This window comes from Cygnus atratus, chromosome 4 (assembly GCF_013377495.2).
Source record: "Cygnus atratus isolate AKBS03 ecotype Queensland, Australia chromosome 4, CAtr_DNAZoo_HiC_assembly, whole genome shotgun sequence".
Taxonomy (NCBI): domain Eukaryota; kingdom Metazoa; phylum Chordata; class Aves; order Anseriformes; family Anatidae; genus Cygnus; species Cygnus atratus.
In genome coordinates, this window is record NC_066365.1 from 58428875 (window position 1) to 58498077 (window position 69203).

At 40.0% G+C, this 69203-nt stretch overlaps 2 protein-coding genes across 2 annotated transcripts; one reads left to right on the forward strand and one right to left on the reverse strand.

Moving 5' to 3' along the window:
- Nucleotides 1–16198: 16198 nt before the first annotated feature.
- Nucleotides 16199–21073, reverse strand: SMIM20 (small integral membrane protein 20). Its single transcript, XM_035554384.2, has 3 exons — nt 20930–21073; nt 18041–18097; nt 16199–16752 (listed from the first exon to the last, which is right to left on the reverse strand). Exons 1-3 carry the CDS (start codon nt 21036–21038, stop codon nt 16715–16717), a joined length of 204 nt encoding a protein of 67 aa, XP_035410277.1. The 5' UTR covers nt 21039–21073; the 3' UTR covers nt 16199–16714.
- A 223-nt stretch (nt 21074–21296) lies between these two features.
- On the forward strand, nt 21297–59217 carry SEL1L3 (SEL1L family member 3). Its single transcript, XM_050710648.1, is given in 26 exon segments — nt 21297–21421; nt 24500–24667; nt 25358–25925; nt 27841–27967; nt 30895–31016; nt 32278–32393; nt 34651–34706; nt 35598–35730; nt 36394–36526; nt 37285–37431; nt 37822–38027; nt 39723–39902; nt 41061–41180; nt 41794–41934; nt 43053–43115; nt 45211–45387; nt 46975–47102; nt 47766–47849; nt 50922–51012; nt 51123–51207; nt 53257–53366; nt 54647–54774; nt 56401–56483; nt 56486–56502; nt 56595–56667; nt 57941–59217. Coding segments are annotated over 26 exon segments (3480 nt in total). The 5' UTR covers nt 21297–21364; the 3' UTR covers nt 58108–59217.
- Nucleotides 59218–69203: the final 9986 nt, after the last annotated feature.

Consider the following 69203-nt stretch of genomic DNA (forward strand, 5'->3'; position numbering starts at 1 on the left):
ATAAAATAGTTCTTTCCACCAACAAAGCAGAAAACAGAGAGCAAAAGTACTGGCTCTTGAGGGAAGATGAAGAGTGGAATGTGAAAGGGGGGGTTCAGTGATAATAACGCTGCTCAGCTTACTGGAAAGCACTTCTCCAGGAACAGGGAAGGGCAAAAAGAAAAATAATTAGAAGACCATGGGGACAGTGGTGAAATCAGAGGAAAGCAGGCGGTCAAGATGCACACAATGAACACAATGCAAGTGCTAGCCGAAAACACACAGGGCAATCTCATCCAAAACTTAGTGATGCAATGAAAACATTCAAAGGCAAAGGTAGATACGGCAGAAGTCAGAGGAAATTTTCCTGTGTGATCACCACTAGACTGACTGGAAAGTAATGAAAGGAGGACTGTGGCAGGCTGTAGGAATGTGACTGTGAGGATCCTGGTCTGAGTCAGGCTGCTCACCATGAAGGAGGCAGTGCTAGGGCTGAAGTCTGAGGGCATCACGCGGTTGAGAAAGAAGAGGCTGGAGCACCCTTTAAGTCATATGAGGAAAAGGTAATATTGATTGTTCTTCAAAAACATGGATTAGGTTGGGATAATGCCCAGATTCTGTACAATGTACTGTAGGAGAAGATGAGCCAGAATCTTACCAGTTTAGACCTTTGTAGAGTCTGGTTACACTCCTGCCTGCAAAGGAGCTGCTCTCAGTCTGTATCAGCTTCAGCCTTGTCCCCCTCCATACCCAGTATTACCCACCTCGATAGCAGCTTCAGGCAAGAGCACAAAGTCACACTGATCCAGCCAGGAATTCCTCAGCGTTCTCTCCCACCCAGAGAAAAGTTTTAGGTATCACAAATGGATAATGACAGATGGTGGCATGTAGACCCCTGTGCTAAACTAGTCGGTCAAAGCCCAGCAGCTGAAGTTTTCCCTACATATCCAAGAAGGCAGGCTTACATCTATTACTCCTGTTTCAGAGTTTGAAAATATGAGGAGTTTATTATTATTATTATTATTATTATTATTTTGTTTTGTTTTAAATCTATAGCCAAGCTGTTCTGTTTTATATTAACATGTTTTATTTGCCTGGCTTATCCAGTTTAATAGAGATACAGGTTTCTTTGCCCCTCCACCCAAATACCTCAGAAAGCTTGCCCTACTCTAAAGTAAAACAAGATAAATACAGTATTACCATTTTTTTTCAAGGCTGAACAGTGGGAGCTGCTTCCACAGGGGCAAGATATGCCCAACTAGTTGAACAATATCTTGTCTATGAGACAAGCAGGAGCTCCCTGTCGTCACTGGGCTCTGCACCTGGCGAGCCTCCTACCTCGCACAAGGCCAACGTCACTGGAGTTGTTGGCCTCAGTGCAAGGCAGCAAATGGTTCTTGCACCTGCACCACACTGACTGCAAGAACACAACCAGCTCCTGAACTCGTACCACCAAGCTGAGCATGAAGGACAGAGCAGAGCGCACTTATGGAGCTAATGTGTAGAAGAACATGCAGAAACTATAGATAAAAAATAAGAACTCTATGTTCCCTCATGTTTAAGACAAATCTTTCAATCATTATGACAGGCAGTATTTGGGGACTGACTTAGTTTGAGGGTCAGCCTCTCTTTGGATAAGTACATCACATGGAGTATGAGTGGGATCCAGAAGCATGGGCAGAACGATAGTCTGCGACCAACAGCTGTGGTCACCCATGTAGGCTGTTCAAATCTGGTGCACGGATAAATTTATAAAAGTGACAACAGCTTTTTGGGGAGACAACTGGAGCAGGTGACCTAAGTAGGCAGGTAAGGTGATCTTGTTACGGATACACCCTATGGGCACGTGGAAGACTACCAGGGACTAAAACTTGGATCCTTTGCATCCCCGTGAGTGTTGTAAACATCTAACTATTGGCTAGTTTTGGGGAGGGAACACTCATTCCCATATCTTCTCACAACAAAACCTTCAAAAGATTTGTTTCCATCCCTGTGCAAAAAGGAACGTCATTTTAAATCTCAGAATTTCAAGGAAGAGAACAATTGTTTACGACACATGTTTGTAAAGAAAATAATCCAGTTGCGTCAAAGTACGTAATTTACCCTTACAGTACAAAGGTGAAGAGAGTTCGAACTAGACTTTTGAACTAAGAGCCAACGAGGGCTACATTTTAACTTCGCATTCAGAAAAATCTTGGTCACAACTGTAAGGAGGCTCGCTTGCCCCATCTACTGGTCAATGGGAAGGCTGGCTTTGTGCAACAATTACACGCATCACTACCAAGGCCCCAGTTCAGCCTAATTCTCAAGTTCTCATTTCTAATTTTAAAGAGATGCTTAAATGCCATTGAGAGTAGGACTTCAAAAAACACCTAAGTGCTTTACCCACCTGTAGTCTCAGGCTGACTGCTTATCATGGCAGGAATAGGGTAATGACTTCTTTATGCCCAAAGAGTAAAATGCATTATTTTCAAAGAAAATAATAGGACAACCTACTCAGTAACACTGACTTGTTTGCCATGAGAAATTAAATAATTATGTCTTACTTTGTTCTTAACTAGGCTAAGATCATATAATACTGTAAAACAGCAGCCTGCAGAACCCCCATCACAAGCAGCCACATGCATTGCAGCTCAGTAATGTCACCACAAAGTTAACACAGTTTTTTAGGGATTTTTTTTAAAAGTATTTACTAAATAGCAAGTAAGATTCCCCAGAGGCCTGCTGACCTTATATTTTCCATCGCTGCATTCAGTGCATCCATCCCATTGAAGCAGGTCTGTTCCTGTAGGGGACAGGCTGGATTCTAGAGCGAAAATATGAAGTTTGGGTTGATTTGAAGAGGCCTGTTGTCCTTCCTCAGGTAGGAAGACCTGTCAGATGACTGAGCACATGCCTCATTCTCTTCGATGTTCTTTCAGGTCAGCACCTGCACTCGTATTTTAACATCCCTCTGCTCTATCACCTCCCATGCTGGTTGCAGATCCAATCAGATGTGCCCAGAGAGAAGCTGCAGCCAACAGAAAGGCTACCAAAAAGCCTTTAAGGTAAACCAATAAACCTGCAAGCCAATTCACCACGAGATCCTACACACAGGCATACTTTCTCAGCATGACACCAGCAAACCTATGACAGCTTGCTCAAGTTAGATAGTCAACGTGCAAGTATTTACACTTCCCACATGTGCACATCTCCCCTGCCCAAAGGACTGCTGCATTTTGAAAAGTCTAAGCAGAGACAGGACTAAACTATCAGCATGTCTGTCTAGGCCCAGGCATGAAAGTTCACAGGGGGATTATTGTCACGTCCACAACAGAAGATAATGAACCATCACTCTCAATAAGTATAGCCCAGTATCATCTTCGGGAAATACAGGTGGCAAAGCACAAGTGTGACCATCTATCTTAAGGAGCTATGACTCTAGTTACCCAGTAAACTTGATGAAAATAAACTGGCCACAGCAGGAGAGGGAGTGCAAAGGAGAAGGAACATCTCCACCGAGGTTTATTCATCTTGGGTGATAAACCTGAGAAGTAATTATGACTAATTCCAAATATAGCAGGCAGTGAAAGGATGTATGGGGTGTAAATCTGTACCTACTGGTATACCTAGTGTTGCGTTGTACATAAGAGCTCATCAAGCACATGCACTATTCTGAAGACCATCATGAAAGATTTGCTTAGCTGCCTCCCAGGAGTATATTTTGGTCTGAATTATTTGTTTTAAAGGTACAGTCAAATGTCTCTGAAAACTCTAGAGTCCAAGATTCTATCATGAGAAAACCAATGGACAATAGTGTCTTAGAGCAAATGTTTGCATAGCCTCACAACTGCAGTGTAAAATTGAATCCAGCATTTCTAGATGATATCCCTAGAGAGGTCACAAAAAGAGACAAGACATTTCTCAGATGAAGCATATAATAGCTAGCACCTCACTTACCAAGTAACTGGAGTAGAACTGTCTGAGACCTGAAGTGTCTACAAGGAAAGTCCATTAAAGAGAGGTGCTGAGCACTATCTTCCAGGTACACAGTGAAAGATTTGAACTATAGGCAGTGCCCAGGACCACTTGTGGCATAAGCTGCCATCTTCAAGGACACACATTGTGTGAGTCCTGTATCTAAGCGTACCTGGCTTCTTCAGGAATTCCTCAGCTGGGTGGAACCCGTAGCACAACTTTCCCCACAGTGAGATTAGAAATAACTTCCAGTATTTCAATTCTTCAGTCTATAAAATCCTGAGTGACAGAAGAGGGGCCAGAACAAGCCAGCAGTGCCTGGGCTTGCATCAGTAGTAAATCCATTCACTCAAGCTTCCTCAAGTTCGAGCTTCCTCACTCCTGTAAGGATGTGCTGCACTGTGTTCCCCAAGCAGCCACCCCCAGAGCAAAAAACTTCAGTGCTGCTGTGATGGGGGAGCTGCTCAAAAGGAGACACAGAAGATAGTTGTGAAAGAAGTTACCTAGCTGAAGAAAGATGCTAAAAGGACACCAGTTCAGTTTTACTAGCCATGGATTAGTATCGTGTTGAAAGGAGCTTCCACAGACAAGTGTTGAACTTCCTTAACTCTCTAGTCCCTCTTGACAGACCCTCCTGTTGGGCCAAGTTCTGGGTTATTAGGCTGAGAACACCCAATTCTTTTCCATATACAAGGTCTGATTTAGATGTCTGGCTTACATCACAGGTCCGAATCTTATTTTGTCAGTCTGAGCTGATAAATATTTCAGAAACTGTCAAAAGCAAATGTTTGGAGAGAGCTTTGAATATAAAACAGAATTTAGCTGAAAGCTATGACCAGAACTGCAGATAAACCATTGTCTTCCTTTTTCTGTCGCCATCAGTATAAGTGAGGTAATTCTTCTCATCACTTAACTCCCTGCCGATCTCTGTCCTGTTATCCTTGTTTAGAAACAATCTGCAATTGCTATTTGCATGGCACTCCACACCCTGTGGACCCATTTTTTGTAAAACAAGATGAATCAAACATTCTTGTTCCTGGTTGTGAATAAGTCAATAAATTATTATGCTAGTTATACACAGTACTTTTGAATGGAAACATCTAGAACCATTCTTCTCGAAGAGATTTAATGTTCTTGACTATATAAAAGAATTGAATGCAGTTTTTCTTCCTTTACCTTTTTCCTGAGAACAAAATCTGTGTTCTTCAGCTGTGATCACATAGGCTACTGTTGTTGTGTTTTTTTAAATAACAATGCACAAGAATAACATAAATACAAAGATCCCGAGAGACTGAACCATTATATCAAAAAGCAATTTGTCTTTACTGGGAAATAAACATCAAAGAAAACACTAAACAAAAGTTTCATTCTACATTCAGACAGTTAGGACTGGACAATTATCCAGCCGATTTGTCTCTGCCCGGGGGGCTTCTGGGGTGCAGGGGTGATTATATATTTAGTCTCAGATATTCTAAATTTCACAACAGAAGAAATAGGAAAAGCAACTAGCCCAGCACCTCTTGCTACCACCACAAGCTTTAAGAATATTCTTAAACATACCACTCACCAGGAACTAAACATCTGAAGGAGCTGGATATCTTTGCTCTGCCACCACTTTGCTTTGACACTGCCACTTTCTGTCTCCTTCCAGAGGTCCGGCAGCACCTTTCCAAGCACCCCTGCGTCAGGGCATGCCGTAATATCCCATGGGAGCAGCCAGCTCATTCTGACACAAGCCTAGGCTCAGGTGCTGGAATCAGCCCAGGGGCTGAGTCCCAGCTGGCAAATCTAAAATGACTTCCAGCCCAAGGGAAACGAGACAAGTGTTTGGGAAGAGTTTGCACAGAGGGCTTCCAAATGTTAGTATCTCTCCTTTAGAGAAATGTGAATACTGCCTAGGCTGCAGATCAATAGATGGTTGTATGAGGTGTGTTGGAGGGATAGCTCTGTTCTTGTCCTGAACAGGGGTGAGCAGTCCTGGATATTTTGCTGCTGTTTGCTGGAATTTGCACAAATATGACTGTGGCTCTTGCTTTGCTGGGTGGAGAGAGGTGTGATTATCATGCATGCCCCACTACATGGTTGCTTGCAGCTGCCAAAGCCCTTCTACCAAAGGTACTTCAAAAGGGATCATGGCTGGCCAGCGCACCCAGAAGCAGCTCCTCACCTCTTCTGGCAGTGCGAAAACCTCTTCAAAAGCTCGTTCCATCCACAGTGTCACTCAGCAGTAACTGCTGGTTATTCTGCTTTCCCACCGTTTTTGGTGGGAACAGCAAACACAGCTCTCTAGCTCTTCTTCACATGGTGGACACATAAATGCATATGTTCATCACATCTGCCCACATTCAGATAAAGACATCACAATGACCCTCTGCTTCACAGTGACCTGTAAATATACAGCAGGCTGCGTGGAGCCTCCTGGAAAGATATTGATTAACCCAGTCAGTGACCAGTGTTGATGCCCTCAAGAGAGTACAGAAATTTAATCTGGCATTCATGGATTATGCCACCTAATGCACAGAAAAGTGATATTGCTGAACTCTTTAAGCACTGTAAGGGTATTTTCTTTACAGGGCATGGGTGCTAAGTCTGGAGACAATCAATACCATAGTCCCCAGCACAGTCTAATGAGCTTTGCTCAAAACCCATAATGATACTTCTGCATACATTTCAGACAAACAGGTACTGATTTACCATGCTCCCAGAGGTGATGATGTTTTGTACTGACTTACCAAAGCTTGAGCGAGTAGCTACAGGACAGCACTTAACCCTGAGACAAACATCCATTGCAACTTGATCTGACTCTGAAGTTAACCCTGCAAGGGATTGTCCTCCATCACCTCTACTCATCCGTTCCAGCATTTAGTCTGTGTTTAGTCTATGTTAGTCACAGCCAACATGGGTCATGAGGGGAAAGTCCTGTTTAACTAACTTAATTTCTTTTCATGATAAGCTTCCCATCTAGTTGACCAAGGGAAGCCAGTAGTCTTTCTGGATTTCAGCAAAACTTTCAGTACTCCTTGTCACAGTATCCTTCTGGTCAAAATGCCCAGCATACAGCTAGAGAAACACACAATACAACAGGCGAACAACTGGATGATGGGTCGGGCTCAAAGGGTTATAGTAAAGGGGGTTACATCAGGCTGGCAATCAGTCACTAGTGGGGCATCCCTGGACTCCATTCTAGGGCCAGTTCTGTTCAATGTTTTTATAAATGATCTGGATGCAGGACTCAAATATATACTAAGTAAATTTGCAGATGATACTAAATTGGAGGAGCTGTTGACTCTCCTAAAGGTAGTGAGGCCTTGCAGAGAGATCTTGACAGTCTAGAGGGCTCGGCAATCACCAATCGAATGAAGTTCGAGAAGAGCAAGTGCTGAATTCTGCACCTGGACAGGGCAGTCTTGGATATATGTATTGACTTGGGTATGAGAGACTGGAGAGTAGCCCCACAGAATGGAATCTGGGGGTTCTGGTCGATGTCAAGTTGAATATGAGCCAGCAGTGTGCCCTGGCAGCCAGAAGGGCCAGCAGTACTCCGGGGTGCATCAGGCATAGCATTGCTAGCTGGTTGAGGGAAGGGATTGTCCTGCTCTGCTCTGCGCTGGTGTGGCCTCACCTCAAGCACTGTGTGCACTTTTGAGCACCACAGTATAAGAAGGACATAAAACCATTGGAGAGCGTCCAAAGGAGGGCTACAAAGATGGTGAAGGGGCTAGAGGGGAAGACGTATGAGGAGCAGCTGAGGTCCCTTGGTTTGTTCAGCCCAGAGCAGAGCAGGCTGAGGGGAGGCCTCATGGCGGCCTGCAGCTCCCTCACAAGGGGAGCGGAGGGGCAGGCGCTGAGCTCTGCTCTCTGGGGACAGCGACAGGACCCGAGGGCACGGCATGGAGCTGGGACAGGGGAGGGTCAGGCTGGGTGTCAGGGGAAGGTTCTTCACCCAGAGGGTGGAGCCTGCCAAAGTTCAAGAAGCATTTGGACAATGCTCTCAGACACATGGTCTGATTTTTCGGTGGTGCTGTGTGGAGTCCGGTAGTTGGACTCAATTATCCTTGTGGCTCCCTTCTAACTAGGGTTATTCTATGATTCTTTGATTTCGTGATATCACTGTTTTTTGAAACAGCACATTTATGAAGGAACAATTAAAATTGTGTGAATTGAAAGACTGCTTTTACCTCAGATCTTGGATTGAGGCGTTCAACTAGAGTTAACATCATCCTGATAAAGATTCTTGATGATCCTTGTGATCAATGGCATGAGAAAAAGTGGAAAGACACTGAACAGCACCCACAGTAGATTGTGGCATTGCTCTCTCGTCTTGCTTGGTGCAGGGATGTACCTGCCAAAGGAATGTCTTCTTTCCTACACATAATTCCTCTGCAAAAAAATCCCTCTCAGCACATCTGTGGAGCAACTAAATATATTTACTGACATCCAGACTCTTCAGATTTAATTGGTTGTGTCTCCTCCTTCATTACTTTATAAAGAGTGTGTTGTTTTCAGTGGTGATACAAAATGGTATATCCATTAGAATTACAAGGAAGACTTTCAACATAAGAGCTAGCATTTAACTCTGAAATACTTATAAGTATAAGCCTACCATAAAGCATCTATACTTAGAACATGCAGGCAGTTTTAAGGGGTTTCCACTGACATACTTCTGAGTGAGATAATGATAACATGAATAATAGTCAATAAAAGTCAACACATTAAGTAACACATGAGACCGAAGGGTACAACTTCTATTTCCATTCAGGTAGTATCAGCAAAGCAGACATAAATATTACCACAGTGCTTGTATGCAGTAGAGGTAATATTTCATAAGGTGTTTCATACACAAAGAAGGCTATGCACTCAGAACATTTTATTGAAAATGTCAGAAAGTATTTTCAGATAGTTGGGACCTGAAAATCCAGTTCAGGGTCTATTCCAGGACAGATAGACCATGAGTAAAGAAGGGTCCCTCTAAAATAAGTATACATTAGTTTCTCTTGAGTTATCTCAAAACCTGCAGAGGAGTCAAAATTGCCTAATCCTGAAAGAATTAAGTGGGAGGGAGCCTTATACCTGCTGTATATATATATACCTGCCTTATATGCCACAAGATACAGCTTCCTAAACAAGTTAATCCTAAATCCTATGGAATGCTTCTTCAGAATTAAACTGTATTTGTGACTAAGCATTTCTGCACTACTGGCAGAACACACAGCAAGGCCACTTTAGAATTGGAGTTGCCTGCCTGTCAACTTAGATAGGAAAAATGGTCTAGAGGATTAGAAATCTCCCCTATATCATGATTAGAGTCTGGAACTTGAGCCTGGTCTTGAAGATTTTATGTTTGTCTCAACAGAGAGTAGTATCCAAACTTATTTTTCCTTGGAAGGCAGAAAATAAAAGGAACGAAATACTTTCTGCTCTTCTAAGACTTAGAGTCGATCGGAACTTTAGATAGAACACATTACCATGAGAAGACTCCTGGAAAAGTGTGGGGTGCAGTGACTTGCTGTAAATATAGCATAAAACTGGATGGAGTGAGGCATCTTCAGAATTTCTAGGATCCAATAGAGCATACCATACACATCATATTCTAGGTAGATCCCAAAGGATGTGACAGTTCGCAAATGAATCATAAAGTGTCGTATCAGTGTCTTTCCATTAAAACCATTGGCACAGTTGAAATATTACATTTTTTGCCTTAATCTGTACCTTTCCTGTGAATCCAAAGGATTGAAGCCAAGAGAAAGTTCCTATTTTCTTCAAGGCAGTCATTATCTGTATGTCATGCCTGCCTTGTCAAGAGCCTTACTAAGCAATACGCACCCATTGACCTGTGGAAAACAGAACCAGATGTAAATTAATTTGCATCACCCTGAATAATCTTGCTAATGAATGCAGAGATGACAACTGAAATAATCACACTTTGTCCATACGGTTTGCTAACTGCCCTTCGTCTTCTGTGAGTTTGATGAGAGAGAGTTTTTGTGACTAAATAAAACTAGCCTTGTGTTCTTGAACAAAATTTACAGCAACTTTCTATTAGTCAGGCCTACTTCTTATGAACCAATAATCAATGGCAGAGAGACAGGAAGAATGTAAAATTTTGAGCTTTTGAAAATAACCAATACCAGCAAATGTCTCTCCTTAGGCTGGAAAGGCAGAACCCTCTCACAGTGTTTATTTAGTTCTGACAGTGCCAGTCTTTCATTTCATACGCATTATGGTGCATCCAGACAAAAAGAGTATGATGATGTCTGGGTACTTCTGTGACTTCTTTTGGAAAACTTCTGCCTAGCTGTCATTATTGCCAGAAAAAAACACACAAGGATCATGGCAAACTCTAAAGTAATGAAAAATGGGGATACAAATAAAAATTTAAATAGCAGATCATGTCAGAATATCCATCTTGCTACTTCATCAGGTAACCATCTTGTTAACATGACAGAAATTCAGGGGATTTATTCTGTCTGGACTTTAGCAAAGCATTTAAATAATGTCACGTGGGAAGCAATTACTAGTTATAAGACTCGCAAGCCAGGTATGGAACTGAAGCGGAAATGACAAAAGGGAAGTCATTGGCCTGGAGGGATTTTAATAGTTGCATTCCTCAAAGAACTACCCTGGGACAAATTTAGTTGTTTGGCACAAAAAAGTAGCAGTATACTAATGAAATGTTCTGATTAAATGGTGTGGGAGGCAATGTCAGTACAAAAGACTTGAAATAGCTGGAATGATAGCTATGGGACCAAAATTAACTGCACTAGTGCAATGGGGAATAATAACAACAGGTTTTGCTACAAACCAAAAGCTTGTCAGCTGAAAACTAGGAGGAAGTCTATGACAGGTTAGTAGGATTGCCAAACTAAATGTATGGGAATGCCTCTCCAGCTCCTTAGAGGCTCTTTCAGCTATTAGTGCTGCTGGCATCATTGCTTTGATCCATAGGCAAATTGGCAGGCAGGCAGTAGGTAGCAGAGGCCACAAAATCACATAACCCATATTAAAAACACAAAGAAAATGCAGGGGAAAGTAACAAGAACCAAGTTCTTAATGTGAGGATTTTAGAATGGGATTTTTGACAGAACCATGAGAAATTCTGTGCTAGCCACTCACAGGATAACTATAGGAAGGACCAAGGGAATGGAGAGCTTATTTCAGAGGAAGCTACAAGCAGATAATGAAGATTGTGTTACTGAGATTACCTGCTTTCCAGGTTTCAGAAGACTCCTAGTGGTGCTGCTCAGTCAGTAATGGCACAAGTTAGAGCTCTTGTATGAACCTTCCTCTGTAGGTGGGGAGGAGATCTGGATCTAGAGCTGGCCTGCTACAATCACTGGCACACCAAAAGTCACAGATAATCAACCAAGGAACTGGTTGATTACCCACAGTGGTTTCTCTTCTCCCAGGGTGAAAGAATAAATACATTCCTAAGCTGTGCTTGAGCCACCCAGTTCTGGGAGTGAATGGGTGGCTGAGAAGAAGGACTCCTCCTACAGGAATTTCTGCTGAAGCAATGGGAGTATCTTTCTCCTCTATCCTGATTGGTATTGCTGATATTCACCATACTGAATTACAGGATAAAGTTGACAGTGAAGGAGGCACCTTTCCCTGTGAACTGGGGCCTAAAATACATTTTTCAACATGAGGCCCCTTCCAACCTGAATTATTCTAAGATTTCTGACTTCTCAAGGTAGGCTAGAGTGAAGAATAGTTATATTAAATCTCCTTAGGTGCTCTCCTCTAATGATAAATTCACTGTCTTGACTAGGAACTTTCTTTAGAAATGTTTGCCTCTGATCTGCTGGGGTGTAAACATAGAAGAGAGAAAGGGGTATCCCAGTTTGTGAGCACTAGAGCTAATGAAGGCTGCTTTCCCATGGACTTATGTCCTATGTCCCTCATGCTCCTGTCCATTCAGCTGACCAGTAAGCCCTGTCTCCTCCTCATACCCACCACCCTACCTCCAAGGTGTTCCTCCAGGGCTACAGAACATTATTCTCCTGCAGCATTTCCAGTTCTTCCTCACCTCCTTTAACTGCCACTTGACTTCCCCTGCTCAGGACTTGCAGCTACTTTCTTTATCATGTGAAGGTGAGAAGGTAGGACCCATTGTTTCAGAAGACAAGGGAAGTAACAAGTCAAAACACCTGAAAATTGCTTAGAGCAGACACCTGGGTCAGTAGCAAAACCTGACCAGTTTTGTGCTTTTTGTGTGACTGCAGTAACATACACACTGGGTAGCACTTCAACTTGCACGTAGAAGTTTATACTCAGATTTGGAGATCTTGTAACAAACTGTCAATATTGTGAAAAACAGGTGAGTTTCCAAAATATCAAAACAAACAACCCCCGTATTTATCTTCATCCTGCCTTGCAAGGAAGAGGAGTACTATTACTCTTATTTTACAGACAGAACTGAAGCTGACAGGCTGTGTTACTTACCTGCTGGCAGGAAAAAAAATTGTGGTGGAACAGGGAATTGACCACTACACTCCTAATTTTCAAGACAGCGTCTTAAACACTGTACCATTTTTCTTGCAAAGCTAATATGCGAAAAAGAAAGCTTTAATATGCTGTACCCTGCACTTTGTTTTCTGCCCTCCAGTCATGCATTGTCCACATAAAAACTATCTTTCGCAGCACTTTCTCAGAAGCTGGAAAATAATTTCCTTCCACTAGCAAACATTCTATCTGGGCTGTGTGGCACCACAGAAAAAGTCAATGTAGCTTTTCATTTACTGCTGTGTCTGCATGTTAACACGAAGAAGGTCAGTAGGAGTGTACACATTTCTGAGAAAATGAGTAGTTAATTATTGCTGGACTGCAAGAAGGGAAAATAGATTTATTTTGGTATGGAAAACTGCAAATCATAAAAACTGCTTTTTTTCTGGACAGGTTTCTTTTTTTTTTTTTTGTGGTTGAGCACATATACATTAAAATTTGCAGATCAGTTGATGCTATTTAATGTGTTTAAGTATAAAATAAAAAAAAATCCCTTCTCACCTTACCAGTGAGAACTATCTCAATAAATGAAGTGCAGTCTTCAGCAAATATTTAAAAATACCATTTTTCTTTCTTGCCAGTATCCTTTGCCATATTTCTTCCTCCTGCAGCGTTTGCATTTGAGGGCTTCATTGCATCAACAGTCCACAATGTTTCTGAACCATGTTGCATTTAGACCAAAATGCCAAACTTCTTCTTTACAGCACAAATTTTAACAATTTCAAAATTTATCAGCTTACTGCAGCAGGTCCAAATTTAGTACAACCAGTTGTTTTTGTCAGGAAGTCAAAGCAGTGTTTCAAACTTTAATCCAAGTCCACCAAAGGCTGAAGTTATATTTGTTGTTCATATTCCAGCTAGAATAAATAAGTATTCATATTACAGAATAAATAACTTTAAAAAACATTCCCAGAAAACTTTTTTTTTTTTAATCAAATGTTTTGTCCCAAACCTTCTATCTCAACAATCAGAACAGGTAGACTAAAACCATAAAATGGATTCCTCTCTGAAGGGCAGATTAGACACAGATTTTCCAAGTGCTAGCGATTATATAAAATAATGAATTATTATAAACATCTAACAGCTTTGTGTGCTTGTGCTGAAAAACAGTAGTTGCTGCAGGCTACAAAAGTAGTAAAACCTCCTAACTTCAGAGCAAGATAAGGAAACACTTTTACGGAGCACAACTTGCTATCTATCCAACTTCACCTGCAGCTGAGCAGTTAGGAGATGGGAAGGCTTGTGTACAGTGCCCAGGAGCACAGCGAAGCATTGTCACCACGCCCAGAAAGCCAACTGCAGGATCAGGACTTCCCACAGGAGTCTCGGGCAAGTCTCCAGGCAACTGGCAACTGCCAGAGCAATAGTATAAAATTTCAGTGTAAACTGAGAATTATCGCAGTATGTTCCTTGTTGACTTAACAGTTTTATTTTGTATTGGTTTGCGAGAAGAGTAATTAGTTTTATGCAGATAAAATACAAAAGATTTTGAAAAAGGCATTCACTCTCCTAACACTTTAAAGAAATGGCAAATCACCCATTTTATCAGGTTGAATACAGCAAATGAAAAGTTATGATCATTAAAACAAACATACAATATTTTGCTTCAATGTAGTTTGGTAGTATGCAACAAATATGCACTGCTGCAAATTCAATACAACAAAAATACAAAACTTATCAAGCTTATTTGCATGTGTTGTCATCTCATTTTTGCCCCAGAATGAACTAGAGATCATGACCAACAGACGTGTTGGATTTCAAAAATTCTAAATAATTAAATTCATGCACTCAAATGTTTTGCAACATTTAAGTGAAATGAAGGCAAAAGGCTCAGAACCTGGTAGCACACAGCTGCTGCTCTGAAACCATTTAATATTTGTCTAGGAAAGATCCAGACTCAGCAAATTGTTCAAGTTCACAACACAGAAGAGTAGCAGGAATTGTCTTATCTCCTAACTCCAAATTAAATAATTTAATATCCTCCATCACATCGTTTATCCTGAAGGAGCAGTTTAATAACTGTTCCGCATTACCATGATGTATGCTTTATGTCACTAAGCAGCATTATTGAACAATATTGAACAATTTCCAGTTTCCGCTAGAACTCCTTGGCTTGTAACTAGTCAGTTATAGATAAGATTATTTGTATTTAAGCAATGCTTTATTTCCATTGGAAAGGTATTTTAGAAGAAACAAGTTTGCTGCAACTTTCTGGTTCATCACTGTTTTGTTTTGCTCAAGAAAGCAAGGCTCTCTCATTTTCACGCTCTCATTGAAGAAATGTTTAAGTGACAGAAACCTCTTCGCTCTTCAGTTTGATTCTTCTTTTCCTAGCAAAGACTGAATTAGCTTTGTGACAGAGTTGTGCTATGCCATGTAGTGAAACTTGTGTCCACAACCCTGAGGTTGGATGAACTCTGGCTTCAGCCATCATCTACCATGTAAGAGCACCTGAGAACTCACAAGAATCAAGTGTGCTCACATTTTCCCAGCAAGCAAGCTAAAAATAAAAAATTAAAATAAAATAAAATAAAAAAAATGTAAAGGTTACTGGGATAATAGGAGATTCTTAAACAAAAAAATCAGGAGAGGAAGTACATGTCTGAATGGGAAGGGAATTACAACGAAAAGGAATAGCAAGTAACAGAACGGTGTTTTGGAAGAGAGCATCATAAAAGTATTTTATCTGTCATTAATAAAGCCACATGATGTCTGTAAAAATGGCAAATTAATTCCCCAACTTCATAAATAACACTCACTGCACATACATTCTACATAACGTACATGATTTTGCAGTGGTCAAAATGTTTGTCCCACAATGAAATACTAAGAATAATCCACGGAAAGAAGACAGCATATTCAAGATAAATATGTATGTGATACACCTATATTCAACAACAACATTTGTTAGGATACAAACCGTAACAACTGTAGGTTATAGAGTGCTTCTTCTGAAATCTGAACACATCATTTATTCAGAACCTATTGTTAAGAGAAACATCCAATTAGGGTAAAGATCTTTAGCGGGGGCAATTCTTTACTAGGCTGTTTTGATGATCAGTATGCTTACCATAAAAGTGCTTTCTAAAAGCTCAGCCCAGCAGCCAAGTGGTCGGCACCTTTATGAAAACACGTTTAAGGTAAAACAGCAGACAAGCAGAGTAAGAAAAAAAAAGTGAGAAATAGTAGCATGAATGCCAACGTCAGAAAAGAATGAGGGGAAGGAGGTACTTCAGGCACCAGAGCAGTCTGTGGAGAGGACCACTGCAGAGCAGATATCCATGCCGCAACCCATGGAGGATCCCACATCACAGCAGCTGGATTATTTCCTGAAGGAACTGCAGCTCCTGAAGAACCCATGCTGGAACAGGTTCTCCTGAGAGGAGCTGCAGCCTGCGGAGAGACCACGTTGGAGCAGGGGAGAAGTGTGAGGAGGAAGGAGCAGCAGAGGAACTGCTACGAACGTGCTATAACCCCACTCCCCATGTGCTGCTAGGAGGCTGGGGTAGATGAGTCAAGAATGAAGAAGTGAAGTTAAGCCTGGAAAAGGAGGGGAGAGGGGAATGTTGGAGTGTTTTATTTTTTTTTGTTTTTCGCTTCTCCCTATCCAAATCTATTTTAACGGCAATAGATTAATTTTCCCTGTTTTTATCTAGATCCATGAGTTTCTTCATGCTATTTTCCCCCCTCCTATCCAGGAGGAGAAATGAGAGAATGGCTGGCACTACTCGCAAAATAAATGATGAAATAAAAATACACATTGGTTTGAAAGGAAGAAATTTTAATGTACAAATTCACACTCACCGTGTTATATTTTGCATAAGAGAGCACAAATCTGCAGTGGTCTCTCTCAGTATAAACTTCTACCATGTTTTCATAAAACCACAAAAAGTAATTCTCAAACTAGGGAGGAAACTGCAGTGGTCTGCATGATTTAGTCAATTCATATTTTTTTCTAGAAGTGTTTACAGATTAACCACAAAAATAATTCTTCTTCCCTTTTCTCAAGGAAATAAATATTTCACTTCTAAACTTAATCCTTCAGCACTCTAACAATCTGTGCATTGTTACCAAAGCACCGTCTATCAAATCTAGCATTTTTTTTTCCTCTTGGCATTCCAGCCAGTAGCGTTCGTTGCTCCACATGCGCCCACACAGCATATTCAGAATTCTTCTCCAGCGACACCCACAGGCACACTTCAGTGTAAGAAGAAACAGCTGAAGTTCTTGAAGAAACGTCTTCAGTTCTGCCTTGCAATGCACCCAGCCAGCGACATTACTTTCTTCCAAAGGGATCAGACCACACTTTTAACCCTATAAATCAAATATGATAATACCAGCAGTTCATAACTAGAGCATTGGGGAAAACAAACAAAAAATCTTGTCTTCTATTCCAGCCTTGTGGACAAAAATTGAAAGAATCTAACATTTTCTGCACTGAACTCTCAGCTCTGCTTAAGCTTGCAAAAATATTTATAAAGTCAACCTCATCTTGACTTTAAGCTTCAGAAAATGGAAAACCTATTACACCCATATGTAAGGTGTTCCAAGATCGTTGGGAAAAAAAAAAAACACTAGAACTGCACCTTGGCTGGATTTTGTTTTCAACTAGTGGATTTCATAAATTCTTATTGGCAGCTGAATTTGAATTAAAAAGTTATACTGAGGATGATTAGTCATCAAATACCTGTGTCTTGGATAAATGAGACAGTCCAATCTTCTTTACTATTTAATAAAAAGGCAGATTTACCAGGCTCCTATTTCATAATAATTTCCTGCTCTTCTTCAACATTTCACCACCTTCTTGGAAAGCAAGTCCTGCACTGACGAATTAACTGATGTGCGTAGTTAGGACATGGCATTAATCCTATTGGATTTTCCCCTGCTGCTGCTGTCAGGCTTTTCTAAAAATAGGAATAAGTTACCCTTTAACATATTCAAATACAAACTGTTTCATCAAGACGAGCACTCTTGTATCTTTAAACAAGAAATGCCAACCTTGCATAAATGAATTGCCAACTCTGTTACCTAAGAGACAACAAACTATCAGGGATGGTCTGACATACTACAGTTTTGTTCCCCCATGCTTTTCTACCAACAAGAGGTAGAAAAGCATGGGGGAATAGCAGGTATGAAAAAGCTATCGTTGCATTCAAAACCTCCATTTGTGTTACTGATTTCTGCCTTAACCCTGCTCCCATGAGGCTGGAAGGTACTGATAAATTCCTCATAAATTGTGGTTAAGCTGAGTTGTAAAGCAGTACTCAACAAAACATGGGTGCAACAGGGTATTTTCTACAGCTAGAGCCCAGACCACTCATGGTTCCTTTACTCTGAGCTGGTTTTCTGGTGTGGAAACTGTTTAAGAAAGACTGAAGATTACTGAATAACTACAGTTTTATTTGGCCAGTTAGATCAACTGAAAACAGGTTTAGCAAATCCGTAATTTGTAAACCTGAGAAAACACTTTCATGATAAGTTTATTATACATGTATTCTTTGAATGTAATCTTCACTGTATTGTTTAAATCTATAGGAATATTCAGGTCTTACTTCAAGAAGACCTTTAAAGCAATCAATGCAAACACGTGAACCGAGTATACCTGGAGGCTGAATATCCTCTTGAACAATACCAGCTCGGTTTATTGACTGTTCTTTCTCTGGAAAACAAAACAGAAAGAACACTACTTATAAAAAGAAAATACCAGACACCTTGCCTGTGCCTAATAAAGCAACACTGAAAATTACATTCGTTCTGAATCCTACACAGTAAAATTCTGGTATCTGTGTATGCAACACAAATGTAGCATTCACACTTAGCAGAGAAACTAACAGCTAGTCTGTTCTGAGAGATTACAAACTGTAAGATAGTCATCTTAAAGTAATGACTACTTTTTTAAAAAATGCTGATATACCTGTTGCGATGCCATAACTTAAGCAATGACCGGTACTTTTAGGAGCTACCCCTTACATGCTCAATGCAAAACTCCTCAAAGGATTTGTTACTTCCAGAATCAGTGATCCCCATCTTCGGGTCCTGAAAAATCTTTTGTCTCATCACAAACAGATTTCACGGCAGCATCTATAAAATTACTGCTGGCAAACTTCATGAAATTGAGTATTAGGGGGATATTTTCCACAGAGTGGGCCTGTCTCAGGGTTTTTTTGTTTTTTAAATCAAAACACTTCCAGAAAGAGAAACGGACAAAACTGTACCATTTTCCCTATTTCCCTCCCTTTTTTCCCCCTTTCCAGTCAAGTGCTTTACCACTGTAGCGCTTTGAAGCAGGACGTCAAAGCTTCTCTGGATTATTAGCCTTTTGTCAATCCCACTGAACTTTTTAAGCCTCTAAAAAAATTGTTGTGTGCACTGTCTCAGGCGAAACTCTGAACTAAGCCCACCTTAAAACTAAAGTTTTTCCACATCCTACCACACTGAGAATGCACAAGCACTGCATGTTATCAGGCTGTCTAGGTACATGACTAAGGCTACTAGACACTAGCAGCAATATCAAGGGGACAGGCACTCAGTTTTGTCCACTGAGAATAAGAATTGCTGTTCCATACTCTTTAGCATACAAAATCTCAATCCGTTTTCAAACAATAGGGTGTAAAACTCAGACAAAACAGAACCAATTAGGGCAAGGAATCAGACTTATTCCTAGACATGGAGAAGGACAGCCAAAGAGTATGAGATGGATGCTAAAATAAGAGGAGAGGCAGAGATCAAAATGGGAATCAATTTGAGAGGTCTGTCTGAAACACACTTGGGGTGAACAGAAAGAGCTGTTGGCTGGTCAGGCAAAGAAACCAGCACAGAGAAGAAACAGACAAGAAACACAGAGACTGGACACAGAATGGCCAACAGGGAGACTAGGATGGGGCCTGGAAGCAACTTGGAAAATGGGTAAAACAAAGAAAGAAAAATGAGGAAAAGCCAGTCTCGATGGTAGGACAACCACGTCACAGGATACAGAAGGAGCGGGGTCTCACAATTCAGCAAAAACATGGATTCTACTGTGAAAATGCCTTATTCCCATCTGGCTTCAACCCAAATAGATTCTGTCAACCAGCTGCGTTAATTAATCTAAGTGGAAGAGGTGGAAAGATCTCAAGGTTTCAATGCTGCCACTAAACTATGTGTTTAGTATGAGGAAATAGTCTATTTTAAAACTAGTCCCAGACATGAAAATATTAGGAACATCAAAGCTAGAAACTGAGATGCTAAAAAACTATAAAATTATAGCATTTATTTATGAAATTAAGTCAGAAACCCCTGTGTGCACAATTTATGGTACAAGTTAACAATTTGATAACACGCTGTTTTCCCAAGTATCTTCCATTTTATTTGTTAAACCTCTAGGAACTCCTCTGAAGATGTGTGAGTATCACGCAGAAAAGACTTGTTCCCGAGCATACCATGCCTCACTTGTGCAGAATTCAGGTGACACACAAGAAACACGAGACTGAAGAAAGAAAAGATGGCACTCCATGTTTACTTAGTTGAATGTCACTCGAGAACTACAATCCATTCTTGCCTCTTGCAGGATTACTACGGGATGCAAACCCAGATGTCCGACTGCAGACCCAGCTTCCCAATATGCAGAAATAATGACTATTCACCCACAGCTCAAGTTCATTGGGGGGAGCAGTAATCTTCTAGAAGTTTTGTTGCTATACAGCTTACCAGACTGTACTCAGAAAATCAAATTCTCTGTAAACCAAACGCTAAAATTACTATTTTCACAGCAGTACCACAACCATGAAATGTCATGTTCTCCTCTTAAGTGTTAGGTGAATGCTTGTGCTGCTCTCATACAACTGATGAGCATCAAGAAAAGCACAGGGATTGCAGAATATCCCAAGGTGAAAGGGAAGTTACTGATGGTGCAGTCTGAGAAGAGTTTGAGCAGAATGTGATAAATAAAGTCTAGAATCAGGCACTAAACAGCAAGTGTAAGTACTTACTAACCGTACACTGCCCATTTTACGTGTTAAATGGAGACTTAAAAAAATTCCTGACAGGGATCACTTGCTCATGTAACTTGCCAACACAGGTGAGGAAATTATCCACTGGCTCTCTCCCTTCCGTAATGAAGAATTACACATAATATTTTTGGAGACCACACCACTAGTAAAAAAGAGTAAGGTAGGCGAAAAAGAATAAGGATTTTAAATGGGAACACAGGGGAGAACACCTGTCTTTGGGGGCAGTCTGCAGCTTCACAAACATTAAATAACTCCCGTTGCTTTCCAGTTACATTTTACTTCACTTCCAAAGCGAGGCTAAAGTCTCTCGGAGAAGATCAGTAAGTTTGCCGCCCTATTTTTTGTCATTCTTCCTAGAACCCCCTCAGGAGCCCCACCAGCCGCCAGCAGCGGGGTGCCGGGCGGCGGGCAGACGGCAGGAGCCCCGTGTGGCAGCGCCGAGCGACCTCTGGGGACACGGCTCCCCGGCGCCCCCCGGCTCCCTGCGGCCCCCCGGCACTCACTGTACTCGTCCGGCAGTAGCAGCGGCCTGAAGTAGATGGGGTACAGGGCCGCCCCCACCACGGCCACGAAGCCACCGAAGATGCCCAGCGTGCGGCTCAGCCCCGCCATGATGGCGGCGGCCCCCTCCTCTTCCTCCTCCACCGAGGCTCCGCCGCTGCCGGTTCCGGGGCTGATGGCGGCCGCCCGGAGCCGTGCTCCTCGCCTCCCGCTGTGGCACGGGGAGACAGGACACGGCAGGCTCCCCGCAGGCCGGAGGGGACGCGAGGGCGGCGGCTGCTGCTGCTCGGGGCGAGCCGCTGCCCTGCCCGGCCGGCGGCTCCTCCTCCTCCAGGAAGCCGGATCCGCCGCAGCCCTGTCGGCCGTGCAGTGGGCAGCGCCGCCACGCCGATGGGCGACTCCTCGTCCCCCTGCTGCTGCTGAGCCGCCGCGGCAGCATGGAGCCCGCCGGGCTGCCCCGCCGCGTCCCCCCGCTCCTCTTCCTCCTCCTCACGGTGAGTGGCGAAGCACCTGCCCCGCTCCCCCCCGGGAGCCGTAAAATGGTGGCGGGGCTGAGGAACTGGCCCCGGGGGGCCGGGGGGCTCGGGGCTGGCAAGCTTTGTGTAGTGAAGCCCTTTGAACTGAACCCCTTTAGCTTGAACCCCTTTGAACTGGACCCCTTAGGGTTGGAAGAGTGAGGTGCGTCTGGTGTCTGCCTCGGGGTGCATCAGCCGCTGGAAACAATCGCGTTGTAAAGGCGTCTGCTGAACTAAGCTTCTTTCCCCTCTTTGCTGCTGCGAAATGCAAACTCCTGTCCAACTCTTCGTGTGCGTACAGGGTATGGGTACATAGGAGCAGGTCGGCACCCTTTTGTGGCAGGTCTCCTCTTCACACATCCTAAAGCAGTGTGACGTGGCGGGTGCGCGCAGGTAAAGGGCTGGGGTGGTGCGAACTGGTGTGATCCCAAAGGCTTATGTGGAATTTCTGCAAGGGTGAGCTCTTATCCCGCTGAGATCGTATTCCAGCGAGTGAAGGCACCGTTTCTGTGGTATTTCACCACTGAAAATGCTCACTTTCCTACTAATTGTTGTGATTTTCTCCCACAGTGATTTTACTCCAGCACTGGTGAGATGGCTCGGGCTCACTCCCTCAGGTTCAGCAGGTTTAAGAAAAAGATCCAAGAAGAAAACTTGGACGGCTTTTACAATCAAGTTGCCCCACACAATGAAGCCTCTGTGCCTTTCTTGCTGAGCCCTGCCTGTCTCATGATACCATTTTTAATCCACCATAGCTGGCCTGTTTACTACACTGGGAAAATTTTACTTTTAAATCTCATAATCACACTCATTGTGTAATCCTTTCATCCTAGCTCTCTGTAGCCAGAGATTATGTACAATTAACCCTGTGTTGTCTGAGGTAATGCTGAGGGAAGTGATGTTTAGGGTTCCTCACAGAAAGATTTATTTAATAGGCACGCTGCCCAGTACGTGAGAGCAATGTACAGAGGTAACCAGGTGGGAACAGACTCAGCCACTGTCTAGAAAAGTTTGCTGTCCGTGGTCTGCCACAGCTGCATTGCTGTGGGATCACTCGGGGGGTCTTTTCACTGTGTTCCTTGCTGGATGAGCATCCTGAAGGATTTATTAGGTGTGGTGCAACAGCACACCCGACTGTGCTTCGTGCATTTTTGCAGTTTGTGCCTCAATACCTGAGGCACCACAGAATACAAAGAAAAGATTCTTGACTAAGCCTGTGCGAGCCATTTTGCAGAGCGGGCACTGAGGGCAAGGCAGCTGAAGCTGACCTTATGCATCAGTGGTCACGCTTTGTCATGCTTAGGTGCTCTCGGAGCAGTTTGTACTACAAGGAGCTGGCTTTGAGTTGCCTTGGGATATCCCCACCACAGGGGAAAAAAAAAAAAAAAAAAAAACAAACAACCACCAGCATAATTTCTGCCAGTCAGCCTTTCATTGGAAGCCGGATGGCCACATTTCACATCCTGCTGCGTCTTTGCTAATGAACCCTGCTAGACCCAAGCTATCTCTGCTGGGAGCCAGCTCCCATATCTCTGTGTTGGAGAAACCCCTGGGAAAACTGAGAGCTGCCTGGATGATTTGTAGCTGTAAATACGTGTATGCGGTAAGCATGCAGTGGTAACACGATGATTTGTAGTGTCTACCTGGTAGACTTCAATGTTTTGTGATAACCAAATGGCATGACTTTTATAAACTGGGGGCCATGCCATAAGGAAGATCGTAATAAACCATACAGATTAAGCTGTTTTCACATACTGTTTCTTGCAAGGTCAAAAAGTATTTGATAGATATGGATGGTATCCATCAAGCAGAAGAGGTTTGGCATAATTTGTGTTTGCTGTTGTGTCTGTTCTTTAGAGATATCTATAACCATAAAAGGTTTACATAAGAAACATGTCATAATAGTATCTCTGCCTGAAAGGTATCGGAGTCAAAATCAAGGTTCTCTAATCAGCTTTTTAATTGGTATTTGTGCAGGTGTTTTATTGCAGGATGTGGTAGTAACTTCCAACGGACACCAGCCTCTTTCTGCTATTCCTTTTTTATCCCCTTCAGTAGGTCCTTCATAAAACACATCATATAAATGTGGGCCTGCAGATAGATTTGTTACATTCAAAGGAATATTTCTGCTGCGCTTTGCCACTAGTGACTGAAATGCTAATTCAGTTTTATAGAATTTTATAGGATGGGAAATAGGACAGAGGGAGAGAAAGGCTGTTACTCTGAAGAGACTACCTATTGTAAAAAGCCTAGATCCCAACATTGTGGAGCGTTTTTCCTTTTTATGGCATTTTGTTTGGTTAAAACAGACATTTGGGGGCTTACGTGTGTTTATGAATGCTCAGCATCACTGCACATTTGGCTTCCTGTGTCTCTTGTCGGACATGAGAAGATAAGGAACAGTCGGTTGTTCTTGTAGGAAGTAATTTGAGCGACAAGTTCAAAAAGACCTATAAAAGTAAATAAATCTTGTTATCTAGAGTTATCCAGTTGCTAGCAGTGATAGCCACCTTTCTCATCCAAAAGTTCCTTCATTCAGTTATGTCTTCCAACTTCTGCTTTGAATAAAGGGGAAAAAGAGCATTTGGTCATACAATGAAATCTAAAATTATCTGTAGGAAGGAGGAGGTAGTACAGGTAAACTTAGTTGTAGCTTTTCCTAATATTTACAGCTTCACATGTTTTGCAGATTTTTTTTTTCAGAGTAGCTTTCAAGGACTTGCAATGTATTTGTAAGAAGTAAAAAATAAAATGATTTATCATCAGGGATTTTTACTGATCCCCATCTTGGAGCATGGGTAAGGTCTTGTCCTGCAGGTTCACAGCACATGCTTCTTATAACTAGAAATGTACAAGCCACATGGTTGAAGCTTTTAAATATTTTGAGAATTGCAGTGAAAAAGCGATCAGTCTGAGGTAGATATCCAAGATACGTTTCAATTCAATCTGTTTAAGCTTAGCAAAGTTAAAAGTCCCTTAAAACAGAGCCTCTCATTTTGAGTAATCCTAACTACTGGCTTGCCTGGCAGTCCTAAGTGGCGATTGGGAATGTTTTAGACAGATCAGGGAATCTGGCAGCAGTGCAGTGACAGTGGCTGGCCCTCCGAGCCGAGTAATCCTTGGTATCCTGGCAGCACATCAGTCCAGTCACTGACCGCTGAGCAGAAAGAAGAAAAGCAGATTGAAGCTTTGGAGACGACAACTTCAGCGCGGAGGATAATCCTGGTGGGTGTCCAAGAACTCACGAAGTATATAATGGGCATAGCTAGAGAGAGCAAAAGCTGAGCAAATGTCTTCTGCTGGTCTCGCTGCCCAGATTTGTAAGCCCATTTTGTGGATAGGAATGTTTCTGTAGTAAGTTCCTAAATGCTTTCAGAACATGGATTCATTCTCAGGAAACCTCAGAGTGCTGCTTTAGTCGTTATTCCAGCTCTTTGGATACCCGCACGAGAGGTAACACAACTAGTTAACTTTTTAGAAAGAGAGAAATACCAGGCTGCAGCCGTGCCAGCCAGCAACGATAGGATGAATAAATGCCAGCGCACTTCTGTATGTATTCTTTAGGCTTGATCCTGGGAACATGTGTAAATAGCGTGACGTTAAAGTCAGTATCTTAGTAGACCGGATTGCACTTGCAGAAGGATACACCCTATAAGTACATTTTGTTGGGAAGCATATGTGGCTTTGAGAAGTCAACGTAGGTGAGTTATTACTGTTAAAACCTTGATGGTATCTCTTTAGTAATTCATATGTACCTGCTGTGTGAAGGAATCCTGGTATTTTGGAGTCTGAGTACTGTGTATAAACCTCCTGCTCCTGCAGTGTCCTATTATTGTTGACAGTGTATTGGTAATCTTGCACATGTAGGTTCTCTGGTTAACACAGTGGTTTTACTCTGTTTGTTTTTCCTTCCAGAATTTTATGCCATCCTTTGGAAAGGAGACGTTACGGACAACAGCTGTTACTCCACAGTTTGAACGAAACGTGGATTATGTGGACTTCATTCATTTAAACATTTTGGAAAAGAAAGTTCTTAACAATTCTGAGGTTTTAGTTCAGTATTTATGTTCTAAGCCTTGTATCGTCAACTTGGAAGCGGTAGCTTCCTCAGAGTTCAGGACTGGTGTACCAGTATACAGAAGGAGGTGGAAGGATGAGAAGAACCTTTACATTAGTCAAACTCGGCAAGTGCATTTGAAGTTCCCAAGCATCATGGTTTACAGGGATGATTATATCATCAGAAACTCAATAATGGTGCACAGTGTGATATTATATGCATGGATTAGTCACAAACCAGTTAGCAGCTATGATGCTGAGCAGAATGAAAGCTACCAGGAGGCAGTAGCCAAAAATTACACTTTTTTAGAAGCAGTTCCGCCTTTTGAACGCCCATATAAAGACCACAAAGTCTGTCTTCAGTGGGGCACTGACTATTTGTGGATGCTCCAGGCAAACAAGATACCCCAGTGCCCTCATGAAAGCGGTATGTGTAATGTCACTTTTTTTTTTTAATTTCTTCTGAGGGGACTAACAGGACCCAGATAACATCTTTGTAAGCTGTTAACATTTATTACAGGTACGCGCTTTGTGTGTGGAACGATTTACTTGGCCCACACTGTTGACTGTGTAAGCTTAGTAACTGCAGGGTTGGAGCTTCAAATGGCCAAAGTCATCTTGTCTTTCATAGTCAGCTTGTTTAATCACAGCCAGCCTGGAGATCTCTTGCAGCACTGCCTTTTATTTTCTAAGCATAGTCACAAAATATTTATCTAAAACTCGCTGAGGTCAATGGACGCCATTCCTTCAAAGAGAGTTGTTCAGTCCCATATTGCATTATTTCAACTTCAGTCCTGCAGTTCTTACATATATAACTCTCATATGGGTCGTCTCATGTTTTCTGCTTAAGATGAGTGCCATATACTTGGAAACAGATTTTTTTTTTAAGACTTTGTAGTGAAATAAACATTACAGTACTTTTTTCCTTTTATTTTTTTTGCTGAAGCAATTATGAACAACCAGTTTTTATTAAAACTAATAGTTTTAAAATTAAAAATATGCTTTTAATAAATTTATTTTTCAGCAACGCTAATTTTTCAACATTTATGCTAGTGTTAAAAAAAACTAAATATGCTGTATTTGACCATTTTGGTTGAATTCTGTTTTCTATTCAGGTATAGATTCACACAAATCGCAAGGAAAAATAACCATCTGCTAAAGAAGAATTGTATCATTTACAATTTGCTAACACAACAAAATACTAACCTTTAGGAGTGGTATACAAAAAAAATTTATATCAGGTACATCCTGTTGGTTAGCAAGAGAAGTACTTTATTTGGGGCTATGCTTATAGTTTTAGTATTTATGAATCGAAATATAAAGTCTTTATTTTGGCCTGCCTATTTTATAAATTCTGAAACCCACAACTCTGCTTGCTGCGTTTTCTCGCAGTTCTCTTGATTTATTTTTTTTCCTGCCCGCCTGTCTCTAGCTTTACAATTTAAAATTTTTGTTGTTGTTGTTGTTAACCAGAAAGGTTATTTGCTTCTAAAGGGTTCTCTCCTAGAAAATCTTGTAAAGGTATTTGTATCGTTTGGTTTTGCCACGTTGGCATGTAAATGCACTGAAAAGAACAGGGAAGCAAGGGAGTTGCTGCCTTCAGGGGCTTTCTAAAATACTTGTTAGAGACCAAGCATGTGAACTCTGACAAAAGCGTGAAACATTTTATGGTTTATCTAATTGCTTTATAGGTAAGAACACTTAGAATACCAAGAAAAAGGAGGAAATAACATTTTATTCATTTTTTTTTAAGAAGCTTGTAGCAAATTGCTTGATTTTTTTTTAGGAAACCTCTTGATATGCCTTGAGTAAGCTTTGAACATCTTTTTCCAGTTTCTTATCAGGGCAGCATTATCAGTTAGATTTATTACAGGATTACGTAAATCAGTTAAGAACAGAACTGGTATTTATTCACACGTACAATATAAAGTGGAGACCTGAAAATGGAGAGCAAGCCCAAGAGCTGTGGAGTAATCTCACGTAGGCATAACCAAAGATAGAATGAGATTTAAATGAGTGACATAAGTTTTCTCCTTGCTAACTTTTGCTTAAGCTAACTTGTGCTTCAAATTTAAGTATCTTAGATGTAAATACCTGTCTTCCCTGCTTCTAACAGCAGCTGGGAATAGACTCCGTTTCACTTTTCTGTGGGTTATTCATTTCAAGACTGTAATGCATTTAAGAACAGTGAATGAACTTGTGCTTAAAGACTTGTTGAAAGTTTGTGTTAATTTTTAATCTGTTGTGTACCTCAAATGTTTGACTATACAAGTGCGAGTTAATTAATTGCTCAGTTATCAATGGTTGTTTTCTGGCAGATTAAGAAAGACTGTATTTTGCAGATGGCGTTCAGATTCTCAACTTCATATATGCTTCCAGTGGGGAGAAGACAGGAATTGTGAAGAGATTTGAACAATTTGAAAACAGAGAACTTGAAACAGTCAGGCAACATCAGATTGATTATCCGATGTAAGTATAGGCAAGTAACTGGAGCGGGCCACAATTGGTTATTGAAGGCTGTAGGATGTACTGAAATTCTTGGGCTATATTCACGAAGTAAAGGAATACTGCCTGCTGTTTTGAGAAAAGGCTCAAAAGGAAACCAGTGAGCGATTCCTTCTGTTCTCTGATTTTATTTTTGGAGGGAATTAACCTGAGCCTTAGAGACATACTTACACAGCACTGCGCTAAGACATACTGTAAGAGATACCAGTGGTAGGTGAAACTGAGCTGGTTATGTACAGTTAGGGGAGGGTAGGTTAGCTGATACGTGCTGTCATGATCAGACAGCTGTCTCATGACTACCTAGCCCGAGGTTTTTTTGCATTACAAAGAGATCTGCATTTCAAACACCATTTGCAGACTAATTGCAGTGGTTTCTTTTAAGGGCGGGCAGTGTAGAACAGCTTTTTTTCCCTATAAATTCACACTAGTTATTTTGCAGAAGACAAGCCTTTAGTGATTGGAGTCCCCTGCCTTGATGAGTCATCCAGTTTGAGCTTAATGCTGTTTCCTTCCACCATTCCTGCGTAAACTGTCCTAGTCAGATGGGGTAAAACCACTTAGCTCTGCACACCATGCAGTTACAGAGAAATCGCACTGGTAGGATCATCCTTCTCTGCTCTTCTTCCTCTTCCCCAAACTGTCACAACTCTTCAGTCATATTTTGCAACTTCAGACAAAAAAGTGTTCGCGCACGCATGCACGTGCATGTGTGTACATCCATAATCTCCCTTCCACCAGATGCCGTTACCCCAGCAACATTATCACAGAAATGAGAAACGGTTGCAGGAACTTGAGCTTGCCTGCTGCTTTGTGTTTGGCCTGTAATCAGAGAGTGCCAAAGACTTGTCGACCGGTCCAGGTTCCACACAATTATTAGCCCTCATCCTCTAAGTCTGAAGTTGTCATTACAGAGCAGTTTTTAGCTCCTGGTCTCTTTAGGATGGGTGACAGCCTGGTTTACATAGCCTGCTGCCCTTTGCTCGCCAGTGCAGGTGCACTCTGCTTCTGGTACTGAAGCTCTGGTTGAGGAAACAGTGGGAATTCATGCAACTTCGTAGTGGCTCCACACAGTTCCAAATGTCTCTTGACTTCAGGTTCTCTCTCCAGTGCTAACAGAAAGCATTGCCTGTGTGCTGTGGTTGCATGACAGCCTTGGGTAGCTCTGTTAAGAAGTGGAAGAGATTTTTCCTTCAGCTGCTTGTATGTGAGTGGTGGTTCCCCCTGCGCTGAGAGGCAAACAGGAGCGGATGGATCAAACTGAAGTTACTCGTTCAACTTCAGTCAAGGGTTTAGTTAATGAAAGCAGCTTTCCAAAATAGATTTGCCTTTATCGTTTAACAGGGTTGTTGAGCTTCAATGTAAAGGAAGAGGAGTGGAGGTAGGCAACAGTCATTTGAGGCAGCTGCCAGCGCACAGCCTGCAGCAGGGACAGGCTGGGACTGTGAGGGACTACTCGTCCTGCATGGCACTCTGCGGCAATGGAGGAGGTGAAATGAGTCAGCATTGCCCCCACCTGCATCCCCGGAAATTTGTCCAGATAGGTTATGTGCTCAGACTGACAGTCCAGGAGTAAATGGAGAGTACAGCATTTAAATTTGCTGTATTGCCAGAGATGAAAGACGGAAAGAGCGATGTTCAAGCCGAAGCAGTATTGCTGGAAGCACAGTGTCTGCCTGTAGATCACATAATGATATATTTACAAGCAGTCATGGTTTACAAACCCGTCTACCTCACCCGTGTGCCAGCTGTGGAGTATATTATGTTACTAGCTATTTAAGGTGTAGTCTATGTTAGGGACAATTTTATCTGCGTTTTGTTTTGTTTTGTTTTGTTTTTTAACATGAGAGCAGCTGTTACACTTTCAGACTTACCTTGGTTAAGGTAGAAGGTACTGTGTGCCTAGAAACTTCTCGCAAGAGATGCAAGGCAAGCTGACCCAACAAATATTTGCATTGTGTCTTAATTACAATACCTCCTTCCAGAAGTCATTGAGAACTTTGTCAGAAAGCATTGTAATGCTTTGCTGGGCTGTATGTTGAAGCTAAGATTGTCAAAGGCATTCTGCATTGAGCTGACTTTGCTGTTACGGAAATAAGTGGCCAAGTTCCTGTCAATAGCACGGAGGCAGTTTTAGTCTGGCACAGAGAAACTCCTTAAAATCAGATCCAGTGGTACAAATTCTGCTTTTAGTGCCTTAGCAAATCTGCTTTGTAATGCCAACAGAGCCAGTGAAACCATTCCAGCTCTGTACAGAAATTGCTCAGTAGATAACATTGTTGCGTCTTCCTTTTCTTTATTTATTTTAATCTGCACTGCTCCATAGTTTGATCATGCTCCACCTTTATTTATCCTTTGATTCAGCTCTGTGACAAGTATTCATGCCTATTTGTACTACCCAGATGTTCACTTCATTTCCACCTGCTCCTCCCAAGCACATTTTCACAGCTGTTGGTTAGTATAGCTTAGTAGACAGAGCTTAGTTTTTACTGGCTTCTACAATCAAGATCACAAGAGTGTGCACTTGGGGATTTTGTACTGTAGTCTGCATGCAGGAGGGTGGCTCCAAGTTGTCTCAGCTGCTTTTTCAGTTCCCTATTGATGTGGGATCTGGCAGTAGCTCTGATTCACCATTCTGGAATTGATTCAGATAACCCTCCCTTAACTCTCCTCTCATGTCAGTACCACAAAAGTGCTCGGTTATAAGGAGATCGTAGATGCAACAATCTTACATAGAGTTGCTCTGAGGGTTTTTAGTGCGCAGGATGTGTTCTGTTCTGAAGATTACATGTGTGAATACAGTTGACTAAATTAAAGTGAAATGCATGTTTTTCAAATTACGTAGGGAGATTTCTCATCAGGAGTGGATTTTTTTTTTCTTTTTGCTCATGCAGGTTCACCGTTTCAATCTGGCTGTATTTACCACATCACTGTGAAAAGGACTTGTGTGGTATTCTGTATTTTATTGATCCAAAAGAAATGTATGGTACTCCTGCTGTATTTCTAAGTGAGGAAGGTAAGGGATTTTATTAATGGCCTTCAGAAGGGGTCTAATACAGCCTTTATAGATTTGTGCCTAGGAACAACAGTTATAAATATATTATCAGCCCTATTTTGTGAAACTGATCTCGTGAAATGCTTTTTGACTATAATGTCTGAAGAGTCATGTTTGAAAACTGAAGTGTTGAAATTGAAGTGGTATTTTAATATTGCTCCCAATTCTTAGATACCTACTACATGAGATTTCTTGAAAATTATGAATAGCCTCAGAAGAAGTTCAAATAATTTAAGTTCTTGCATATGTTGTGATGTTCAAGAGCATAGTCTATTTCCCACTCCAAAAATAAAGGTTGAGGTTACACTTAGTCTAGCAACACTTACAGTCGAAGAACATTCCTGCCAGAAGAAGGCTCTTCAATCTCTGAAACCGAATGAAATTCGGCAGATGGGGGCTGGCTGGCAAGCAAAAGATTGCAGAGTTTTGAAAGTGCACACCTGGCTTTCTCATAAGAGGTTGTGTTTTTTCCCCTTCTTTGCAAGTTTCACTGCTAATCTCTTCCTCTCTACTATTTTTGCAGTTTCTATTTTCTGTATCTTGTTACCAATCTAGATAATTAATCATTAGAACAGTTGGCATAACACTGTGGCATGTTTTCCATTATCCATTGTGTTTCCCTTGTGAACTGGATGTGTTTCTTAGAAGAACAAACAAAAATGACAGCTCCCCTGGGAGTGACTAGCTTGATCTGAGACTTGCTTGGAGAGGTTCTGGGGCCCACATTTTTCAGTGTTAGACTAGGGTATCAGAATAGCCTCTTCTGTTCGTACACGTTCAGACTGTGAGCCCAGTTTCTGCAGGTCCAAGGAATAGGGCTTAGCGTTGTCCTGTACTTGGTCATATGCTCTCACGTGCTAACAGATGAGCACTGAGTAAGATACTCATGTGCCCTGTTTCCCTGTGCTGCTTGCTGCAGTCACGTCTAGTTTTTTGAGATCAACATGTAGGTTTAATGTCTATCCCTCAGACAAGCGGGTTTTGATTCAATGGTTTCACATGGCAGTCTGTGCATTAGCACCTGAGATGCATAACTAGGATATAGAGCGCGTTTCCCTGTGATTCTGTTAGAGTTGATGTGTTGCATGGTGAGTCCCCAGATGTCTGTTGATGACAGATGTCTGCTGGTGGACAGAGTCACTGTGAATAATACATTAGAAAATCCATTCTTAACATTTCTATGGTGTTTATTGTCTTTTTTTCTCCTTTGTTGCTCTATCAGGTTGCGTGCATATTCAGATGCACCTCATTAGAGGAGATGACCTTGCAGTGAAAACCAGCTTCAGCCTTCCTCTGAAGCAGTGGTTTCGACTGGATCTCTCTTTTAATGGTGGACAGGTACGTGTGCTACTGAATTACCAGATCAAGACTGAGATTTGTCTAATTTGTGTATGCCTCTGACAGATCCCTTAACAAATCTCTCAGGTAAGGCTGAGAGAAATAGTATAATCTGCACATGCTCACATAGCAAAAGAATGAAAAATCTTACACTAGAAATTGGCCACAGATGTACAGACTATCTGACTTCAGGAAGTCATCTTAGATGCTTAAGATAAGTGCCTAGAATTACTGCGTATTCAGCGGGTATCGTGGTGCACAGTTGCTGTCTGGCAACTTTATTGACTGTATGGGCAACCAGAACTCCTGGGTTAGATACTTTATCTAGGTAAGTTACATAGTGCGAATAGCCCCCAGAGACTTTGGACTCGGAGACTTGTGCATTTTTATTATTCTGATATGAAAATTTAAGTGTCTGGCTTCTGTGTACAGTAGCATGCCTCTTGTCTAGGTGTTATTGTCAGCATAGCTAAAAGAAAGCACGTGTAGTTTCCAAGTTTTGCATATTTGACAGAGCAGCATAGGATTGACTGCCATTAAAAGACACAAAAAATATTGCAGTATCCCTCTGTAGTAGATAAAATACATAATTTACATTTTGACAAATCACAATTGCTTTTCACAAGAACCTTCCAAAAGCAGCTCTGAAAACCATTCAGTCTCCCTTCCTGAGTTCTTGTCTGTACTTCCAGCTATTAAGATATTAGGGTGTGAAAATAATCAAAAACCTTATCAGTCTGTTTTTCTCAGCTTCTTTCTCCTTGAAAATGGTTGAATAGATTAAATTCTGAATTGTAAAAATAATTGCTAATAAATTGCCAGAAAAGCTGAGGCAGATTTAAATTATGAGGTAAGTGACTGATAAAGCTGAAACAATGCTGTGCAGGGAGAGCTATGTCCTGTCTAAACTACTCCTATTCCTTTTGCACCCCACCTTTGTAAGCATGTAAATGGTGAGCTGATTGATTGGCTTGCAAAAAATGAAGTAGCATTGTGCATTAACGTGCTTTTAAATGTATTGTTAAGAGGCGAAGTGAAGGAAGGGGTTTGTGTGCTCAGAACTGTCTTCTGCTTGTTTTAATTGTAGTTACTAATTTAAACTCATGGGAAGTGGAGAGCGTATGAATTTTGGAGGCACAAATGCAGAAGTTACTGTCAATATTGATAAAAGGTTATATTAGTCTTGCCTTGTTGGGAACTCGAGGATTGCCTGTACAATTAGATTAAGAAAAAGCATTCTTCCATGAGAGAGCAGAGTGAATATATTCAGGCATGAGATAAAACCAGTGGTTAATTAATTTCCGCTTCTGGACAAAATAAGAGAGCTGAAAAGAGTTTAACGAGCACTCTTGTGGCAGGAAGAGGAAGTAGAACCAAACTTAAAAACATTTCAGTACTTAGAGCCAGTCTTGGGACAGATAAAACTCTGGTTCGGTTACATCGTATTGACAGGTATTCCTGTAGCAAGTGCTACAATCCTACAAACGTGCACAAGAATCTCCTTATTCAATTACTTATTTCACTTCCATTGATGAGATATGCTTAGACCAATGTGATCTTATAAAAAAAAAAATATATATATATATATAAATTAGGGAAGGCTGTGAGATTGAGCCATCAAGAAATTAAGTCAGATTTTAAGAGCACTGAAAGATGTGGATGAATCCATAAGGATACCTAGGCACTTGATAAAATTTTGCAAGGTTGTTTTGTGAGTCCTTAGACAACTTTTCAAAATAGCAATGTCTATGGAATGTCTATGAAAACCTCATCTTGTCATCCTTTTCAGTCATCCTAGAAATTCTGGCACTGAAAGTCTCCTGTGGGAGTTGAACCCAGACTTTTTTTTTTTTTAATCATGGCCTGGTACATTAACTTTTTGGCCATTTTTTACCTGTAGGCTATAGCTACTTGAGATGATCAAATTTCTCTCCTTTACATAAAAGGAAAACAACCTTTCACAGTTTGGAAGAGTAAAAGCTTCAGCAAAGTATAAATGTCTTATAACTGAACACATGGATGAAATAGCTGATGTAGGCAACATCTGTGCTATTTTTGTTTCTCATCATTGGTCAGCACAGACGACTGTCCATGTTTCCACTAAACTTTCATGACATAAATCAGCTACGTGACACCATCCTCTTTAGCACAGAGGAGATCCAACATGCTGCAGCTGTAATCTTGTAAACTGAGTTAAAGTGACTTAATAAATGTGTAATATTTAGTCTACTACAATTAATACTTTGTGTTCTTTTAGATAGAAGTAAGCAGTGTTGGGAAGAATTTGAAAAGACAACATCATCAATCTTTTGTGTAAGCAACATTTTCCGTTTTGCTGAGTGTGTGTGTGTATGTTCAGGTATGGAAAATGGTAGGATGACAACACAAATCTGTAACTGAGATTCCAGATTTTCAAAATTTGTTTTTTTTTTTACTGTCTACACTCTGAAAATGAGCTTGTTTTACTGTGCTGACACTGAGAATGATCTGATCTGAATAATTTGGTTAATGCCATGAACTCATGCTGCACAGTCTAGTACTGGAGTCTGATTCCAGAATCACAGATCCTCCCACTAAAAACTGATTAGGAAGATCAGTGGCATTGGGATCACTCTTCAAATGAAGTCTTGGCCTTAGTGAAGTCAAAGGAAGTTTTGCTATTGCATGAAGCAGCTAGGATTTCACCAGTGTATCTGCTTTGCTTAGGTAGATAGCAGGATTTTTAGTATGGAAACCGTATAAAAATAAATTGCGTTGAAGGCTTCATAGTTGGGCTTCCTCTATTGTGGTTTACAAACCAGAGACTGTAAATTTGTAGATGGTAACTCTAGGAGACAACTTAAATTTTGATAGGCCAGTTTTAGGGAAATGCAGGGGAGGGATGGAATTGAAATCTTTGAGGTTGTTTAATGGTGCATAAAACTGCAGAAGAGTCCTACGGGTCAGCAAAATAAAACATTCTGCTGCTTTACTATTTTTGTAGACAAGGCGTTTGTTAAATCTACTCCAGAAATCATCATAGTAAATAACAAGAGTGGATTTTTAGAGTCGATTTCTTTAAATGGAAAAAGAAAAAGATACTGGTAATAAATTTAAGGCTGTTGGTTAATGAAATTCTAAGTTAAATTTCTTTTCTGTTTTCTTTCTTTCTTTCTTTCATAATACCTCTTGATAGCCAGCTTATTTCTCTTTCATGTTTTCAAGTTTTAGGGAAGATTTCTACTATGATGACACTGCTGGATATTTTGTTCTTGGAGGCAGTGGATATGTCAATGGTATTGAAGCATTCTTTGGACCCGTGAAATACTATCGGCTCAATGTGTTGGACACAGAACAGGTAAACAGCAGCATTACCTGAGAATGTTTAAATATTAGCAGCCAGCCAGCGGTACTTCACCAAGGGAAATTTCTTTGGGATCATGAGAGCGTTCTAGGCAAACAAACACAGGACTTTTTTTTTTTTTTAAACTGAAGCTCTTACTAAATGATTAACTTGCTATGACGCATAAGAGAACTTGGGAATATATAACCAATATACAACAATCCGTTCATGTTCAAGTCTAGGAATGTTAGTTACCACTTCAAATGTTAAAAGATAAGACTTCTAAAACCAAGTATGTAAAGCAATGTTCCCAAATCTGTATTTAAATAAGGACTTACTGTAAGTATTGCTCAGTTTTCCAGAGTTTTCAGTGATACAGTATTGAACACATTTGATTAATTTATGATTTTGTTAAAGCTGGTGGTGAGCACACAGGCTTCACCTTTTTTTTTTTTTAAAGTTCATCTGTTGAGTTACGCTGGCTATTTGAAGCCATAGTCTTTTGTGACCAGCATCAGGTTGTTTGGCACATTAACATGATGTGCCAGATAAGCTGACAGTAGTAAACAATCTCTTTCCTTTTGCTGTTATTTCCTAGAACGCTTCTTTCTCACAAAGTGTAGAGAACAAACAGCAGATGCTGTACATGACATTTATTCATCATTTGCCTTTTTCTAGATTTCTAACCCTCTTTATGACAAAGAAACAGCGGAACAAATTGAACACTACTATGAGAGATGTATGGACATTCAAGAAGTAGTTTATGAGTACAAACATATTGTAAGGCAAGGTCAGCTAGCACAAAGAGATTGTAAGTATCCATGAGAAATGAATTTAAAGCTGTCATCTTTGGAGACCTGTTTTCTTTCCTTTTACCACATTTTGGCTAATGATCATCAAAAGTAAATTTAAATTCGGTCATAGGAATAAAAAGAAAACGGCAATTTTAAGAGTTTAATCTTGTTACTGGTAGCTAAAACTGGTTTTGTTCCTGCAGAAGCTTTTGTACAGTGGAATCCAAACTTGTTTGTCATACCCATCATGTTTGTCATTTTTCTTCTCGAATAAGACAGGTACGCAAAGGGACAAAGAAACGTTTCCAAGTTCAAATGGAAGCTATTCAATTACCTGTCTTCTGTTTCATTACCAAATTACTCTAAAATCATCTTGGTATTTTAAGGCCTTTCCCAAAAATGCGTGCATTTTTGCTACAGCGTCTCTTCCACAGTCAGCTAATATAAAGCAATTGACAGGCTTATACCAAAGCACTTTAATCAAAGAAGAGTGTCGTAGTCTAAATGTGTGCTGAACAGGAACTTGTGTTTCCAATTAGAATTTGATTACATGCATTGTGGCAATATTACGGAAGAGAATAGAATAAATCTTATGTATTTTTAAGCAGCTTATGCTATCTCTATCAGTTTTCAATACTGCTTTGTGCTACAGAAGTGTCCATCTTGTCCATGAATTTTTAATGTACCCTTGAAACATCTTTGTTCTACTGGAGGCTTGTTTACAGAACAGCCAAGTCAGCTTTCATGTCTTACTTGAATATGTTGTTTTCTCAAGGTTACTCTGAAAACTATTACTTAGAGCAGCTTCGCAAATATGGAGAAAAGTCCAGATGTGATGCCTTCATGTGGGGAAAAGAACTCAGGGAAAAGTACCACACCTTGTTCAAACTGTTGCAAGAGATGGATTTCAGTGCTCCGGATGGTAATCGTATTTCATGTTACTGTTCTGAAATAACTCCACAGTATATGTCATTGAAGTTGGTGTGCTTTGACTTCAGTTCATGTTTCATGGATTTTTGTTTTCACATCATCTAACTTCGTAAAGGCTTCTATATTGCACTGCAAACAAAGGATGACTTATTATGTAGAACGAAGTAGAGAGATGTTTTCAGGGGTTAGTTACTTTGATTTTGGATTTTTATTCACCCTTCCTATTCAACAATACCTAGGAATTTGGTTGTCTGTATTGAGAATACCTTTCAGCATGAGAAACAGCAGAATCTGACTCAGTTGTATTGAATCAGAGGGGAAATCCATTCCTGATTTTAACTCCTGATTTTAACTTTGTCCTATGTTGTGTTTTTCTTGTTAGAAGATGAAAGTGATACAATTCTAGAAGTTGGCCGGAGGATATTTGAGAAGGTTGCAAAGGATTTATCCAGTGCTGATGGCCTAAGCAATATGGGCTCCTCTGTCCCTTTCTTGGTGGATTCCAGTTGCTGTGGATACCATAAGGCTTCCTATTTCCTTGCAGTTATATTTGAAACAGGGCTCGGTGTGCCTGTCGATCGTACAAAGGTAGTATATTTAATACTTTTCATTATGTCTGTGAAATTGATTACCTTTAAAGGCAAGTTAAAACTGGGATACATTTAGGATCAGTAGAAATAAAAAAAAAAAAACGTGAAATGGCCTCCAGATCCCTTTTCAGGCTGCAGCTGAAATCATTCTCTAATACAGTCACTCCTAAATAACCCAATGTCACTGAAGTCTTAATGAAGTCCTTATAGCAGGGAAATGAATGATTTAATAAGACCTAAAAGTGGTGGGAAGGTGAATGGCATGGAACGTGCTTCTTTTCCCAGTTGCTGAGGAAGTAGGGTGAGGGAGTAACACTCAAGTCACCCATAGCCCTTTGTAGATGGGTATGAAAAAAATCTACCTTCAGGCAAATCTCCTGAAGTGTAAAGGTTGTATAGCAGAGTCAGAAAAGAAGTCCCATGGTACTGTGTACAAAAATGTGGCACTGAGTATATGATCAAATTATTAAAGGTAACCACAGTAGAAAGGTTTAGGTAGTTAATGTTTCTGTGGTGGAGACCTGGTAAACGCAATCCAAAATCTTAGCAGTTAAATCTTTGGTTTTAAGAAGTTATGTTCAGTAGTTAAAAAATATGGCAGCTTCTGAAACCACCTAGATTGCTTTGAGGTGTCTAAAATTGGGTAGAGTGGGGAAATACCTTAATATTTTTGGAAAAAAAACTGACCATGCTTCAGCTGAGCAACTGCACAATATGTGAGCTCCAGACTTCTTAGGCAGGTTACAAATAACTGAAATGTTTCTGGAGTCCATTGCAAGGTCAAATGAAGAGCGTATCTGTCACTGGAAGAGGACTGAAAATGCCAAAAGATATTTAACGATGATATAGTAGCGTAATATAAAACGCTTGTAAAGAATAACAGATCTGCCTCACGTAGTTACAGGACACTAATCAAAAGAAATCCTGAGAGACCAAGTTGACTTCCGTTTCACAAACCCAAGAAACCTTAGACAGGAACCGTTTTTTATACCCTAATTATGAAGTGTACCTAGTACTAATTATGAAGGCTAACGAATTTCTTTATTGGATCTGCTTCATATAGCGTAGGAAATAATTTAATACCCAGTGCAGATGGGGCACCGCTGTTTTTATTGCAGCGCAGGTGAGAAATTGTAATACTGTTGAAAATGATGTTGGCAAATGTGCAGTACCTAGACTATTTCTAGCACCACATAATGTGTAGCTAGAGGGAGCTTTGTGCTAAAATCTTGTAAGCCACAAGTCCCAACCTCCTCGTCCTGTCAGATCCTTAGGGTAAAGTTTTTACGTGCTGTTTGTTAGCCTCCATCTGTTTCCACCGAATTCTGTGCTAAAACTCTGGTTGATGTCAGTAACAGTAGAGATAGGTCACTGATGAGTATAAAAAGTATCAGAATATAACTAACACTATATTAAAGTGGCATTAAAAATCACCGCACGCTTAGTGGTTGCAGTGTAAAGGCGATATTTTAAAAGTAATTAGAGAGTCTAACTTTTCATTCAAAGCTTTCTTTGCATATAAAGGAAATTTCAGCTACTTTGGGATCATGCTTGATTCTGTTACTGCGTTTACGTTATATCGCTAGTATATCAGCTACCATTATGAACTTTCTGTTCCCTGTAAATCACAAAAATGCTAAATGTGTGTGATGTGCAGTGAATTCACTCATGTTTTTCTGTTGATTTTTGCCAGGGACTGCTGTATAGTTTGGTTGGTGCTCAGGGGAATGAAAGACTTGCTGTGATGAATCTTGGCTATAAACATTACCAAGGCATTAATAACTATCCAATTGATTTGGAGCTGTCGTATGCTTATTACAGTAATATTGCAATAAAGACATCCTTGGATCAACACACTATAAAAGGGGAACAGGTAAAAGAATTCTAAGTGTATCTGGATTTATTTTCTGTGCAAATGACTTTTCATATGTTAATATTAATTATGTGAACAGAATATTTTAATCTTCGTTTACAAGCGTTAACACATCTGATTGTTATAAAATCCCCCAAATTATGTGTATCATTACTTCATTTCATAGGAGGGGGAAAAACAAATCAAAGTTAGTCTAAAATCCCCAGAATTGTCCACGTGCGTATCTTTCGATAAAGTGTAAGTCTTACTCCTGGGCATTAATACCTCACTCAGAGTTTTAATCGTTAATAATACTGGCCATCATTATTAAACATCTGGTCTGCTGTTTCAGTAGCCAAACATCATGAAGTTCAAGGAAAACATGAATTGTCCTCTCGGTACTTCTACCTTTTCTATAATCAAATCTAAAAGATTTGGCTGTTAAATATCTATCGGAGGAGATAAAGTTACAGCAAAATGACCTCAGAAGTAGTTGCTGAGCAGCAGATAGCACAGCTTTATCTGTAAAGACTACTCAAGGTAGGCCAGTACTAGAATTCTGAAAGAATGATTATTGGTTATTGTACAAACAATAGAGAGATTTTGATTGCTGAAGAACAAGCAGAGAACCACCTAGGTACAAACACTGTATTGTAGGGCATGTCTTCATTAAGCTGTCTGCCAGCCGTTTTTTTTGTTTTGAGAGAAGTTTGTATACAAATTAAAAGCCTAAAAAAAAACCAAACTGAAAATCCTATTCCTTTTATTTTAAGTTTAGTCAACAAAAGCACTTTGTGCATTTAAATGCACTGAGTGTGTTTAAAACTAAGATTTTCTTTTGCTGTTTTATTCTATATATAAAAAATACATATTTTTATTAGTTTTTATTTTATTAGTTTATTTTTTATTTTATTGGTTTTTATTTATTTTTATTAGTTTTTATTTTATTTATATTTCTGCATGCTCTTCCAGTGTACAGTGAACTTATGGTTTCGTACTATAACGAGATGTAAGGGTGTCCCTTAATGTTCTGGCCAGCAAAGGGTGGTGAAAATTTTAAAACACAGAACTGACCGCTGAATTTTTAAGGATAAATAGGAAACAGGCGACTTTTTCGTCTGAGGGCAGATGTATGAAATCCTTTGTAATATTTTTTTATTCTGTTCACCTACTCTTCAGGCGTTTGTTGAAACTATAAGGCTGATGGATGATGAACTGCTAAAAGCCCAAACAAAAGAAAATGGTGATGTCTTTATGTGGTTAAAACATGAAGCAACAAGAGGAAATGCAGCTGCACAGGTACAAAGTAATACTTTTCTCCCTTCTTGGTTTTATACACACGTCATGTATGTACATTTGTAGACTATATATGAAAGATGCAGAGAAGAGTGAAGCAGACTTTTTCTCTATAAACTCAGAATTACTTATTATTTATAAGCTTGAACTATAACCCTTGGTTTTGTCTGATAATGTCTAGTGACCATGTAAACAGCTATAACAGCAAAGCGAGGTAAAAGGGAAGAGTTACGGAGACTTAGCAAACTCCATGTCTGATCATTTTCCCTGGATTTGTATTTGACGTGGTGCATTCAGATCAGCAGCAGTGTTGTAATACTGAATCATTTGCATACGTTTACCACTGCCTTTGTCATATACCTCTGCACTTAAATCAAGCCAGGCTTTCATGGCCTAAAAAAGGCAATCCTACTGGTGGTTTGTTATCAGTACGTTCCATCATTGGGAAACCCAATGATTATTCCTGATAACTAGTTGCTTCCAAACTATCAAGGACACATAACTAGTTTCTTCACATGTTTAAAGTCCATTTAAGCCTGCAAAAGTTGGTTCCACTGGAAATTCCGATCTCAGCACTAATATTTATGGTGTTGGTGTTTACCTTGTTTTCTTTTAGCAACGATTGGCTCAGATGCTATTTTGGGGCCAGCAAGGAGTGGCAAAAAATCCTGAAGCAGCAATAGAATGGTATGCAAAGGGTGCAACAGAAACAGAAGATCCAGTGTTAATATATGATTATGCCATTGTGCTGTTTAAGGTAAGTCATGTTTCTTGTTTTCACTTCAAAAATCATTCCTTAGAAACATTCATGTTTCTGAGTTATCCACAATGATACGTTGTCAGAGTGTGTACAGGTGATTTTGGATTTACTCTGAAAACCAGTCAGTAGTTCTTGAGCTGGTGTGGATTTTTACCAGATATGTCCAAAAATATTAAAAAGAACAAGTGAAAATGAGTTTAGTCTGTTTGTTCCTAGACAGATTCAGGATCAAAACACCACCTAAATTGTAGACCCTAATTATTCCTAACAGCTTGTCAGCTCAAAATATCTGAACAGGTAGCAGGCAAAAGCCTGGATGTAGAGTTGTAAGTAGAAGTTACGTCCTTTCTTGTAATGTCTTAGAATGCCCTTTATTAGATCTCTAAGTGGGGATTTTGTTTGAGTAGGAGTTAATTGTCTCCCGATGCAGGTTTTTTTTTTCTGTACTAGAAGCAATAGACAACAGGTGCTAAACTCAGGTCTAACCCCAGCTGAGTCAAATAAGCGATATCAGCTAAACCGTGTTGTCTGTAAGACAGTCTACAGTATGAAAAATTAGATTCTAGTAAATATCTGCTAGATGGTCATCTCATTCCTTTGACGTTGGAGGGCTGTTGTCTACAAAATGCTTGCTTAAGTTTTGTTTGTGTTAATTTTGAGCATCCATAGTCTATTTGACCTGTGTCTGGAATTTATTTATATGGACATCATCAGCATAACATCTGTGTATTTCCTCTGGAGGCACTCTGACATCTTTCTTCAGGCAAGCTGAGAGCTCTTATGCATTACCAAATTGTGAACAATCCATGCACCTATTGATACTATTAATTTTTCCTTAGCTGCTGAAAATTAAATGCGTGTGATATTATTTACCCATAAAAATCACATGGATCATATGGTGAAATAATTTTTCCTAGACTGAATCATTAAGGTTTTGTAAAGCTGTGAATGAAGGATGGGCACAAAGCTGCATTTTAAATTGTAGCTTTTTGAAGCTGAATGACAGCTAGTAAATAGTGGTATCAATATTAAAATGCATTTTGAGTGATGTGAATTTTCATTAGTCTCTATTCTGTATTTGTAAGCGATGATTATTTCATATATCCATTTCCTAGGGCCAAGGTGTGAAAAAGAACACAAAGCTTGCATTAGAATTGATGAAGAAAGCAGCAGCCAAGGTAAAATGCAATATTTTGTCATAAAACTGCTATGCCAGGTGCTAATACTAATGATCTCTGCTTTATATGAAATACATATTATCATAATTCTGTGTAAGTAATAGTTGGTTTTCCAGGTGCTTTCACCATGAGTGGTGAAAGACTTATTTTTCCTAACTGAGAGACTAGAACACTTAAAATCAGCCAAACTTATGTATGAAAAAGAATTTTCTCTCCTTACGTCTTTTTGAACTTGATGATGGTTAAGTGACTTACAGAGTGAGTAGTTTATCCGAGAGTATGTTTTTGTCTCATGTTCCGAAGCGTTTTGTTTTAGACCATGCTAAAAATGTTTTTTCATGAAAGTGCCCACCAAGCTTGAGTTTTTGACATGCCAGTCTCTCTAGGTGGATGCTGGTGAATGTATAAAGGCTGTACTTGCTCTCTCTGGACCTCTCTCCTATGTCAGAGAGAAGATCTGGATGTCCCAAAGCCTTCTAATTTTTCCATGGCTGGGGAAAACATTGACAGGCACCACAGAGAGGAGGAGCCTCACTCCTTTTGTTGATCTAGTGCTGTCAGATTACCCAGGCCACAATCTGTTTCTTATCTTGCTTTGTATAAATAAATAAACTAAAAAAAAAAAAAAAGCAGTACCTAGGTCTTGGTTACCTTCCTTGCTCCAAAAAAAACAGAACTAGTTAAATTTCTGATAATGTCCATGGGACTTCATTATGGACCACCACCAGAAAAGAAACTACTGTGTCTGTCATCTCTTTGAAACACAAGAGACTACATATTCTTTTGACAGTTTGGGAAAGACTTTAATAAACAGAATAGCTTTCATGATATGACAAGTGTCCCTTAACTCGGGATCTGAGGAGCAAATTTCTGGGAACAGCCTAGAGACAACAATTTCCTTACTTTTGCTAGACTCAGATACTTAAGTTTTTATTCTCCCATGTACTTTTTCTTTAGAAAAAGAACACCATAATTATTGAAAAGTTGAACTGCTTTTGGATTTTAATGACTAAGCAAGCAACACTGTTCCAATTTGAAAGGAAAAGAAATCCTTTTCCAGAGGGCCTTTGTAAATGCCAGTAGTATACAGCTCTTGCTACAGAGATCACAGAAAGAGACTGTGCAGCATAGAAGCTTTTGGCAGACAGTAGCAAGCAAATAGCTTGGATTTGTGCACTGAGATTTTTTTAGGTAGCTTTTACCTTATGTCACTGTTTCTGGCAGGGTTCCTATTAAACATCCATTCTCAACTAAGAGAAAATAGCATGTCCAAACCTATCTATTGGTGCTGAGTAATTTGAACTGCTGGCAAACGTGCAGCCACCATATGATCCATGACATGAGTTTATACAAGGAGACAGTGACTCACTGCAGCCAAAATAAAAACTGCGTCCCAGGAAGATTTTCTCCTTACAATCCATACTTACTGAGTTAAAGATGCAATTTAGCATGTTGCACTCTATTAAGAAGATCTGTGTGGGGCTAGTCAAATAAAATACATACCTGTGTTTTTAAAACATTGTAAAATTCTGTGTTCATTGCTTCCTATTTATTATTACAGAAATGTTCGAGTTTAAAAGAAGTGTGGTTTTTTTTTTTGATTGCTAATCCTGTCTGGAATTGCAATTATCTCCCTGATTTTTCTTATCACCTTCCCTTATTTCTACTGCAGATGCACACAAGAATACTTCTCTCATTTAGGCTTTGCAGAGGAAGTCAGTGAAAAATGTTCACAGTTTGTTCTCGTCACCAAGTACAGGTCTCAATGGAGACATGGCTGAGACTGTAGAATAAGAAGTCACAGGAACTGGGTTTCAGGGCGGAGTCATTCCTTAATGAACTGTGGGAGGCACTGAGGGAGTGACTTTATAATCCCTTGTGGTCAACATGAGGCCATAAGGAAAAAAAAGTGGGGAAAAAAAGGCAAATCTTTATATATCTCCATCCCAATTGGAATTGTGATTGGATGCATGTGCCAGGTGTCCAGACAGGCAAGTTCATGAGAACACCCAAAATTGGGCAGCAGGTTGGAATTGCAATGTGACCCAAAGCAGAGTTGATGCATGACCTGAGACTGCTTTTTTTCTTCCCTAAGGGCTTGCCACAAGCAGTGAATGGATTGGGATGGTATTACCACAATTTTAAAAGAGACTACAGAAAAGCAGCCAAACACTGGTTAATTGCTGAAGAGCTGGGGAATCCAGATGCATCTTACAACCTTGGTGTCCTTTATTTAGATGGGATTTACCCTGGAGTACCCAGTAGAAACCAAGTGAGTAAATATTTTATAGTCTTATTTTACATTAGGGCCCAATTTTCAAATTTTGGCTTCGTTCTTGAGATTGCTGTGTTTATTCTGAGTCAATTTTTGGTGCTTTTTGTCACAGAGAAGAGTGTTAGTGGGGAATTCAGTCAGATTGCTTAGAGAAAGAGAGAGAGAGAGTGACGTTACTCAAATTTCTCAGCTGTGCTTCTGTGTGTGTGTTTGTGCTCCTTAAGTTTAGAAGCAAAGCAGTTGCAGGTTTAGCTCCTAATTTTTGCCACCCTGGGTCAAGCAGACTAGTTTCTCAGCTCTGATGACTTCCCTGGTACTTTAGGGGGAAGGATGTTTTCCACAATAGACAAAAGCAGCAAAACCTTGTCCCTGAACTTGTAAACTGCTATGCTGTATTCACATTGCTTCTGCAAACTTTGGCACTGCATTAAAAGACTTTCAAGCCAGACTCACAAATGTAGCTCTTTAATATAATCATGGTAGATGGCACTGTTTTGACACTGTGCCTTTCTGTGATATAGTCCGTTTAATTTTGTGCGTGTCAATAAGAAACATGTATTTTCCCTAACAAGAAGGGTTTTCTTTGATTATATTTCCATTAATTAACTTTGCCAAAAATGCTGTGTGTAGGTAGTTCTCAACCAACAGCACAAACACAGTGAGGCAGGCTGTAAGAAATGCAAGCAGACCTTGTGCTCGGAGCTAAACGAAGCGTTCAGCATGGCCTGTGGGTTCTGAGATCTGGATGTACTCCAGACAGTGAACATTTCCGCTGCCAGCAGCAGTGCTCACCAACACGTGCTTTTGACAAACATTCCTTCGCTGGGGACTGAAATACACTGTTCAGAGTGGACTGGTTGTAAGAGTTACCCCTAAAAGTGCCCAGGTTTCTTTATTGATCAAAGCTATGGGAAGGAAGAAGTACTTTGTTATGGCAGTGATGGATACTCTGAAGTCTTTGATCAGTCACAGAAAACAGATACAGATAGTTAAAAAGTTCCTGAAATAAATTATTTCAGGCTGTATGTTGCTTTGGTTTATATTGTAGGTTGCTCTTTGTAAGGATAAGACAGAGAGAGTCCCACAGCCTTCCTGCTTTTGTGGCTCTGTCTGTGCCTGCTCAGTCTGAGTTATCTTTTATAAAAGTTTCAGAGACTTGAGAAGTGTGGTTGTGCACAGCAAGGTGTACTGAGCATTGCTATTGCTCTGCAGCCTTCACTTAGGTCTCGCCATTGTGAAAGTCCCAGTCTGTGTCTGTTCTCCAGGGTCCCGTATTAATTTCTCTACTAGTACCTAATTTTAGTTTCGTAAAGCTTGTATAATACCAGGTGTCAGATGTATGTTTAGATACTTTTCTATTTATTGTTCAGAATTTCATTTTTTTTAAATCTTTTTCGGGCCTAAACTCTTAAAAAGTTGAAGAGAGGAATTCATTTCACTTACGTACACTAAAAGCAGTTAAAAGTGGTTGGCCTCTGTTAGCCAACTGCTGCTTTTAATTTATTAATAAAATGAGACTTGGGAAACAAAACTCAATAAGCATTAATAATGTGGAGTTGCTAGTTGTGTCTTGTTTCTTCGCAGACAGTAGCTGCACACTATTTCTATAAAGCTGCTCAAGGAGGACATATAGAAGGGACTTTACGATGTTCTCTGTACTACATCACGGGAAATATGGAAGACTTCCCTAGAGATCCAGAAAAAGCTGTAATGTAAGGAATGAAATCATTTGTTAAAGGAGAATATATTTCTGGTGGGATTATTTTGATTATTGATGATTTTTAAGTCCGTAGTCAAAATATCCTTTACTTCATGGTACTTACCTCCCTGAGAAAAAAATTCTTCTGCAGTAAAGTTTGATCCCCATGAGTATGTGTATTATTTGAATGACCAGTAGATTGTGAGAGTTGCTGAGTATTTCTGGTGGACTTCTAGATGCACAAGTACGTAGGCTCTCCAAGTTGTTCCAAGGGAAATAAAAAGAAAAAAAAACACATAGTGTGTAGCAAAACAGCACATATTTCCTTGGTGAGACATCAACAACTTTCAATGTGGTATAAAGAGATTGATGAGAAATTATAGCACTTGTATCACTAAGGTTTTTTGGTTTTGTTTTCAAAATACTAAATAATTTTGCCAAGATAAAGCACAGGACGTCTCCGGTATGTTCGTGGAGATGAATGGGTAAACATGTTCTCATTCAGTCAACACCTGCATGACTGATGCAACAATTACTGTGAAATCCCACAGTTTATTTTATGAAATAAGTCAGAAGGTGATCCCATATCCTTCGTGTCCTTCACGTCAGTGTGAGTTGGGATAACATTACTGCAGCACAGCTGTTCATACTTCTTTGCTTGTTCTTTTCTCTACAGATGGGCAAAACATATTGCAGAGAAGAACGGTTACTTAGGTCATGTCATCAGAAAAGCACTCAATGCTTATCTGGAACTTTCATGGTATGTTTGTTCTGTTCTCTTCAAGTTCATGTTCCATTTTTTATTACTTGATAGCATGATAAAACAATTAACATTGGGCCATCACCTCAAAAAAAATACAAGTAGCAGCACCGCTGAAATCAGTGTCAAAACTCCTATTGACATAAAGGGAAGCAGGAGTTTACCCAAAGTGTAATTCAACCATTTTGACAGGATCAAAAGAGAAAAAGAGAGAGTTTGTGGAGTGAAATAGTGTTGTACCTAGAGCCCACAAACTCACATTACAAGTGGCTGTATATAAATTAGTGGAGCAAACAACAGAGGACCCTTGTAGTCCATGTGCACAGTGTGAAGGAAGGCATTGATCATCCCAAGGAGCATAGTTAAAAAAGTTAAGACAGACTAAACCGATGTGTAAATAAAGTGCTCCTATTAGTTAAGCTCACTATGTTCTTGAAGATATTGCCAGTCTCATGTTTTTAAAGGTAACAGTCTTCTCAAGGAATATCTAGAAATAGACATACTCTTCAGATTGAAGTATAGTGTGGGGTTTCTGCACTACACTTTGTGCAGGAACCAGCAGGGCCAATCATTTTTTTTTTTGTCTTCTGCTATCTGTGCTTTTCATCTGGTAGTACTCTTGTATGTAATGGGCACTGGATTAGCCAGAGGAATGCCTTTTACTTCTTTTTTCACTCTGTCCCAAAAAAACACACATTGTTTTCTCTCTTCTACGTAATTTTTAGGTTTGCATAGTAGACTCTGTGGTTTATTAGAAAATTTCCTTTTCCATGTGCCTGACCAGGTACCTCTGGCAAGGCCCACACCATTTCGAAATTCGGGAGAGTTTCTGAAAGTACATTATTGAGCAAGTGCATGCTGCCTCAGGACAATGCAGACAATAGTTGCTTTTGTGCTGGGGCCTTTCTGGACTTGATAAGAAACAGTCCGAGGGAAAACCCAAACAATGAAACCGTAATGTTTTACTTCACATTTTATTTTTCATGTGTCTTTTTAGCTAGCAAACTAGGGAACATAAGCCTCAAGGCAGTGAGAAGTATCAATGCAGTGCAAGGAGTAGTGAAGCATAATGCTGAGATAAGACATGCCTTGTCGCTGTTCATCAAGTTAGCCATAGTCTCTAGTAGTAGGCAAGGCATTTTACAAGTGAATTCACCATGGGCTCAGCTGTCCCAGTGACCTGTAGGCATAAGCACCAGATACTGTACGTGCAGGCACCAGACTGTAGAAACTGTCACGTGATTAAGACAACAGCCTTTTTAGCCATGCAGGCTGCTCCTGTTAGCACTTAATTAATGCTTTGGACCTAGAAGATATACAAGAAACAGTGGACTGTTTCAAAGTAACCTGTTCCTGGCAGTTTTTTTATATTTGGACCATCACAGGACCATCACATTTCTCCTGAGAGCTGACCTCACTTTTCAGCACTGAAAAATTCTCAGTTACCGTTTCTGTACAGGTTCTGATGTACAACCTGTGACTCTACCCAGCTCACCCTGAATACAGTCCCAAGAAAGTCATACGCACTTGACAGGGCATTCAGATCCCAAAAGGTAGGGCATTAAGTTCTCAAAAGGTCTGGTGTCAGCAGGTAGGAGGAAGAATCTTTTAGACACCCGCTTTAGGTGCCAGAGACTGGAAGTGTATGGGTCAGTCACTTAAAAACACTGGTCTGCTAGTCATATCTCTTTTATTTAAGAGTGTGTTCATGTTGAAATCTTTGCCTCTGAATATTTGTTCAAGTATCTTGCACAGCTGTGCGTTGTTACACTGCCAAGCAGACCAAATAATACCTGTTCCTCAGTTACTGCTGTTAGCTGCTGCATGTCAAACACACATGTTAGAGTTGAGGTTTGATCTTCGGAGACTTAAATTCAGAGATCTTAAATGTTTCTTTTCTGAATTGTCCTTTGAGATGTAAGGATCAGAAGAACTAGTTGCCCAGCTTAGGTATCCTGGATTCCTTCTTTGGTGCCAGGCCTCCGTTATCCCAGATGGTTTTGCAGGACAAGTACTAAGGAAGAATTCATAATCTTGCAAAAGCAGTTTCGAAACAGCAGGTTACACCTGCTTATTCTTTAGGGGCAACTGCTTTCACAGTTTTGTTTAAAGTTTCTTCCCTTAAGCACCTACTCCTGAAGTCAAATGTTATGTAACCATGTTTGCTTCCAGTTATGCCAATGAACCCTGAAACCTACCATAGTTTTAGCTTTATGCAGTGGAGAAAGTCATTGGAAGCATGACCCTTCAGTGGGAAGTCTAATAGGAAAAAGGTGCACAAAGTAGGACGTAAAGTAGCAGGAAAAAGGCTTTTTATTTTGTAACTTTTTTTTTTTTCTGAAAGCATAGTCTTCACACTATTGAGCAGATGAGGGACAGAGAACATGAAAGAGATTATGTCCTCTGGAATCATGGGCAGTGCTGTACTGCAACACTGAAATGCTGTGTTGCAAATGCAACATTATCTTTTATTACTTGCTTTACAGTAAATGAAATGCCTAGAGTGCATAGAGGGACTGAGACTATTCTCTTACATGTTCGAGTATGAGAGAGAATTCTTTTTCCAAAGAGTCAGTAGTCTATAAAGACAGAACAACAAAGTCACATAAATAAATGGATAAAGGGTAAAGCGTACCAAAGATATATTCAGATGAATTTTTGACAGATCTGAATACAGGTATGTTAATAATAGATTTATTTTTTTTTAAGTGCAGAGGGAAAGAATCTTTTAAGACTTTTTTTTTTTCCAAAACATTCAAAAAGTTAATTGGGTTTAATGTTAGTACAGCTTTATCATCAATCTTGCACCTCAAAACAGTAAATGCACACTGGAGCCAGTCTAGGTTCAATGCAAGAGAGAAAACAAAATTCTTGAGATCTGGCAATGCTTGTTACACCAAGTGCTGACAGTAGATGTAGCTGTTGCATGAGTTCACCAGCCTCTTGTTTTTAAGCCTCATACCCAATTTTGCTCCTGGGTGATTTTATCAATTTAGTTATTAATTTTAACTGTAACTGAAACACTTGTGATTTTTGTTAGGTTTTTCACTGATCTATTTTATCAAACGTTAGGCATGAAGCTCTGCTGCATTATGTTCTAGCAGCTGAAACTGGGATTGAAGTGTCACAGTCAAATTTAGCACACCTCTGTGAAGAAAGACCAGTAAGTAAACGTATTCACATCTCATTACCCTAAAAGGAACACCCATTAATAATAACATTATCCTAATATCTCCTGTGTGTTATAAATGGATTAATTCATTTTCTTTCCAGGACCTAGCAAGGAAATACCTAGCAACTGATTGTGTTTGGAGATACTACAATTTCTCTGCATCTCAAATCAATGCACCCTCATTTGGTTCGTATAAGGAATTCTTTCTAATTTTTATTTTATTTCAAAAACTACATCTGTTGCAACTTTTGTGTGATGAAGCGAGTTGAGGGAAGAGTAATCCATACTTACAGACTTCCTTTTCAGTGTTTTGATAGGAATATTAGAAAATAAGTGTTGTAAGTGTTGTGTTTCAGCACACCTTTTCTGAGAATTTTCATTTTATGGGATAACATCTGAAAAGAAGGGAAAAAAACTAAGCTTAGAACAGGCCAGACCTTTAAGAGCCTGAGCAATTGACTCAACATTTAAGAAAAAAAATAGCAGTAGACTTTAAGAGCTCACGCTGTTTAGTTTATCAAAGAGAAAATCCAAAAGCAAATACGCTTCCATATCGTAACTGAGTCATGAGAAACAAATGAAGGCTAAAGGATTCTTTATCTAATTTATTATGAGTTTTCTATTAGGGTACAGAGTTTATCAACATAGGTACAGATTGCCATGGGGGAACTGAAGGATTCTCTGTCTGTAAAACAAGAGGTATGCCTTTCTGGAAGAGAAGGTTTATTCACATATAAGTTCCTCTGGTCTTAAATTTTAATACGTCAGTGATTTTATTGACTAAGTCATTTTGGTGCCTTGTAATGAGTTTTTAAGTACTTCTACACGTTCATCTGATTGTCTCACAAGACAGTTTAAGTGCTTTGTAATAAGCATATGAAAAAGTGCAGTCTAAAAATAATTCAAGCTATTAATTTAAATATGTAGCAGCATTGGAAATAAATACCACATTGACAGAGTCTAAAGCCACAGGAGCCACAGGACCCTGTTAGCTTTTGTGAGGAGTTTGTTGATACCTTAGCAAGGTGCAGTTTTGACCTTATAGATAGGTGAAATCTTACATTTTAGAAGCTTCTGAAGTTCATGGGGTGAGACTGTGATTGATTCTATTGAAGGAAAAGAGAGAAGACTTGCTGACTTCATCAAAGGAAGGATTTTATTACTCTTTTCACATGAGTAACATAAGGAGGGAGTTTTATCTCAGGCCCCTTTCTGCAGTAGCAGAGGATTGAATCCCCCGTGTAGGGCTTGGGGCTGAGATAGTCTAATCCTGGCAGCAGAGATTCCCAGGGCTACAGTATCGGTGCAACGCAGGGTAACTTCAAGGCCAGTGCTTATTCCTGGAGTGTTCTTAGAACCAGGCTGGAATGACGTGGCTGATACGGTCAAGGGGAGCTCTCCTCGTTGTGATTCCTTGCGGTGTTCGTGACCTACCACTCTGCGTCTGTGCCAGGCACTCCGTGTAGTCTTTCTGCCTTTGCTGTTGGGACTGACTTGCTTCCTGGAAGACCTCTGCTATAATCCCGCCTGTTTTTACAGTGGACTTCTAGATAACTGCAATAGACACACAAAGCAAGGTTTAGAAGTACTTCAAACCATTTTGGCACAGCTTAGCATGGAAATTTATAAATTCTTTAGCATAGGTTAGTGCAGTGAGCCAATGCTCTAGTCCTTTGCAGCATTTCAGCATGAGAGAAAGATATTTGTGAAGTGTTTGCTGGGCATTGCTTCCTTCTAGACCAGGAAAACTCTACCCTTACAGTTGTCTTGGGTGGGATTTGATTTGAAACTAATGACATTATCAGCAGCAAACCTCTGTAACTTTTGGGGCGTATTCAACTACCAAAGAGACAGGTACATGACAAGCTCTTGAGCAGCATGTTTTAAGACTTACCAAGTTAGTAAGGCTAACCTGAGTGATAAGGCTACAGGTTGCCCGAAGACAGAGTGAAGAAGCAAGTGAAGAGGGAATACAGTGTAAAGTCTCTAAGTCTGCTTATGTAAAAGTAGCAAAATCATTCACTGTATTAAGTTATTAAAGAGCAACCATGAGAAATTTCATCCAGAATAAATATTTTCAGTAGTTAGTCAGATGTGAAGCAGTCATACAGACAATCAGAGAGAAAGATACACAGCTTTAAATAGAAATATTACTAAATTCTCCATCACATTTCTGATTATTTGATTCTCTCTCTACAAATGCTTTAAATGACGTGCTACTGGTTTCTTCCACAGCTTATTTGAAGATGGGAGATTTCTACTACTATGGCTACCAGAACCAGTCTAAAGACCTTGAGCTGTCAGTGCGGATGTATGCACAAGCTGCATTAGAGGGAGATTCACAGGTAGGTCTGCAGTTGTAATGTGTTAATAAAACACCAGAGTTTAGAACAATCTGAAGATTCACCCGAGAGTATTTATTCTGCTTGGCTACATCTGTGCACTGAAGAGACTTGCTAGAATAAGTTAAAATTATTTCAAGGTACCTAGTGAGTCAGAAGGTAGACCTAGAATAGGACAGCCCTAGGGTTAAGGTGTCTTGAAAGCTTAAGGTGAAGAGCCTAACTCAGTGCTACCATACCTTGATGGATTTGATTCTGTTGTGACCTTCATATTTTTTGTTACTGCAAGGGGAAGTGTTAATAGACTGCCTGCGTTTTCTTCCAATTCTATCCATTGCTATTTTAGGAAATAAACCAGAAGACCAGTCCATTTTCATGGACATACTGAGTGTATCCTAGGGTGAATTTTGTTCACTCCACCAACAAAAGCTCCCAACTTAAAATGTTTTATAGTGAAAAGATACACCACGTTACATTACCAAAGACATGCAGCATTTCAATGCCCTGTTCTGCCTTCACATCCTTCTGAAATATCCCAGATGCAATCTTCTGTTCTCCCTGTACCTCTGACAGTGTCTCCAGATAGTATCTTGTATGTGAATTTATCAGAGGTAGTGTAGATGGGATATACTTTGAGGATATGAGGACAAAACATGGCTGATAAACTAGCAAAAGAAAGATGATAAACATGAACAGTTATTTTAAAGTATGCAAGCCAGACTGATGGGAAACCCTGCCATACATCTCCTCTTTGTTCATCTTTGTGGCTCTGAGGAGGCATATTGATGCCTAAGACTATCCCAAGGAGGCAAAAGTGTTAAGACTAAGGATTTAAATTTCTTGGAGCAAATTTCTGCTCTGTTTCACTGTTCTGGTTTCTGTTGATCTAGGTAGAGCTAGAGGGGAGTTAAGTGGCAACAGAACAGGAATATATTCCTGCTTTCAGTCTATATTTCTCTGGTAGATAAAATATGGTTTGATTTTGTGGCTGTATGTAAAGAGCAAGTAAAAATGAGAAAGATCAGACCTTTTTTCAAACAATTTCTCAGGAAATTGTCACAACGAATGAATGCTAGTTCTTTTGTCACTTTCTGGATTTAGCTGGGTGTATGATTAGGAGGGAAGGCTCTCATTTATTCCCATTTATTAATGTGAAGATCACATTACACTAAATTAATTTATAGAAGACAGTTATAATTTAGATACTTGATGCTTATATTAGACCTTGAATACACATATGAAAAAATAATGATTAAAACATGTATATGCTTTTTTATTATTAGGGTTTCTTTAATTTGGCCCTTCTCATAGAAGAGGGCAACTCCATACCTTCCTACATTCTGGATCACTTGGAAATTGATCAGGCATTGCATTCTGGTAATACTTCACTTCTTCAGGAACTTTATTATAGGTGAGTCTTTTTTTACCTTAATCAGCATCTTCTGTTTTTCCATGAGTAGCATTTACTTTTGAGAACAGCATCTCCTGTAATGATTAACTTTGTTCTCTGGTATGATTTAAGGCAGGTTAAGGTCAACATGCTTGAAATGCTTTAACTGCCTAAATATACTGTTATGAGAGACTTGATTGTGTGTGGTTACCTGAAACAGCAGGGACTGGGTTTAATGATCCAGGAGGACTTTTCCAATTCTGTGTATTTAAATTTGTAAGTTAGGCACTGACAATTTGTATACTGTCCAAACCAATTTTTAAGGATAAATATAGCATAATTTAATATGGAATGTAAAAGCGTGTAACTGGGGTAATAGCAGTCCTTCCTATTGTTCTGCAAAGATGTTCCAGTGTATCTGTGCCGCAGAGCGTCCTGGCACTGATGTTGTGGCACAGAATATTAAATGTGAGAATGTTACAGATCTGCTGTCTGAACTGCTGTGCAAGTACTGTGCATGCAGAAATCAGCTGCGGAACTCTGGTTCTGTTTACCTAAGAGCTCTCTCTACCTAAGAGAACTTAGGTTTCCCTTCCCTAGATGAAGTAATGTGTTAGAAAAGCAAAGTGGGAATGGAAAGCTTACAGAATATTTGGTGGATTTGTGGAACTGCCTTTCAGATTTTTAAGGAAGGAGGACCTAATGGTTAATATGTATCTGTGAACAAGGAATAAGTGGCGTTTCTTCAGTTTTGCCACAGAGTTGTGACCCAAAAGAGTGGAGATGATACCTACATTAAGGCCTCACTTGTTGATTCGTCAGCAATCCACCAAAATTGTTATTCACTGCAGCTAGTCTGAACTTGCTCCCTAAATTACCTCCAATCCACATAAAACTACCACTTAGCTAAATAGGGCTTCCTGGGATTGTAAGTTTGAACCTGAATTTTGCCTTCACTGAACCCAGCTGCTCTGCAGTGAGAATAAATCCAGAGTGGACAGCGCCACAGTAATTTCCCATCATCCTACACCATGACCATGCTCAGCTTGGTTAAAAAAAAAAATCATTTCAAGCTTACGTTAGCTGTGATTTAGCCATTTAAACTACCCTAGCTGGTGAAGTCCTACCTCATGGAAAGCAACTCAGCTCACCCTGCAACAGATACCTAGCAGCTAGTCAGCTAAAGCACGCCGAGTGCTGAGTGCGTTATATAATACTCCATTGTTTCTGAAGGGGTTTTTGGCACCAATCTTCTGCATAGACAACTGAATTTTGTAGGCCTAATCTTGATACAAGTGCTACTTTTGTGGATTCAGGTTGACTCATACGAGTCAGAGCAAAGTATCTCGGATATGAGGTTGTATTGTGATTGCTTGACAAGGGTAGCCTGGATTCTAGCGAGGAGCTCCTAAGGTAGCTAGTTGTCGACTCATCAGAAAACAAAAATATGCTCCTAGGGTAAAGTATTCTGTGCTTAATGAGGTTAATCTGATATTTCTCTGAGTTTTTACTATCTGTGATACAGTGATAATAGTATTTGCTTGCTTTTTCTGTGCTACTACAAACACACTGGAGATTCCCAGATGACAGGTGCCACAAAGTACCAAAGTAGGACTAATTAGCTGTTTTAATCTTCTTTGGTTGTAGGTGCTGGAATCATAGTAACCAAGAATCAATTAGTCCATGCTCACTAGCATTGCTTTATTTTTACGTGAGAGTTCTCTGGAACAATATTTACAGTCTACTCTGGTATGTATTGTTCCTTTGGTACGTGTGCTAATTCATTTGCAGCACTACTGCAGCTTTGCACAGATCTAACATTTTTAAACTTCCTGCCACAGATATACTTCATGGGAACCTTTCTTTTATCGATTCTGATTGCATTTGCAGTGCACTATTTTCAGACTCTATCTGGTAAGTATTTCTCAGAGTAAAACTGAAGAAATGGTATTGAATGGTAATGAAGCAATATTGTATTCTTTCCAGTAAGAACTTAAAAAAAAAAAAAAAAAAAGGAATTCTGGATTTGGTAGAGCTCCCTATGGAGAGCAAGGTCTTTGTCATGCGAGTCATTCTTTGATGAAAAGAAGTGCATGAAGTGAGCGAGGCACAGATGAGTGGTTTAAGCCTGTCAGTTTCTGGAGAATTTCCCTTGATTAAAACCCTTGATTCTTTATAAAAGCACTAACTGTAGGAGACTATATGGAAACTAATTATATGACTGTATGATTTCATAGATTGTCACTTTAATATGTGATGAGACTGCGTGCCATGTTATGTATGACTGGATCCATTCAGTTACAAGGTGGAAGTGAAAGTGAGGTTCAGAGAGCTAGTACGCTGGAGTAACTCTTCAGACCAGTAAAAGAATGAGTAAATACTTTGAATCAGCAATTGCATATTCCTCCTGTCCAGAACTAAAGAGTTAGCTCTATGTTCTCTTTTCTGATGGGACACTAATGATTAAGAAACAGAAAACCAAATGTCAGGCTTCAGCCTATTAAAACCCCATTTTCTTTCTCACCACACTGAAAGAGATGTCAAAGACAAAATAGCATTGCTAAGGAAAGGATAAAAAACAACACACCATCACATGCAAAAATAATGAATCATCATTTAAAAAGCATTGCCAGCTTTGGGCAAGTATTTTACTTTAAATCACAAGACAGAGTCTTGATCATTAAGTTGTGAAATAAGCATTACCTGTTATGAAAAAGACTTTCTTCCACTAAATGTATTTTCTTCAGAGGAAGAAGAAAGATAAACGTGTTTTCTGACATACTTCTGTAATAAAATATAGAAAAAAGTCAGTTTCCAAGTTGCCAACCTCCACCAAAACGGAAAGGGATTTAAAAAATAATAATCCTATCCATAAACATTAAATATAAAAAGATTATTTGAATTTCCTAGTTAATAGACACCATTTAGGACATAGGCTGACTATGGAAATAACTTTGAAACCTTGTTTTCCTTTCTTACTAGCTATAATTGGTGTAACTTGGGAATTAGTGTATGTATGAAGGGCATAGTTAAAGTTACAGATACTCTTCTTTTGATATTTCCTAACCTTTGAGTATTATCTTATTTATATTGCAATTTTATATCCATATAATATTTAAAAATAGACAAATTGACATCTTGGGTGCATTGAGGTTTTTAAATACTTTATTTTGGCATTTTTCTGTAGCCAGTAATTCTCTTGGAACAAGATCAGAACCATCATCGGATGAGCCTTCTTCCTCAGGGAACAGCAATGAAGATGCTACACGGCCAGCGCAGCAAGATGAAACTACTTTATCAAATGATTCAGTGGAGCAGGAGTTAAACCCTCAGAATCCTCTTGTTACCAGCTGAGGTGTAGTTTTCTTAAGGTTGATATTCTATCAGGATGATGGGATATGAACAACTACAACTGTAAGAACTGGCAACCAGCCCTATTAATGGCATTAATAATGCAGCCCGACAGCCAAAATCCACTGAACTAATTTCTCTACTGTAACTTAAAAAAAAAAACACCCCTACAATAACTTTAACAGTCCAAACAGAGAATACAGCTTATCTCACTATACCCAACATATGATAATAGTGTATTGTATTGAAGGATTACAAGAACACAGGCACACTTTACCTAATTGAAAAATGAGGTAAACTCCCACTGGTTTTGATGAAGAAAATATCTTACTCAGATGTCTAATAACTTATCAGGTGGCCTTTACTGCATTTGAGCTTACCGTACAATTACCAGAGTTTTATGAGTTGGAAGCATGGAAATGATATAAAAGTGAAACCCAGCCACCTAGTTCCACTTTCCAAATTCCATGGAACACCAGCAAGGACTTTGGTACAGTGATAACAATTACTTTTTTGACATCTTACATTCCATTCTAGCTCTTTTATGCAGAAAGTATTTTCTTTTGAAACAAAAATACTGGTAAGATTTGCAATATGATCATAACATAGTAGTCCTATTGGCTGACTCTTGAAATGTCAGTTTCATGAATGTCAGCGTTTTCCTGGGGCTACAATTAAAGTGTCTCCCACCCCACCCAAGAGCCACTGATTAGAGAAAGAACCCTTACTAGATAAATAATATTTAAATGTAACCAGGTGACATGAAGTGAGTGAACAATTTGTTTTCATTTCTTACATAGGTAACGCTCAAAATGATTTATTTCATGTTCTACCGTACCTTTTCAACACATGAGTTTAAGTGACAATTTATATGATAAACATTAGATGGGATAATAAGTATAGAGTGCAAACGTCTTCTGTGTGATTTAAGGCTGTGAGGTAAGTGGCTGTAGGAGAGGTCTGACCTTTAAAGCAGGTGTGTATGCACCTCTGCAAAATTATTTAGATCACAGTCTATCAACTGCATCAATCTATGCATTATTATTGAGGGTTAAATTCACTCTCCTTGCACTACATTATTTACTCTTGTAAATAAAAATATTTTTCTAATTCAGCCTAAATGTGAAGTATTTTTTTTTTAAAGCACCTTTCAGGTGAGAGTCTCTTATAGTATCTTACCCTTGCAGATTTTGAGGAACATGATCTAGGTGTCTGCTTTCTTAGCTTCAAATAGGGCAATCAACTACTACTTTCTTTGAAGAACACAGCATTCTCACAGAACAGAGCTGGAGGATATTTTGGCAGTCAAAAAGTAGCAGTTTTCTGTAGGAAGGGAATGAGTTAAGTGGGGAAAAAACACAAAGAGATTGAATTATATAAACAAGTTACACATCAGCATATATTTCTTCTCTAAAGAACTAAAAATTCTAAAGTATTCTGCGTTGCAGCTTTGAGCCAAGCATTTTAATTATACCAATTTTTTAACACAGGCATACGGATATTTTAAGAATTCTCCCAACTTCACATTTGTCACCTAATAAAAGAAAACATTGTGCATTTGTAATAAAACTGGGGTAGGGTGAAATCATGATCCCAAAACTCTTGCAAAAAGTATAGCCTCTGAAAACAAATGATTGTCACAAAATAGGCATGAAGTTATGTACCAAATATCATATCTAGTTAGCGTGGTCACACACAAAAAAAATATTTGAATGTGCAGATAGCAAGCCATGCCATGTGGTAAGCTGTGTGTAAAATGTATAATTACATATGCCATAGTCACAAAAGCAACTGTCCGTAAAGAGAAAAATTGCCCCCCCCTTTTTTTTTTAAATGTCCTAGTAAAATATTAATCCCATGGAAGCTCGTCGTTAATGGTGGTATGATTGGAACCCCTCTGCTGAAATCACAGAGGTCGTTGAGTTCCTGTATTCCAGGTTGTGTCGATATATAAATAAGCATTAGCAGTTGGGCTGACCGCATTGTCCTTTCCAAAGTCTGTCCATGTTCTCAGCTTTATTAGTGAACTGACTTGAGGAGGCTTGCCAGAAGTGTTATTTCACATCTATATTTCAGAAGGCAATTGATAAAACTACCCTATATTTCTTGACGCCAGCAGTTAATAATCATGTCTTTGTTTATTGTAACCACTACAGCAGAATTCCTATCAAAGAATATTTAACACGAAAATATGTTAAGATAAAGTGGCACCACTTAAGGCTGAAGTAATAATAAATTACCCTTCACAGATCTGATTTACAGAAGGCTATTATTTGACAACCTAAAAAATTATGTAATTCCCAAGGAGAAAGAGAGGATGGTTAGTTAAAGCAGTGACAATTCTACGACATCTGCGAGGAAACACAAAAAAGTTGTTTCAACTTAAAAAAAAAAAAAAAAAGAAACTTTGATAGAACAAGACCACTGCAGTTTATAGTTCTTGAGCACATGTTGAGTTGTTAGGATGGGAGTGAGAAATACTTAAAAAAAAAAAATCAGAAGCATAGAACTCTAGACTGGAATTCTGCATGCTCATACACTTTTTATAGAAGCCCAGCCAGCTCAACAGCACAGCCTAGAAATAAAGGGTTTGCAAAACAGGTGGTGCTTAAGGCAGTGTAAGTGATGTACGTTTTCCCCTTTTTGTCTTGGTTCAAGCTTAGAATTATCTTTAAGAAGTTAAAGACATAAAATAATTCTAGAGTCCTTATTTACAGAGTAGGTGCTGAATGATCTAGAGTTAATGTACGGTTTATACCAACTAAGTAAACGTGTGTTACTGCAAGTGATAAAGGCTAGAAGTTCCTATGCACAATGTATCAAAATGCTACAATAAAAAAAAATACCACTGAGAATTAGATACCAATTACAGACAGGGAACATGAATACGTGAAGGTAAACTTCAAAAATAAAGTCAGTGTTGGGTAGTTCTAAGTGGGCGACAGCCTAAAGATTACATAGTAGGTGTTTCAAAGTGTTTATGCAAAACTTACAGAAACTAAGGTTTGACTTACGTACCAAGGCAGTATCAGGACAGAACTGACCGCAGACATCCTTACGTGGGTGATTCTGTGACCATTGCATGATGCTGTTTCCCAGTCCGTACAGTGATGAACATTACACCCTAATATACAGTCATGAGCATGTGCTTACAGCTGCATATATAGACACACACATGTACACACACACTAGTCCTGGTACTTGGTGTATGTATTGCAAGTACATCTCCTACTGGGACTATAGTTTTTCCATCTTAGCTACGAGGAAAGCTCAAAGCTATGGGAAACACCTGTTATGAGATATGTTTTCATACCCAATTCTTGTCTGCGTAACATGTCCCCATTGACTAATGGACTATGGCATTTAGCACTGGATGACTGTTGGCCCTTATCTTGCATGAAGTGCAGTACAGAGATATGAAACAGGTTCAATAAGCTTTGGTTGAGGAACTTCCTCCCCACATCCTTTCTTCCCTGCCATAAATATATGAACTGAATTAAAAGACTGGGCCATAGAAAGAGAACAGAAGTGAAAGAGACAAGATGGTATTTTTGAAGAACAAGCCCAAGTGCAAGGAAGCTAAGGAATGATGAGGCAAGTCCAGGCATAGACCAATTTCTTTGCTCTCTCCTAAGATGTAGGCAAGAGAAACAATGCCTGAATAATTGAAATAACACAGTAAACAAAAAAAAAAAAAGCAGTCACTGGGGTATAGACATGCTAGAAACATATCACAGCTTCCGTTTTTTTAGGAAACTAATTTTCCTAATAATTTTCCTAAGCTATTAAGGAACTAAATCCTGTGCCAGAAGGCCAAATTATTATTTACAGTAAAAAATGTCCAAGTCCATGCCTAAGTACAACTCTCTTATAAACAGTTGCATATGGATTCATGCAGGTGAGAATCAGAAGAAAAAAAGAGTAATGAATAACCCAAATGGGAAGAAAGAGATAAGTTACATAACTGCAGTCCATGCAGTTTATGCATACATAACTAAACATTAGATTACGTGTTTGCAAAGAGCTTGCTATAGATTAGATATTCTGAAGCAGTGAGGTTCCAAACAGAAATTGCCACAGTGCTGATGTGCCCCTTGGCTTACAGGACTTGGGTTGCTCGGTAAATGTCATCAAATACTCACCTACCTTTCAGCATCTTAATTACCCTTTAGAAGAAAGCTGGCTGTGGCAGGTTATTTTATAACTTTGTCATCAGTGATTGTTCCTCTCCTCTAACATACCCATTGACCTTGATTCTGTCCCCTGTTCCCATCACCTGATTCTTGGTTTTCTCCCTTGTTTGTCCCTGTTGACGTCTCTTTGATCACCCGTCAGCTTTCCAGATAGCTCCTAACACTCAGCATTGCTGTTTGTTCGTATCAGTTCCACCTGATGAACGACAAAAAGAACAACTTGGTTAGCAGGGCCTAGCACTATTTTATAGGCAGTTTGACAGAGTAGAAACTGAGAAACCTACTTGACTTTTTCCTTCTGTTCATTATGGCCTTGAGTCATGGATTTACACAGCAAGTGTCTCTAATTTGCTTCTAAACTTGCACAATCTCCAGCTAAATTCATACTAATAAGCTAATGAAGGCCAGGCTCCACTCACCGCCTGGCCACGAGAGGAAGTGGTAAAGCACGACCATAGTTAAACTCTTCCTCAGAATATAGGTGCCTCATGAGCTGCGTGTTGGGAGCAGCCCTGGTCCGTAGAACCCCCTGGGCTGTGTACCGACACTGTCGAGTGGGATAAGACTTGAACAGGCTAAGCTGGGGAGCACAGAGCCAGACAGCACAGATGCCCATGAGCGAGTGCTCACCACACACATCCTTAGGCCTTGCTCAGATTAACTGGGCAGATGAACTGCCGGTTGGCTGCTGGCCTCTGCTTTGTGAGGTAGGGCCCCGTTACACCCCCACCCTCCCAGTACCTATTGTGAGGTTAGAACTGATTTCTGTGATTCACCAACCCATTTATCAATTCGTCCCTCCCAGCAGTCCCAACATGTTCAGAGCTGTCTTGAAGACTTGCTTTCATGCAAAAGGTGTTTGTAGACGATAAGACAGCCTTTCCAAAATGCACTGCAGCTCACTGAAATGATAAGTCAGAGCTTCCACTCACATTTCGCCTCGTTCCAGCAAGTTCACAGCACTGTTTTCCCCTTCTGCGCTGCGGAGTTGGTTAGTGGAAAGAATGCTGTCCCTGCCATCTCTGTCCCACACCAACTCCACGTGCTGTCCATGCCAAGGTTTGGAGGCTCATGTCTGCTCCTTGACATTGCATTGCTCCTCCAAGCCAGCTGCAGTTGCACATGAGCAGCTCTTCCAATTTCATTTTCAAGTCAACCACAGCACACTACTCTTAGAAAAAGAGTTAACCGTATAAGCCTAGTTGGTAACGATACCAGTATGGGAAACCCAGATACATCTGCTCTAGTGAAAATAACCTAGAGCTTTCTACATTCTCCACAATATCTCATATTTGTTTAACCAGAAATCTTTCCCCTAGTTTTCTGTTTTGTTTTTAATCTTTACTGTGTCCGGTCCCAAACGATAATAAATTATATGTTAAAACCACAGTCAGCCTCCAGAAGCACCAGTAGGCCAGTATTTAGAAGTTTATGTACTGACCTGAAAAGCTGCAATAATACAGAGACATGAATCCAAATATTCCATAACCTAGAAGTAAGCATAGAGTAACTCTGGCCAAGTTCTTCAGATACCCATCTCAGACAAACAGATTCAGAAGTGGTGACTGATACACATTATAAGCACATACATGTCCTTAGAGAGGCTGAAACCCACAGCAGAAATGGCAGCCACACAGATACCCATGGCAAGTGCAGACAGCACCTCAGAGCACCCAGAGGCGGTCTGGCAGCAGCCCTGCTGTGCAGCCCATTTCTCAGGCTCTCCTAGGGCAAGCTCTTCTGCCAGGCACGGCAGATACACCCTCTGTGCCTTTCCATCAGCAAAGGAAATAAAAATATCATTTTTGTACCTGACATATCCAGCGAGAAGTATGCAGGAGGTCCCTGGTGCTCAGATAGCAAGGAAGAGCATTGTGACAGACTCGGCCACTCTCTGATATTGATGCTGATATCAGAGACAGAAAATAACTTGTACAGCGTTTTGAGTTATAAGATATCTGTGCAGCTTTCTAGGTAAGTTTTATTATCCTTTGTGCTAATCCAGTTAGCTAGGGGAAGAAATAAAAAAAAAAAATCAAACTCGGTTTATGACTATCACAACTCTCCCCTACAACATGCCTATTTGTACTTTGTACCCCAGCATCATTACCCCAGGAACACTTAGATTCTCCTGCGATGCATTAAATGCTTAACAAGGGTATATTCATAAAATAAAATCCCTCTTTGAAGGAAAGTAGTTTTTATGTTCATAACTCTGCTTATAAAAAAACTAAAAATAAAAGTCACAAATTTGCCAGGCACTCAGTTACACCACCACCACCCCAACACACACACGTGGGTGGAAGCAGAGCTTTGGATGCCTCCTGCTGCTTCCAGTGGCTGCTGTACATAATTCCAGAAGTGTTTGGAGGGCTGACGATGGGATGCCAAATTTAATGAAGGTCCCTACTGTGTATATGTAAAGATAAAAATCAATCCTTCCACTGAAAACAGTAAAAGGCTTTTCTTGAAGTATTTAAAAGATGGTGCTATCGTTAACAATCACACCAACTGAACTTTTCTGTCCTAGGAGTAAGAGATTACTTTTGGAGAAGATATACAGTATCAATGCTACTTCACTGATGATTAATCTAAAACTTCAGCGTTCGTCTCAGCCTTGATCCCCTCAACGTACAAAACCATCCTGCCAGAATCTGATGATTTGAGTTGACGCTAGCTTAAAGGGAAAAAGAAAAAAAAAAAAGCCTTTTTTTTTGTTTGACTGTGAATAAACTGACTTCCAGCAAGGAAGCATGGGAGAAAAGATGAAGGGATAAGGTGCACACACGTGCACACAAAACCAACCCCATTTCACAATGACTGGAGACCTGAGAGTCCACAAAGCCTTCCACAGTCTCCATCATTCCCCCATCCAGAAAGGGAAGAGTAGTTCTCTGGGGTTTTACTGCCATTCACTGATAAATGCTGTGACTTCGTTGCAATGGCAGAAGTCCACATGTAGCACCAGTCAAGACAAAGCAGTTTAGAGATGATTCATCGGGGTAGTTGCTTGCATGGGCTATCCCAGGCACTATCAGCAAGTTATCTCAGCAGCAAAGATCAAGTAGAGATTTACTGTCCCTTCTCAGCCCACTGCTCTGGACAAAGGTTCAGCATAGTACTTGGACCTGCTGGAGCTAATAAGCTGTGCCAGGTCTCTGGTGTTGGCTGGTAATGCTGCAGGGAGCAGCACAGGGTTTGAACACACATTTCTGTCTGTAATCGGACCAGGGTACAACTGGACTGTGATCTGGAGCTCTTACCCTGGGAATTTGCCGTACTGGTGGCCTTGCCACAGCTCTTGTGCAACCAGCACCAACCTATATCTCAACCACTCGGGCTAGTCCATGCTTACACGCATTTGCTGGCACAGGTAAAGGAAAATTATGAGGTGCATTATCTATTGGGCCCCTCACTACAGGAAGGACGTGGACGTGCTCGAGCGAGTCCAGAGAAGGGCGACCAAGCTGGTGAGGGGTCTGGAGAACAAGTCTTACGAGGAGCGGCTGAGGGAGCTGGGATTGTTCAGCCTGGAGAAGAGGAGGCTCAGGGGCAACCTTATCGCTCTCTACAGTTACCTTAAAGGAGGCTGTAGTGAGGTGGGGGTTGGTCTGTTCTCCCACGTGCCTGGTGACAGGACGAGGGGGAATGGGCGAAAGTTGCGACAGGGGAGTTTTAGGTTGGATGTTAGGAAGTACTTCTTTACCGAAAGGGTTATTAAGCATTGGAACGGGCTGCCCAGGGAGGTGGTGGAGTCACCATCCCTGGAGGTCTTTAAAAGACGTTTAGATGTAGAGCTTAGCGATATGGTTTAGTGGAGTACTTAGTGTTAGGTCGGAGGTTGGACTCGATGATCTTGAGGTCTCTTCCAACCTAGAAATCTGTGTCTGTGTCTGTCTGTCTATATTGCAAGACAATTTTATTTTTTATCTCCATCAGATTAAGGTCATTGCGTCATTCTTGCAGCATCCTGCGAGACTTTAAAGAACACGTCCTCAGGATTTGTGTTCTGTGCCTAATTCTAATAAATTAAATTGTTCCTTTGGACTTTTGACTTCCAGCTCTAACATCTTACACATTCAGCAGGACAGATTCAGACAGCAAAAGGGTTACTACTATAGGAGGACTGGATTTTATGCCACTTTGTAAGTGAAACAGAATGGTCCAAAGCAGTTCCCCTCACCACAGAACGAAACATCACATAACTGGACGTGCGTTTTGAAACAGAGAACAGAATTAATCCATTAGATTTGACTAAACGCAAGTCTTCAGGGGAATCTTTTTCCTGTCCACACATTATGGGATAAAGGCCCAGAATCCTTGGCAAGTGTGAGTAGTCAGGAGTTGGATCACAAATTTAGGATCTGAATGCCCAACCTTAGAAATATATATATAGTTCTAATAATTCCATGAAAGTAATAGTCAGATAGTCAATTTCAACAATTCAGAATAATTAAATCCTCACTCTAAAACGTTTTCTGCCTTATAAGTTGGAATTTAGACACCTAATTTTTGTTGGTCTGCAATTATAAGCCCTTGAACACATTTGAAATACCTTTTTTTTTTCCTCCTAACTTTCAGCAGCATTCTTTAAGAAGACTCATCTAAGAAATAGAGGAGCTCAGAGATATTTGTGGTACGTCTTTTGACTAACTTTGATTACAGCTTCTAGGTACTGTAAGAGCTCAACGTTTTGTATAGCTGCTCCAGTGCCTATGATGCCCATGAACCTGCTACTCTACTACTACCACTTATTTTATTTAAAAAAAAAAAAAGGGGGGGGGGGGGACACTTAATACAATGATGCAGCTGTGTGATTATGCTACTGTCTTTGTAAAAAATGTATACAGCATTTTTTTTTATTATAAAAACAGCTTTGTGAGTGGAGAACCTACTACAGATGAAGCATCATTCCATAACCTCTTAGTCCAAGGAGGTTCATGCCTACATCTGTCACTTCACAGGAGGCTGCCCTGCCTCTACAAATTATGAGATGTCAGACAGGTGACAGTCCTGACAATGTCACCTACTGTACTGAGAGCAGCCAGCTCCTGTACGGCCCCAGCAGGATGCTTCCCCATCCCTTTTACTGGTGATGCCCAACCTGGTACACATGCACCTAATGCTCCTTCCAAAAGGATAGCAGGAAAAACGCATCCACCACCTGCCCATTACACCAATAGCTCCTATGTCAGCAGTCTAAATTTAATTTTTTTTTTCTGCTTAGAGGTTTTGAGCAAGCCCCATAATAGCTCAGCCTAGGAGCAAGTCCCTGAAGCAGCACAGCCAACTCACACCATCCTGGAGGTGACAATCCATGCACACAATATTACCATGTGGTATATGGGCGATAGGACTTCCAGCTCTGTTATAACTGGTGCTACAAGGGGCTGTTCTTCTATTAGCTTGCTTCTTTCCACTGTCCTCCACGTGATCTTGGAAAAAAAATAAAAACAAAGATCTACACAGCAAACACAAGTTCAGCTACCCTCTCTGAGCCACAGCTCTAACTCAGCACGAGACTTGTCTTCTACCCAGTGATATCTCCACAGGTTACCTCCACACAGAGGTGAGGCAATCTGTGGACAAGATCTTTACTCCCAGGCACTTAGAATCATAGAACTGTTAAGGTTGGAAAAGCCCTCCAAGACCATCTGGTCTGACCACCCCCCCCCCCCCCAGCCAATATCACCCACTAATCCGTGTCCCTAAGCACCATGCCCTTGCCACTGCCTCTCCTGACCACCGTATCCCATCTTGCTTTTCACCCAGATGCTGCATGCAGCTTGTATCTCTGTGCCTTCACATGCCAGATTTCTAAAGAAGAGGTTTTCTTGTCTGTCTACAGACAAAATTCACAGCACCTCCTTTATTGCAATATTCTTTTAGATAAGTTGTCCACGTTGTGTAGTGATAATTAGCAATGTTTAGCCACATTTTACATCTCTTCATCTACACAACAAAAGATATGAGCTTCCTTCACAAAGACGATCTTTTTCTTCTATGTTTAAAGTACAGAAATCCAACCCACAGCTCCTAAGGCATTATAGTAGCAATGAACAACAAGTACATGCAGATATCTACTGTCTTACTTCCTCCCTACCCCACCCCAGGAGAGAACAAAGTCTTAACTAAAATTTATCCTCACATCCAGCACACAACTATCAAGGATTTCAGACTTGGATTGTACAGGACACCTTCACAGGAATTAACTCACAACCAGGGAAGGGGAATAAATACTTAATGTTCATGCAATGAATATTGAGAAAAAGATCCTCACCAGTTACATTTTTCAGAACACCACTGATGCGCCCAAGCAGAATTATTCTCACCTTCTACCCAATCTCCTCTGGTTCAAGAACATACTTACTCTGAACAGAAACCTTCTGAGCTAGTAAAATAAGTTCAGACAAATTGACTGTTGCTTAACCCCCCCCCACACACACACCCCTCTTACTTCTCCATTAAACCATTAAGCAGCCACACATTCAGACTATATATCTCTAAAGCCAACTTTGCCTACCACAAGCTAATCTTCTGAAGCTTAAATAGATAGGAGTTTCTGATTCACATCCTTAAACCAGAAGCTGACTTCTAATTCAGAGATTTTTCTTCTTATTCAGTCACTTTTCAGCTGTTTTCAATCACTCCCTTTTGCTTTAAAACATCTCCAGGTGTGCACCAGGAGCTGATATAGCTAGCTCAGATAGTTTGTCTCTATAGAGCTGAAAGACAGAAAGCTGGAAGGCTACTTGAAGCTTTTAAGGGGGGAAAAAATAAAAAAAAATAAAAATCCCAGCCCATATTGAGTGATGTTCATTTGTAACACATTATATGTTAGGTAACATTTTAAGTGTTCATTTATTATTTTTCATTTCCACATCAAATGTTTTGGGTTGGGAGGGA

What these genes read in the sequence shown, in the direction of transcription:
- SMIM20 (XM_035554384.2), bottom strand. Translation starts at nt 21,038, where the DNA reads ATGGCGGGGCTGAGCCGCACGCTGGGCATCTTCGGTGGCTTCGTGGCC. An exon ending in GCTACTGCCGGACGAGTACA is followed by an intron (nt 18,098 to 20,929) that starts GTGAGTGCCGGG and finishes TTTGTTTTCCAG; the next exon opens with AGAAAGAACAGTCAATAAAC. An exon ending in AGAGGATATTCAGCCTCCAG is followed by an intron (nt 16,753 to 18,040) that starts GTATACTCGGTT and finishes TTTGATTTATAG; the next exon opens with GGTTAAAAGTGTGGTCTGAT.